This window comes from Macaca mulatta, chromosome 17, assembly GCF_049350105.2.
Source record: "Macaca mulatta isolate MMU2019108-1 chromosome 17, T2T-MMU8v2.0, whole genome shotgun sequence".
Classification (NCBI taxonomy): Eukaryota; Metazoa; Chordata; class Mammalia; order Primates; family Cercopithecidae; genus Macaca; species Macaca mulatta.
Genome location: NC_133422.1, coordinates 72,800,721 through 72,872,809, shown reverse-complemented (window position 1 = coordinate 72,872,809; position 72,089 = coordinate 72,800,721). Strand labels below are relative to the sequence as shown.

Here is a 72,089-nt window from a genome sequence, read left to right as displayed (position 1 = left end):
CCAACCAGATGACCTAATGTGTCTTTTCAGTTTCTAACTTCTATGATATCTTACAGTATGGAATCTCTTTGTAGCATAATAGCCCTTTATATAAAGTAATGAATATTTCATCTAATTCTTTCTTCTTTTTGCTTTTGAGACACAATGTGGCTTTCTGATTAAACTACACACTGAAGTTAGAAAGCAGATGAACATCTTTCAACATCTTTCAACATCTTTTGTAGTCTTTTGACCACAAGGTGAAATCAAATTTGTTGAGGTCTATACATTTTAATCAATATAAGTAATAAAACATTAATTATTTGAGTTTTTCTTGTGTAGGCAATAAAAATACAAGACCAAGAACACATGATCCTCCTCTTTTAAGTTGTATTTATTTTTAACAAAACATTTCATCTCATTCAAAATCAATTCTATAGTCAGTAAATCATTCAGTGTCTTTTGTTTTAATATACCAGCCCCACTTTCTTCACTAGATACGGTACATGAATAATGTGCTGTTTTATTCATTATCAGAGTTTAGTTATATCTAACACTTTATATCTTCAAAAATATTTATGATTATTAACAACAATCTAACTAGAAACACAACAGAATTTGACTTATTTCAGTAAAACTTTCTTGCCAACAGTTAAATTTTGTTAATATTTTCCAAGCAGTTTAAGAAATTCTTACTACATATTTTGAAAAGCAACAACAACAAAACATTTACTTTCTTGGTCTGGTGTTCCATACGGAGGAAAAGAATTTCATTGATTGCTGAATGGTATGAAAGATCTTTGAAGGAGGCCCATATGTCTTTTAAGTACTGAAGTACTTCACAAGACAAATGCTCTTCATAAAATCTGGTTCCCAGAACAACCCCGGACAGATGGTGATATGATTATATATACAGTCATAAATAATAATTTACTGGATGACTTCCATTGAAGTCATAAAAAGAAAACTGTTTACATAGAGGATTTAAAATGTTATCATGCTTGTTAATTTTTAGTGGACTATTTTTTAGAGCAGTGTTAGGGTTACAGCAAAATCGAGCAGAAGGTAGGGATTTGACATTAATAACTATACCAACTGAGACTGGAACTGTAAAAACGTCAAACGAAGTTGCTTTTCTATAATAATTGCACAACATTTAGTAAACTTATTTAATGGCAAAGAAAAGGGTAAAGGTAGATGTAATTGACAGCAGCATCAGCTAGAGGCATCCTCATCCGTGTACACAATGAGGAAGGTTAACCCTGTTTAGCAATTTGAATACACCAAATAGCTAGCCTACGTTTGGGGCATGTGACTGACTGTTCTGGGAGTTAGTTACATGTAAGAGTGAGAGGGAGTCAACGAAAAGAGGCAAAGGAATGTCTTCAGGGCTGTGAGAGCCCAACATCAGAATCAGTATCTCCAGATTACTCAAGCCAGGGACATTTTCAATAAATGTTTTATAAGTCATTCTGAAGTTTTGACACTCCAACCACCTTGCTAATAGAAGACATCCCAGCAGCCTAAATGAAGTAATCTGTGAAAGGTTTGAGGTCTTTAAGTATAACCCCCTTAAGATGCTGAACCTGAGAACAGATCCATTTAATCCAAGACTCCGTTTTCACTTAAACAGAATTGGGTTTGACCAGAGAGAAAACCCAGATGAACTGCCGATGGGGTCATCACAACCTTCCCTGATCAATCAGAGAACCTTGATGTTTGGTTATTGACACCTTAGGTATTTAGATGAACTCCCTTTCACTGCTTTTTTCCCCTGTAATATTCCCACAAGCCCAAGTCAAAGCACATCCTTAGATTTGATTTTTAAATTATTCAAATAAACTGACTAGTAGCCCAATTTTTCTCTTCATTTTACTTGGGTAAAAGAATACTTCTCCCTCTTTCTCTCTGTTTCTCAGGCATGTGAAAAGACATAAGAAATAGGAAATCTGAGCACTGAAAGCCCATTTCACATGTTCTAGATGTACAAATGCTTCAGAAAATGAACTGGTGAATATGAGATGCGGCACTTCGTTATTCTTCTTAAATATGATTATGCAGAAATCGTAAGATTAATTTCAAATTTTCTACTTTTTAAAAGCACAGTTATGATAAACAATCTTGTGATATGTTCTAAAAACTAAATAAAAGTAGTGCACCTCCAAAGCCTGAAAGTGCTCTGCATTTGTCCTCATTTGCCACATTTTCACATGACCACATCATTATCACTTCTCATAAATCACTGCATCTCTATCAAAACCTATTATGTGTATCCATACTGAATCTAGTCTGAATATAAAAAAACTTTCTAAAACACAAAAAGGTATTTCTATAATACAAATTTTGTGTTTCTGTTCTGCATGAAAATCCTCAGTGACTTTCCTTCATGTCTAACCATGTTCAAGTTAAATCTCAACATGGAATTTCCAGCTACAATCAGAACCTAACTTACTACCCAGGCCTTATGGTTCATGTGGCCTAGAGAACTGGACAACTGTTTCTCATCCAAACTTGCCCAGGAGGTTTCCAACACTCTGCTTTGGCTCAAACTCTTCCTTCTGACATACAGTGCATTTCCCTGAAAGCATTGCACTTGCCATACAGTGCATTTCCCTGAAAGCATTGCACTTGCCATCGTATGGGTGTCCTTAATAGTGCATCACTACCTTTCAAAATTTACCAATATCTTCAGGCCCAATTTAAGTTTTACCTCTTTTGGAAACCCTCCCTCCCTAAGGTTGTCTCACCAGAATTAATTTCTCCATCCATTGGGTCATCATAACAGCTCGTCCATACATCTCTGATATCATTGACCACTCTGCACAACTTTGTAATTATTTGCATATATATTAGGCAGTTATCTCTGTACTCCCACCCGCCCCCCCCACCTTCCAGAATATCTTCCTTACAGTAGGCAGTAAAAGGCTTTGTCTTGAATTTAATTGACAATAATTCAGAACTAAAGCTCTGAGGCTATATTAACACTCTAGAAGATTTTGGTCCAATGTTAAAATAGCATTCCTTCATAAAAATTTTAGGAACACCTCAGTATCAGTTTCAATATGTAAACAGACATGTTTGATAGCTAACAGTCTAAGAAAGATGACATTTATTCAGCTCAAATGATTAAGGAAGCATTAAAATTCTGTAGTGACAAAGAGAAGTTAATATTAAGGTCAAATTGGAAGACAAAGGCATACTATAAAACAACAAAAAACTCAGAGTATTTACAGGGTTTAATAAAAACCATTTCCTGCAACTTCAAATATGTATTACAAACTTTACACCCAATTTAAGAATAAAGGGAAAACAAAGTATTTTAACAAGGACTCATCAGTTGCTGCCAGCCTCTGAGGCTGGCTTTTACGACTTAATCCACCCTGCTTTCCTGAAGAAACACTGCCAATCTGAACAGCCTTAATGCTGACAGACTCTGTCAGAAGGTGGGAGGTCTTGCAAAGATTTCAAATGTTCCTAATATAATAAATATCTGGGTTGCAGTTACACAGACAGTTGCCATCTGTTGGAACCTTTATATATTGGATTCTTTTATTATACAGTAGCTTCCATTCAGAAATTAAATACTCTCTTTCAATTCACTTATGCGAAAGCAATACTATGGCTCTAAGTCTGGAAAAATCTCTACTGTCAAGAGCATTCTGTCTTACACTTAAGACTGGAAAAATCTTACCTCCCAATAAAGCTTGCCCTTTTCCTAACTCCTCCTCCTTCAGCCCTTTTGGAAGCACAATGCTCACTGTTTATATTTCCCACCCTTGAAGCCTAGGAGCCATCTCAGAAATATTAAGGAGATAAGAGCACCTATAAAAGCTCTTAAGATACTCTTAAATTTAGATCAAACAATGGACTATTTACTTGCCTTATCTGAGGATGGGTGTTCCCTTCAGTTCATTAAAGAAGGCTAGAGCAGAGGAAATTTACACAAGGGACTTTAGGCCTCACAAATCTCCTAGGAAATGGCCGGATTTTCAAGGGTACCAGCCCTTCTGACCTCAGCCAGTCCATCCAGATTCTAAATAGAACGCATTGTTTCAGGTAAAATCCTCCCTCTTCTTTATGAAGCTACTATATATATATACATAGTATATATATATATAACTAAAATAAGATTCGCATAGGTAGATCAGGTAGATTTAAGAATACTGCATCATTCAGGTGTGAACTTGATTTTTAAAGAAAACAAAAACGAAGGTTTGGAAATAAACAGACTACTCACATAAGAAAAAGCAGAGGTTACTCATTGGGAGCTTGCCATAGCAGGAGATTCAGCCTCCATTGCTTGCATTTGGCAGAGACCCAGGGGCAGGCGGGGAAGTGGGAAATTTTACAGTAAAAAAAGAGAAGGCGGCCCGGCGCGGTGGCTCACGCCTATAATTCCAGCACTTTGGGAGGCCAAGGCGGCTGGATCACGAGGTCAGGAGGTTGAGATCATCCTGGCCAACATGTTGAAACCCCGTCTCGACTAAAAATACAAAAATTAGCCAGGCATGGTGGCGTGCACCTGTAATCCCAGCTACTCGGGAGGCTGAGGCAGGAGAATCGCTTGAACCCGGAAGGCGGAGGTTGCAGTGAGTCAAGATCACGCCACTGCACTCCAGCCTGCGCGGCAGAGCAAGACGCCTCTAAAAAAAAAAAAAGAGAGATTGAGAGAGAGAAAGCTTCAGGTTTGTTCTGATGGTCAAATTTTGGAACTGAAACAGGAGAGTTCCCTTATCCACATCACATGTGACGGGGGTGTGGCTCGCTACTTCCGACCCCCAGGGCAGCATGCAGACGGGCAGGTGTGGTGAGCTGCCGTGGGGAGCATTTTTTGGGTTCCAGCCCCAAGGCAGTGTCTAAAATGGGTGTCTGAGACTCCTGAAACTCAAGAGGGCTTATGTTACAGTGTGCTCTTTCAGCTTTGCCATCTGCAAATGGCTTGTGTTAATCAGCTCAATAGACCCTCAGCCACATGGCAAGTGCAGAGTGCCAGTGTGACAGCTCTCTGTATCTCGAGCTCTTGCCCAGTGTACCAGGAAAACTGGGTCACACATGGGCTTGAAGGATGAGTGCAAGGTTTTACTGAGTGGTGGAGGTGGCTCTCAGAGAGATGGATGGGGAGCGAGAATGGGGAATGGAGTGGGAAGGTAGTCTTTCCCTGGAGTTGGGCCACCCAGCATTCAGCCTCTTCTCTTACTGCCCCCAGCTGAACTCCCCTCAGCATCCAGACCTCCCTTCTCTGTTGTCTTTCCCTTCTTTGTCATTCTGCCTTCACTCGTCTGCTGGGGTCTTCTGGTGTCTGCTGGTCTATTCGTCTGCTCCTCTCAATGTTCAGCTGCTTGCCTCTGTGCCTGCTAAGGTCTTGGGTTTACATGGGCACAGGATGGGGGGTGTAGCAGGCAAGAGTGGTCTTGGGAAATGCAACATTTGGGTGCAAAGAGGAGTGCCTGTTCTCAGTTAGGTCCATGGGCACAGGCCAAAGGGTGGAGCCCTCACCAGGAACCACACCATTTTCTTCCCTGTCCCCACTCCTGTATCAGAATGAGGACCCTGGAGGTGAGCTAACTAGAAACAAAGCATCCTATATGACTAGCTAGGGGAGCACATTTGGCTTTCTCTGGTTGAGCTTGAGTTGAAAGCAGGGGTAAAAATTAGGGGAGCTGGCAGTAACCGAGTAAGTGCTGACTGTTTGGGGCTGATTGCTGCAGAGGTTGTGGTTTGGCTTCCTAGGCTGGTTGTTGACCAGGAATGGGTCAGTGTTCTGTTTTATATGTGGTCTGGCCACTGTCTGTTTGCATATTCGGTCTCTCACAGGGTTTCCATTGTTCATTTTTTAATTCTTTGGAAATGAAATAATATTCAGGAAATTATTGAAAAGTTAAATAGAAACTAGAAACTTATCTCTGGATATTAATTCTAGAACTATTTATATTATAAAGGAAAGCAATGGTTTTTTACCCCCAAAAGAACTCATTATCTTGGAATGAGTTTCATCAAAATAGCATCAAAATTTTCCCTTGAGGAAAATTCTTGGATTATAAGCTGGAAATAAAAGCTGCCCAAACAGTGTCTGTTTTTGTTGATTCAGTTTCAAAACAGAATTATAAAAGGATAAGTGGTTTGATAGGTCAATATTTCAACCACATAGTTATTGAAAAACAAACAAACAAACATGTAAGAACTGATGAGTAAAAGTATGAGACAAGCAAAGACTTAAAGGTTGTTGTGAAGATAGTGGACAGCAGCACACATATAATAAATGCCTTGTAAGGAGGTTGCAGAGAAAAAGGAATACTTTTACACTGTTGATGGGAGTGTAAATTAGTTCAACCATGGTGGAAGACAGTATGGCGATTCCTCAACGATCTAGAGGCAGAAATACCATTTGACCCAGCAATCCCATTACTGGGTATATACCCAAAGGAATGTAAATCATTCTACTATAAATATTCATTGCAACACTATAGCAAAGACATAAAATCAACCCAAATGCCCATCAATGATAGACTGGATAAAGAAAATGTACATACACACCATGGAATACTATGCAACCATGAAAAGGAACAAGATCCAGCAAACTAATACAGGAACAGAAAACCAAACTCCGCATGTTCTCACTTACAAGGGAGAGGTGAACAATGAGAACACACGGACACTCTGGGAGAGGAACAACACACAGTGGAGCCTATGGGAGTAGGGGAGGGAGAGCATCAGGATAAATAGCTAATGCATTTGGGGCTTAATACCTAGGTGATGGGTTGATAGGTGCAGCAAACCATCATGGCACACGTTTACCTATGTAACAGACCTGCATGTCCTGCACATGTATTCTGGAACTTAAAATAAAATAAAATAAAATAAAAGGACAAGATTATGTCCTTTGCAGGGACATGGATGGTGCTGGAAGCCATTATCCTTAGCAAACTCATTTAGGAACAGAAAATCAAATGCAGCAAGTTCTCATTTATAAGTGGGAGCTGAACAATGAGAACACACGGACACATGGGGAGGAACAACACGCACTGGGGCCTGTCGGGATGGACTGGGGAGGGAGATCATCCCAAAGGATAGCTAATGAATGCTGGGCTTAAGGTGATGAGTTTATCTGTGCAGCAAACAACCATGGCACACGATTACCTATGTCACAAACCTGCATATCCTGCACATGTATACCGGAACTCAAAATAAAAGCTGAAGGAAAAAAGTCACCGATAACTGCCTTGTAAGCTAAACCAACAAGACTTGGAGATCCATAGGCTATGGAAATGAGGTGAAAAGACGACTCTGAGATGACTCCCTTGTCTCTGATTTTGATGATGATGTGGGTGGTGAGACTGTTGGCTGAAATTGTGGATTTAAGAGTGGGCACATTTAGAGGTCATATTCAAGAAGGGGAAAAAAAGCCCAAGGCGAGAGACAGAACTAGAGATACAGAACTAGACTCCCTTTGGAGTCATTCATTCAACCATATTTTTGAGTGGATAATCCAAATAATAAACAACCAACTAATTGCAGCTGTAATAAGTGCTATCGTGGAGCTAAGAGATCATCCTACCAGGGGACTCAACTATTTTAGTAGGATCAGGAAATGCAGAAGTAATACATAAACAATTAGCATCATGTGAATTACTGGGAGTGAGCTGGTCACTGAAGGACAGATCATTCCTGGCAGACTGAATAGTGTAGGCAAAGGCACTAAGACAGGAAGAAGTATATTCAAGGAACTGAAAGCGGATTAGGCAGAAGTAGAAGAAATGGAGGACTAAATGTCTCCAGATATGACTGATAAGGCAGACAGACATCATATCATACATAATCTTGAGGTCCATTATAAGAATCTGGGATTTTATCTAGGTATAAAAGGGAAGCCATTAAAGTAGGTTAAGCAGAGAAATTTCATGAACAGACTTTCATTTTTAAAAGATGATTTTGTTCACAATGTGGTATATAAATTAAAGGAGTATAAGAGCAGATGTAAGGGACCGGTATGGAGGATATTGAAGTAGCCTATGTGAGAGGGAATAGCCATGGAGATAAAGAGAAATAGGTCAGTTTGAGGCATAGTTAGAAGAAAGATTAGAAATCTTGGTGATTGGTAGAATACTGATCCCAATGAAGGAAAGATAGCAACGATAATTTCCAACTTTCTGGCATGAACCATACTCTCGGCTCAGAAATACTGGGGGGAAGCCAGGAGTGGAAAGAAAATTATGAGCTTAGTTTTCAAGATGTGAAGCATAGGATGCCCATGAGATCAACAAGTACTGATGGCATGGAGACAGTTGTTGGTTCTACAGATCTGGAGCTCTGAGAAAAGTTGGAGTAAACATAAAAAGCACAGTTATAGATAGTGATTGAAGCCATGGTGATTTGGTGATAGTTGAAATTAACTAGGGAAAAAGGATTAAAGAAAAGGTCTGAGATAAAACTCTGAGAAATCCTGACTTATTTAAGACCAGGTGGAAAAGAATGAGCTGGCCAAAGTGTGAAGGAGGAGGAAAATCAGAAGAGTGTAAGCTTATGAAAGGCAAGGATAGAGTGTTTCAGTAATAAGCGTATGGTGAACTGCCTCAGTATCCCAGATGGATCAAGTAAGAGGAGAATGAGAACATGGCCTTGGGGTTAGTGACATGCATGTCACTGGTGACCTCTAAAGGAGGGCTTTTGGTGCTACACGGATGATAAAAGTCAGACTACAGTAGGTCTGAAACTGAGTAGGATTTGAGAAAATGAAGATAATAAATACAGACAATGCTTTCAAGAGGTTTTGGATATAGCAGGGATGATAACTGAATGGGAAATAGATATGAAAGGAGGCTTTGGGCTTTGTTTCTTTTGTGTGTTAAATCGTTAAGGCTGCAGCAGGTTCAATTGCTTATAGGATAGAAGCAGTCGAGTCAAGGTAATTGCAAAGATAGTTGTGAGAAAGGATAATAGACAGTGCAGGATTCCTGAAATGGAGTGTGGAAAGGACACATGGAAAAAGGGATACAGTGCTAATTACACCACAAGGATGAACATTTCACAAGTGTAATCATTGCAAGGCTCTTGTATCAGTTCGAACCCTGAGAGTGCGCCAACAAACAACACAAGGCTGTGTGGAGCAACACGCTATTTTAATGAGCACCTGGGTGCAGGCAGGCTGAGGCCTAAAATGGCGTCAGTCCCAAGTGAGGACAGCAGGCCCTCTGTAAACAGGAAGTGTTTATAGTCCTCTGTAAATAGGAAGTGTTCCAGTCTGACCTGACTGCTATGGAGTACCCGTATGGCCTCTTTCTCAATCTTCAGGGGGTATGTGTCTTCTGGCCCGCTCTGTCCCTGCTTTTGCTATCTTGCTGACGCAATGCTACTGGCGCAAGTGACCTTGTGACTTGGGCCTCAGGAGGGAGGAGTTATTCATTCCCTTAAGCTTTCAGGCCCCAGGGAGAATCTTTCAATCATCTGATCAGCATGAAGGGTGTAGATCCACCCTGTGATCTCTTCGTCATGACATGAGAACCTCTGTGTAAGCCATTTCTGAAATTTAAGCCTCAGAAACTTGTAATTCATTATTTAAGCATTATGATTCTGCTCACAAGACGTTTCACTCTTTTACCTCCATCTATTTTGTATGGCTAAATATATGGTCCAGAGACCCTCTGAAGGAAGCAGACTGTTCCTGCAGGACCCAGGAGATGCCCTCAAAACTGTGGGTGCCCCAACTGCAGAAGTGGGAAAGGGAGACCCTCTCGAACACACATCACCACTGGAGAAGCTGAAGATCTGTTTGCAGGAGAAGTTTCTGACTTTACCTGGAGCTGAGTCAATTTGGAGAACTGAGCAAAATACAGAGGTAGAAGCAGCAGCAGAAAGGCTCTGGGAGCTTGCTGGGTCCCAAGTAGGTCATTCCTGCCTGGCACCACAGGGATGCAAGGGGAGAGGAGCAGGGGGTAAAACTACACAGGGAGAAGGAAATCTCTAGCTAAATTTAGTGACAATTAGAAAGGGGTGAGAAACCTCCCGGCCAGAACTTGGGGGAGGGCAGACTCCACACTCAGGGAAAGAATCAAGGCCTTCTCTTTCAGAGCTGGGAGGTGGATAGCCTAGGGCAGGTTTTCAAGCTCTTATCGCTGTCTACCTGGAAACCATCTGGGGACTGATGCGGTGGGGGCATAGTAGGAGTGAGACTGGCACTGGCTTATTGATTTGTGTGGGATGTGGGTGAGGCCTGTGACTGCCAGCTTTCCCCCACTTCCCTGACAAACTTCGTGAATCAGCAAAGGCAGCCATAATATTCCTAGGTACACAACTCCAGTGACTGGGAATCTTACCCCCATTCCCCACAACAGCCACAGGAAGACCCACCCAAGGAGAGTCAGAGCTCAAACCTGCCTAGCCCTGCTCCCACCTGATGGTCCTTCCCTACCCATCCTGGTAGCAGAAGACAAAGGACATATAATTTGGGAATTCTACAGCCCCACCCACTGCTGATTCCTCCCTATGATACCACAGCTGATGTTCTCTGGAAAACACCACCTCCTGGCAAGAGGTCATTACCCATCCTGGTAGCAGAAGACAAAGGATATATAATTTGGGAGTTCTACAGCCCCACCCACTGCTGATTCCTCCCCATGATAGCACAGCTGATGTTCTCTAGGAAGCACCACCTCCTGGCAAGAGGTCAACCAGCACAAATATAGAACATTAAACCATCAAAGCTAAGAACCCTCACAGAGCCCATTGCACCCTCCACCACCTCCACCAGAACAGGCACTGGTATCCATGGTAGAGATTCATAGACAGTTCACATCATAGAACTCTATGCAAACAACCCCCAGTGCCAGCCTGGAGCTGGATAGACTCACTGGGTGGCTAGACCCAAAACAGAGAAAACAATCACTGCAGTTTGGCTCACAAGAAGCTACATCCATTAGGAAAAGGGGGAGAATATGACATCAAAGGAACATCCCATGAAAAAAAAAGGATCTGAACAACAACCTTCAGCCCTAGACCCTCCCTCTGACAGAGCCTACCCAAATGAGAAGGAATGAGAAAACTAGCCCTAGTAATATGAAAAACAAGGTTCTTCAACACCCCGCAAAAAATCACACTAGTTCACCAGCAATGGATCCAAACCAAGAAGATATCCTTGATTTACCTGAAAAAAGAATTCAGGTAGTTATTAAGGTAATCAGGGAAGGACTAGAGAAAGGTGAAGCCTAATGCAAGGAAATCCAAAATATGATACAAGAAGTGAAGGAAGAAATATTCAAGGAAATAGATAGCTTAAAGAAAAAACAATAAAAAATTCAGGAAACTTTGGACACACTTTTAGAAATGCAAAATGCTCTGGAAATTCTCAGCAATAGAATTGAACAAGTAGAAGAAATTCTGACCTCGAAGACAAGGTCTTTGAATTAACCCAATCCAACAAAGACAAAGAAAAAAGAATAAGAAAATATCAACAAATCCTCCAAGAGTCTGGGATTATGCTAAATGACAAAACCTAAAATTAATTGGTATTCTTGAGGAAGAAGAGAATTCTATGAGCTTGAAAAACATATTTGGGGGAATAATCCAGGAAAACCTCTCCAGCCTTCCTAGATGTTATGGGGGTCTTTGTTCTTATAGCTCCCAAAATGGTGGCAGGCCACTCCCAAGATGGGGTGGGCTGCTCCCAAGATGGCAGCAAGCCTTTTGTACTCTGACCTGGGGTTCTTGACCTCATGGATTCCAAAAAAAGGAAACTTGGGCCATGTAACGAGTGTTATAGCTCTATTAGAAGCCGTGGGTCACAGAAGAGAACCGTGGAACCCAGCGACTGGTGTTCAGCTCGATTAGGATGAACACAGGCACTTAGCCATGCAGGAACAATGGCGAGCCTTTAGTCTGATCAGGAGTGGCAATGGGCTCCTCACTGAATCAGGAGCACAGCAGACACCCTGCTGGATCCCAAGGGGTGGAAGTCAGCGGTGGGTCTGTGATGGTGGCAAACAGCAGTGGTGGACGGCAAGCAAAAGCTCAGCTCCAGCCGTAACAAACACGGACCAGAAGAGTGTGCAGCTGCAAGATTTAATAGAGTGAAAAACAGAGCTCGCATACAATGGGAGGGCACCGAAAGGGGGTTACCGCTCCCTGCTCGAATGCCTGGGTTTATATCCCGATCATTGTCCCTCCCCCTGTGCTCTCAGATGATAGATGATTTGATTATTTTTTACCTCCTGTTTTTAGCCTAATTGGTATTTTAGTGAGCCCTCTTTACTACCTAATTGGTCTGGTGTGAGCTGAGTTACAAGGCCTGTTTTTAAAGGTAGGTGCATCATCTTTCCTAGCTAGGCTTAGGAATTCTTAGTCAGTCTAGGAAATCCAGCTAGGCCTGTCTCTCAGTCCCCGCTCTCAACAGGAAAACCTAAGTGCTATTGGGGAGGTTGGCCAACAAGCTCTCTTAACTGCTTCCTACTGAACTGGGGCATAGTAGAGGTCATGCAGTTGAGATTTCCTTGGGAAGAGTGCCTTCAATGTCATTGACATCGGAGCATGGGCTAGCAGGCCTGTCCAGGGGTCCACAGTAGATCTTAGTCATGTACTGCATCTGGGTCTCCATTTGAAGAACAATTTGTAGTTTTACAGCTTTGATTCTGGAAGAGACAAACTTAACAAGGAAGTTAAAGATACAGGGACTGAAATGTATGGCCTGAAGTGCAGGGGATTTTTCTTTGGCACACTTCACAGGCCCTGACTATCAGCTTGATAGTTTTGAGAAGTCCTGGTTCAGTATGTAATGATTTGGCCATCTGATGGATGCTATCAATGCCTAAGTGAAAAGTTTGGTGAAGGGTTTTAAGTAATTTCCATTGGTTAGCTGCAGGCAAAAGTATTTTTCCTTCTTCGATGGCTAGCCATCCTGAGGAGAGAAAACTGTGTACTCTTGAGGTTCCACATTCTATTTCTTCCGCTGAGTACTGGGGCTTGGTTTCCTGCAGGGGATTACCCCATACTAGGGGTCATTCTGTAAGCATTTCTAATGGAGGGTCCCGCCTTGCGGCTCTTTTGTCTTCAATACCGGCTTGGCGGTTCCCTTCTATTTCCCTTTCCTTTCCTTTCCTTTCCGATGACACCAGCGGTGCAAGACTGCCACCTCTTTAGGTTTCTGTACAGCCAATAATAATCTCCTAATGACCTCCTGATGTTTGATAGGAGTTCCCTCGGAAGTTAGGAATTCCCTTTCTCTCCATATTGCTGCGTGGGCATGGAGGACTAGGTAAGCGTACTTAGAGTCTGTATATATATTTACCCTTTTTCCGTCTCCTAATTCTAGTGCCTGTGTGAGGGCTATTAGTTTTGCCAGCTGAGCACTAGTTCCTGAAGTGAGGGGATTACTTTCAAGTATTCCATTATCACTGACCACTGCATACCCCACTTTTCGAAGTCCTTTTTCTACAAAGGAACTTCCATCAGTATACAAGTTGAGTTCGGGAACAGTCAAGGGAACCTCTAGAAGGTCCCCTCGAGCAGCATAGGTTTGAGCAATTACTTATTGACAGTTATGTTCTATCTTTTCTTCATTATCTGGAAGAAACGTGGCTGGATTAAGAGTTGCACAAGTGCGCAGTCACAGCACTGGTCCTTCAAGTAATAGAGCCTGATATTTAAGCAAACAGTTGTCTGACAGCCACAAGTCTCCCTTAGCAGTGAGTATGCCATTCACATCATAAGATGTCCACACTGTAAGATCTCTTCCCTGTATCATTTTAACTGCTTTCCAGATACTAGGACTGCTACTGTTGCCACTACCCGTAAACAATGAGGTCAACCATTTGCTACTATCAATTTCCTTACTCAGGTACACCACAGGTTTCAAAGTGGTCCCTTGGACCTGTGTAAGGACTCCTAGAGCTATTTCTGTTTTGTTCTATGACATATAAAGAAAAATCTCACCCTGTTGGCAAGCTTAACAATGGGGCTTGCATTAGCCCCTTCTTTAGGGCCTGAAAAGCCACTTAGGCTTCAGGTGTCCATTCTACTAAATGGGTATTGGCTTTCTGAGTTTCCTTAATTAGCGTGTATAATGGCCTGGCTATTTCGCCATACCTGGGAATCCATATTTGGCTGAAGGCTGTTATGCCAAGGAACCCTCTTAATTGCTTCAGGGTTTGGGGATGAGGATAAGCCAGTATAGGCTGGATGCATTCCTCACTGAGGGCCCTGATGCCTTTGGATAATTTTAGCCCTAAGTATTTCACCTGTTGTAAGCAGAGCTGAGCCATTGGTTTGGAAACCTTGTAGCCACAAATGGTGAGGAAGTTTAAAAGTGCTTGAATGGCTTGATGGCACAAGGTTTCTGAACAGGCAGCTAGAAGTAAATCATCCATGTACTGAAGGACAAGAGTGTCCAAGTATGAGAACTGGCTCAAGTCTTGGGCTAATGCCTGGCCAAATAGATAAGGACTATCCCTGAATCCTTGGGGTAAAATAGTCCAGGTGAGTTGAGACATTGGGTTCGAACAATCTTCAAAGGCAAACAAAAATTGAGAGCCAGGAAGTACAGGGATGCAGAGAAGGCATCCTTAAGTTCCAGGACTGTAAACCACTCTGCTTTCTGTGGTAATTGGGAAAGCAGAGTGTAACGGTTAGGTACAGCTGGGTATAGAGGGACAACAGCCTCATTGATATTCCTTGATAATCCTGAGATCTTGCACTAATCTCCACTGTCCGTTGGGTTTCTGTACTTTCTAAAATTGGAGTATTGCAGGTACTATTGCATGGTTTTACTAGGCCTTGGGCTTTTAAGTCCTTAACAATCTTTTGGAGTCCTTGTTGGGCCTCGGGTCTAAGGGGGTACTGCCTCTGATAGTGAAAGGAGGCCGAATCCTTTAGTTTAACTTGAACTGGATGGGCATTCTTCACTTGTCCATATTGTCCTTCTGTTGCCCAGACTTCAGGATTAATTCCTTCCTCAAGTAGGGGACAAGAAACGTGTGTTCCTTCTCCTACGTTCAGGTGTATAATGGCCCCTGCTTTTGCTAGAATGTCTCTCCCTAACAAAGGAGTGGGGCTTTCAGGCATAATTATAAAGGCATGTGGAAAGAGTAAAGTTCCCAGTCACAACTTAATGGCTGGGAGAAGTATCTAGTGACTGCCTGTCCTAGGACTCCTCGGATAGTGACAGATCTGGAGAACAGTTGTCCAGGACAGGAGAGTAAGACTGAGAAGGCCGGGCCAGTGTCCAGGAGACAGTTAACCTCCTGGCCCTCAATGGTCAAACATACCCGGGGCTTTGTGAGGGTGATGGCATGGGCTGGCGCTTGTCCCGGGCACCCTCGGTCCTGCTCCTGGATCACCTGGTTAGTGGCTTCTGACACAGAGGATCTTCATGCCCTGGGGCAGTGGGTCTTCCAGTGATTCCCTTGACATAGGGGCATGGATGAGGGGGTGGCTTATTTCTATTCAGACAATCTTTTTTAAAGTGCCCTTGTAGACTGCACTGGAAGCTTTGCCCAGCCTTTCCCTTTTCCAGAGCCTCCAAAGTCCACTTGCCTGAGGGCCATGACAAAAGAGGTGGCCCTTTTTTTAAATCCCGTTTGTCCTGTTCTGCCAACTCCTCTTGATCTCTATTATAAAAAAACCAAGGTTGCCAAGTTCAATAGGGTTTCTAAGTTTTGCTCTGGGCCTAAGGTGGACTTTTGAAGTTTTTTTCTAATGTCTGCAGCTGACTGAGTGATAAACTTATCCTTTGAGATTAGTTGGTCTTCAATAGAGAAAGGTGACAAAGAGATACGCTTCCTCAATGCCTCCCTTAGTTTCTCCAGAAGGGCAGTAAGATTTTCTTCTTTTCCTTGTGTTATAGTGGACATCATTGAATAATCTGTAGGCTTCTTCCTAGTTTTCCTTTGTCCTTCCAGCACGCAAATTAGCAAATGTCTGCAGCACCAATCTCCATATTCTGACTCTATGTCCCACTGAGGGTCTACACTGGGAACTGCCTGCAGGCCTGTGGGGAATTGTTCTCCTTCCTCTGTTTTCATCCTATCATTGACCTGACTGAGATACCCAGAGACTGCCAAACTCTCGGGCTGCAAATATGGCGGCACGTCTCTCATTTGGGTTTGGTGTCTGATCTTGCAGTAACATTACATCTCTCCATGTCAGATCAAAGGATTGTCCTAACCCCTGTAAAACATCAATATAGCCATAAGGGTTATCTGAGAATTTACCTAGGTCTATTTTAATTTGCTTCAAGGCTGAGAGGGAAAAGGTACATGCACTCTGACTGGGCCAAATTCTGCAGAATACATCTTAAGAGTGTTTTTGCCTTGAGGGGAACATTTCCCATCTGGAAAAAGAACATAGGGATGCCAGCACCCCTAGTCATTTTCTGATAAGTATTAGTCCTAGAGCATCCTCTATGGTCCTAATGCTTATTCCTTTCCAGGGTGCCTAACCACCCATGGACCTCTGCTTATCAAATTAGTTATGCTCACCAATGTAGCAGTCCTGCACCTGTTTTCCTGCCTTTGTTGACCACAAAGAAAAGGTTCTGGGCTGCTGGATTCTAGTGGTCCTTTACCAGTTTGCCCAACATTGCCTTTGCCCTCAGGGGTGAGAGTTCTAGAGCTGGGCTGGGTTCCTGAGTATTTCATAACAACCCAGCTGCCCCATCAAGATGCATTCCCATAACCAACAGTTCTTATGCAAATTCGTTTCAGAGAGGGTGTAGGTAACCTTTTGAGTCAGGATTGAGATAGTTTTTTTTATTCTGTAAGTACTTTAAGTCTTGGCTGAGCTCAAACAGCTCATACGTTTGAGCAGACCAGTTATTAGGCAGTTTTCCTAACTCTGCTTCTGCAAGAGTTTCCCTATAAATTGCTGAATATCCATTGTGATTTTTCCCTCAATCATCTGGAAGGAGCAATCTATCATCCTGTCCTGAAGGGGGTTCCTGCTAGGTCTAGTCGGACCTTTGTATGATAATTAAGATTTAAATCAAATGTTAGGAAATCTGCTGGGTTAAGGGAATTTTCAGCAGTTAGTGTCATATCTATTAGTGTTAAATCACCGTTTTCTAACAGAATAACCCCATTCTTTAAGATTTTTGAGTTAGTAATCTACATTTTTGCTTTTTGGCTTAGGATAGTTCTGAACTATCTGAACTGTATCTGAACCGGTGAGGTGTGCTCACAATGAAGTTTCCTCTAAAGGTTATTTTTCTACTTTTAGCAAAGCAGTTGCTGATACCAACTGAATGCATTTGGCCCATCTGTGGGTTACTGGGTTAAAAATTTTTGATAAGAAGGCTACAGATTGTCAGTGGTCTCAATGTTTTCAGGCTACTCCCTTGTTTACACTGACAACAAGGTAGTATTGGAGTGTTACAGACTCATGGAGAAGACCTTCAATTATCAATAACAGGTTTTAAATTTACCCTGGAATTTAAAGGAATAGGGCACACTTTTTTCTTTACTACTTCTATCTTTCTCTTTCTTTCTCTCTGACTCCTTCTTTGTCTCTCTGCCTCCTTCCCCTCTCTCTCTCTGCTTTTCTTTCCCCTCTTGTCTCTCTCTCTCTCTTCTTCTCTCTCCTCTCTGTCTCTGTCTCTCTCTCTCTCCTCTCTGCTTCTCTCTCCTCTCTGTCTCTCTCTCTCTCCTCTGTCTTTGTAGATGGATTTTGGAAACACAGTGGAAGGACGTTCGCTCATTGCCTCCATTTGCCACCATAGGAATATGTACCTCACTTTAATTTACTCAATTCGTTTTCATCCTGACCTACTATGTTGTTGTAGACCCAGTTCCAGTTGTTAAACTACTGGGTTATCAGTTGTAAGGCCCTGGCAAGGGTGGTGGGGAACGGGTCTCACATAACTGCCCTTTCAACTGCTGTATGCCTAAATTGGGAGGGACACCAGGGACAAGACTCCCTGGGTTCATAGCCTAGGGGCCACTGCCTTGTTCTCTCCCTCTATAGTTGTACCTTTTCCAGAGTGCCCTGTGAATGGAATCACATGGAATGCAGCCTTTTGAGTATGACTTCTCCAGTGGTTGCCACAGATTACATGTGGGTCAGGGGTTGACTACAGTGGGCATGTGGGAATTTGGGGGGTGATCAAACTTCTCTATCTTGACTGTCATGGGGGTTAGAGGTCAGTGCACATTTGTCAAAACTCCTACAGCTGCACACTGAAAAGAATGAATTTTAGGCTCTCGGTAAACAAATGTAGGCAGGTATTATGCCCCTTGCATGCATGAGAACACTGAGCCAGGAAGCTTGTCAGAGACAGAGAAAACGTCCTGGACAACCTGAGCCATATAGGTTCCCTGCAATTCCCTGAGGTAGGATGTGTGGCCAGGACTTCATGTCTACAGTGGTCACAGCAGAAACTCGGAGGTAGGAGCTCCCATTACCCACTAAAGAAAGGTGGCAAGTCTTGAAGAGATGAGAAACTTGAGCAGTTTTGAGGGTCAGATCTCACCAAGGTGAGGGGCGGGAGTATGAACACAGATGGCTCTGGGGCATGTTTGGAGGCACCTGCTAGTGGAGAGTAGAGGGAGAGAAGGCCCTCTAATGTTGCCCACCCCAGCCGACCCCAGATAGGGACTTGGGTGCCACTGATTTATCTGGGAGGTGATCTCAGGAAGCACTAGTAGGGGAGGGGGAAGTGAGACTAGAAAGGAGAAGATGCCAGCAGAGGCTGTATTAAAGAGCAGGTGACAGCTGTGTACAATGGAGGCTCCATCCCGTGAGGAAGTTGAGTGTTTACCCACTGATTCCCATTGCTACTGCCTAAGGGATTTCTGGGGAACTGTGCCCAGCTTGCTTTGCACCCTGCAGAGGCAAAGGGAAACTCTTTAGGCAGAGCTGAGGCTACGACTCCTTTGACCTCCCAGGAAACAGGAGCCTGAGGAACGTGAACAGGCCACTTTGATATCTCCTGCCATTGGCGTCAACATTGGCCACCTCCACTTGTAGAAGTCTTGTTATCAGGAAATAGAAATTGTTGAAAGTATTTTGTTTTCTGGTTTTATCTCATCAATGTGAAAGAGGGGTAAAAGATGCCATTTCTTGTCTCCCACATCATCCTTATGACCACAATAATTGTTGAGGCTGAGACATCTCTGATACTATGCTTAGGCCAACTGATGAAGCCCACACATGAACAAATGTCAAAGTAGAAGCCAGACCTCAGCGACTTCCATCTGACCCCTCTTCCCATTGCTTCATTGTACGGTAAAATCCAACATGATACTTCCTTCTGGAACAGACATTGAAGTTCTGTTCCTTTCCGTTATAGTTGCAGTGAGCATGCTTTTTTCTTTCTTGAAGATTAAAGGAAGAAGTTTGTTATAGCAATGTCACAAAGCAGAGTGCCTCCAAAGATATTTTTCTTTTCAATTAAAAAAAAATTCTAATTTTATTTTGGATTCAGGGGTTACACATGCAGGTTTATTACATGAGTATATTGCATGATGTGGTTTGGGGTCCTATTGGTCCTGCCACTAAGGTAGTGAACATAGCACCCAATAGTTAGTTTTCAACCCTTGCCACTCCTCCCTCCTCCTTCTAGTAGTCCCCAGTGTCTATTGTTGTCATCTTCATGTCCAGTGTACCCAACATTTATCTCCCAATTGTAAGTGGGAACATGTATTTGGTTTTCTGTTCCTCACTAATTCATTTATTTGCTTAGAATAATGTTCTCCAGCTGCATCCATGTTCCTACAAAGGACACAGTTTTGTTCTTTTTTATGGCTGCAAAGTGGAAAGTGAGTGAAAGTTTTATTTTATTGGCTTTTAAGATTTTAATCATATTTTAGCTACTTCCAGGATTTTACACTTTGGACTGAGTAGAAGAGGACAATAGGCAGCTATAATATTTTCCTTCCAATTCTGAAACTAAAGTCAGAAAAATTAAAAGAGGTGTTTATTTAAAACACAGGGAGTTAAATGGCTTGGAATCAATAGTTTTAACTGTTCCAAAGGTTGTAAAGTTAATACAGTAATAATTTTTATTTATGCTAATTCTCTTTAATTTCCTTATTTACCAATTTATAAAAAATCCTTTCATAATAGTTTTTATCCAACAATAAAATAGCAATAATAGAGTGAATTCACTGCAACTTAAATGGCTTTAAAGAAACACTACATTTTCTTTGCCATTGGTTTAAGCATTAGTTATCCATAGAGTTCAAACAATAAATAAGAATACTCAAGAAAAAGACTTGAAAGGGATCAAAGTTCCACTTCTGAGATGACGTCAGTAGGAGGTCTGTTTCCCACTCTTCAGCAACAACTCAAGCAAAGCCAGTGAACAATAGTTTTATTTTTTTTAGTCTAATCTGTGGAAGTTGTCCAAATAGCATATAGCATACAGCAAATGAAGAAACATCTATTTAAGAAAACCTACTAAAACTCAGAACAATGAGAGTCTGTAACATTTGAGCCACCTTCTACACTCTCCCTTTTTACCCCAAGCTCAGCTTAACAGAAACTTCAATCCAAGTGCCAAAAAGATGAGTTCCTTCTCTTTTCAATTTCTGATCAAAGGTTGCCATATTTTATTGGGAGGGGGAACCACTAACATTTTTCATCCTCTCCAACTCCATGAAGAGGATATATTCCAGGTGCATGTTGCCAAAGTGTTGGTGGCTATCTTCCTCCCAACAGCTCTCACTCAGGATGGACTGTCTACTCTGTGCATGGCTGGCAAGAACATTGGGGTTCCGATTTTCCTGACATGAACTCGATCTTTGGGTAGTATCCCACACCAGGAGAGTCAAGACAAAAAGTCCGGAGGACCAGAGGCTAACTCCTCCAGCCAGTTCCTGGAGTAGGGTTGAGACATCTTAACCAAATGAAAGGGGAAACCACAGGAAAAGGAACATCTGAATGCCCCCCAAATGAATTAATTTTATTTTAAACAGAATATGGTGAAGTTCAAGTCTAAGGGTATTTGTGAAAACAAATAGCTCTTCTTAAGTAAGAGCAAAAAGTTTAACCATAGGCCAGCTAGTTCGCCAGACAGAAAGAGAAAGAGGTGGATAAGAAGTGCCCTCCTGGGGTCTCCATAAACCTCAAAAACTGTCTTTAAAAACTACTTCCGTGGCCGGGCATGGTGGCTCATGCCTGTAATCCCAGCATTCTGGGGGCCCAGGCAGGTGGATCACCTGAGGTCAGGAATTCTAGACCAGCCTGGCCAACATGGTGAAACCCCGGCTCTACTAAGAATACAAAAATTAGCCGGACTGGTAGTTGACACCTGTAATTCCAGCTACTCAGGAGGCTGAGGCAGGGGAATCGCTTGAACCTGGGAGGCGGAGGTTGCAGTGAGCCGAGATCGCACCACCACACTCTGGCCTGGACAACAGGGTAAGACTGTCTCAAAAAAACAAAAACGAAACAAGAAATAAAAACAATATTGCATGGATTTAATCAGATAATACTACAGAGCAATTTATGCCCCAGGGCATTGTCCAAAACAATAGAACAATCAATTGATAATTCGGATGTGATACCAAACAAGGCAGGCAGCTTAACAGAGAGATCAGGAGAGGAGACAGAGCCCTGCTAAAACCACTGTTTTCGCAAGTAACTATGCATGTCCAAAGCTGTGCCTTCCTTAGGAGAGACACCGCAGGGAAATAGACTTCATTAAAATAGACGGGTCATGTCACCAATCAATAAACAAGGAAATGACAATGAAAACAACCCCATCTAGCAGGGAAGGGGAATCATTAGTGTTTGCTTAGGACTAGGCAAGGTGGGATGATCTGGGGGTACAGAGGTTTTTTTGTTGCAGTAACGCAAATATTAGAAAATTGGTTGTGGCGATGATTTAAAAACTCTGTAAATATATTAAAAGCAATGGAAAAATCATACAGTATGTGAATTATATTTCAAGGAAGATGTTTTAAAAATACCTAAAATTACTATTTAAGCATAGAAACCAACCGTTCACCCTCAAACGCCCTGAAACATATTTAGACTACCAAGTGAAAGATATTTTTCTGCCAAATCAGAAATTGTAAACTTGCCTAGGTTTATTCAAATAGTCTGGCAGGGAACCTGTGGGAATTGAGTTCTGAGCTGATGGTCAGCCAGCACTTCCAGTGACCAGTAGTGATGGAGGGTGGCACATCATTTATCATGTTTGTTACTGGCTAAAATAAACACTGCTGCCTCTGGGCCACGCACTGGCCATGCAAAATCTTCCCAAGTCTGCGGTGCTATGAACTCGGCAGACCTATGTATGTTATCAAAAATCTCACAATGACCTTACACCTGTGAGCATCAGACTAGTAAGGAAAGTGAAAGATTTTAGAAAAGTGAATCTAATTAGAAACATCCCTTTATCCTCATATCCTTCTATTTGTTTAAAAAGTTTACGATTTTCAGGTGATGCCCAACTTTTGATTACAACTTTTGAGTGTGTTAACAGGAATGTTTTCTGAACTCATCATTGATTTGCTTCTTCTAAATGGAAACCTCTTGTCTGAATATTTATGTGTCTAAGACCAAATAGTGTTCATTCTAACTTGAATAGGAGGTGTTCGCTGTCAGCTCCTGTTACTTATTTAGCCTTGACTGAGGAAAGCTATTCTTCTGCAAACATGATGTTCTGTGACTTTCGGTATAGCATGGGGGGAATATTTAGGAGGAAAAGATGATCTGCTTAAATAGTCAAATCAGTGGCAATTATTGAGATATCAGTCATTCAATCATCCAACTTCATTAATTCAATGGATGCTAGACAAGGTGCTAGGTCTTGAGGCTATAGGAGTGAAATGGTAACAGCTTTTCCCCACTCATTACAAGGGTCTTGCCTGACACTCCTACAACAAAAGACAGGTTATCAAGAGAAAAGCATAACAAATTTATTTAACAAAGTTTTACATGACACAGGAGACTTCAGAAATGAAAGCCCAAAGATCCAGGGAAAACTACAGTTTTAAGCTTGCACTCAATGCAGGATCAGCTGCATAGATATACGATTGGACAAAAAGGGTATGTTGTAATGGTGATAAACCAGAAGAGCCCAGTAAGGCCTGTTTTTTCCGATTCTTCTGGGCCTCTCTATGTAGCATTCCTTCTTCCAGGTATAGGGCATGACACCTGTCACATAAGTACCCTCAAGGGAAAAGGGAGAAGACCAGAGAGTAAAGTTTATAGGTTTTATGGCCTGCTTTCAAGGAGAAGAGTTTTAGTTTCTATGACCCACTTTTGATAGAGAAATGGGGAAAGGAGAAAGGAGAATAGGAGAAGGTCAGAGAGAAATTCTTGCTTCTGAGGCCCTTCCAATTTCCTTCCATTGAAAGTACTCAGCAGACCAAAGTGCCATATTTTGGGATGACATGTTCTAAGCCCCAACCGGGGCCATGGCAGTGCCTAAGATATAGCACACACACTCAGGGAATGTCCTAGTCAGTGACATTGCCTTAAGGTGAACTCAAACTGCCAACTTGTGATGCACATTATTATTTCTATGCCTATTCAGTTTGCTTTTCTTTCTCTAAGTTAAAGGGAAAGAATGTCCCAAGTCTTTGTATTCAGAGGAATGTTCATCCTCATTCTCTGACTATCCGTCCAGAGGGGTTAGAGAAGTGAAGTGAGAAGTTACAGGTGTCTGCACAATAATGACAAATAGAATAAACTTGGATGCAACGTTACCAACATCCCTTGCTGTCTTTTACCCTAAATTACTTGTGAAATTGAAATATAGTTACAAAAGCATTTTCCTCATTTCAAACAAAAATTGTGAAATGTGTAAGTTACAATTAAGAGGTTATAATTCTTAAAAGAATTCCAAAAAGCAAAAGCTTCCCAGTAAGTGTAAATCACATCAGAAAAGTTGAGAAAATGATTTTTAAAAAGTAGAATGAGGGAGGAAATCCTGGATCTTCTTGATAGGGCAATAAAATTAATAGCACATGGACTTTTCATTACGTTGTTTCTTAAGCTGGTATTACATGAAATATAATAAAAAGATTGGTATCACCCTAGAGATATCTGAACCATCAAAACCTGGAGAGCGAGAAAAAAAATGACTAATGGAGAATCTCCACGCTGTTGCTGTAGTTTAAATGGACAGAAAGCACCCCCTCTCCCTTTCACTCGTTGTGGACTCACCCTTAAGACTAGCTCTGGTGATCGTCTCCAGGCTTAACTGATGTTACTTCAGGTCTTTTCGGAGTCTGTCTCTTTCTCTATTTTCTGCCCAGTCAGATACCACTGTAGCCTAGTGCACTTTGTTTTAAATGAACTTAGGGAAATGTATCTGAACATCTTTTAAAAAAATACTGTTTTTCTATCTTTGTAATCTATGTAATACTTTCACTTGATTTTTTGGAAAACTTTACATGGTGCTGAAAAGCATATGTAACTCAGCCCAAATCAACAGAAGCAAAGGCTTCTGTTTTCGTAGTTGCCTCTACGTTTCCACAGTACATGCTTACGTAGCTATTTCTCAATTGGTTAGTTTCAGACATCATGTATTGACTTACCATTAGACGAGTAAAGGACTTACCCTCCTTGCACTATACCCTGCCTTCCCATTTTAGATATATCATCATATTTCATTTAACAGTTAAGCCTTACATTAATAAGTCTATGTAAATATAATCATTGATTAAACAGTCAGAAAGTTACTATGATTCTATTTGCTTTTGTGGTTCAGACTTTTTCTTGCTCTTGCCATATATGTTAATCAAATACTGTTAGTTCCAAATTGTCCATCTACCACATCAAGTGCTCTTTTATTCTGTGAATCTTCCTTTCTGTCTACCCTCCTGCTCCAAACCAAACTGGCAAATCTCTAAACCTGTCTGTGTGTGACAGATACTTACTATATTCTCAAGAAACTTCACGGCAGTGTGTAGAGATATTCCTCATTCCTTTATTTTACTTTTTGATTTTTTTCAGTTAACGATGGAGTCTCGCCCTGTCTCCCAGGTTGGAGTGCAGTGGCATGATCACAGTTCACTGTAACCTTGAACTCCTGGGTTCCAGCAGTCCTCCCACTTCAGCTTCCCAAGTAGCTAGATCTACAGGTGCATGCAACCACGCCCATTTTTTTTCATTTTAATACTTTTTTTTTTTTTTATTGTAGATATAGAGCCTCACTTTGTTGCCCAGGCTGATCTTGAACTCCTATCCTCAAGTGATCTTCCCACATCAGTCTCCTAAAGTGTTCAGATTAGTGACATGAGCCATGGCACCTGACCCTCATTTCTTTTTATAGCTGTATGGTATTTCATTGCTTGGGTCTACCATATTTTATTCCAGTAGTCCCCTACATATAGATTTTTTTTCTTTAGCTTTTTGCTTTTGAAATAGTTCTGTATCAAATAGCTTTGAGCATAAGCCTTTTTATTTTATTTTTTATTGATTCCTAGAATTGGTATTACTTGGTCAGAGAATAAATTTATATGCAATTATTCTAGATATTGCTAAATTCCCTTCCATTGGGTTTTATATTTTTGCATTCTCTTCAGTCACAAATATAATTGCATTTTCACTCATAATCTCTCAAACAGACTACTTGTCAAATTTAGGGAAATTTTTCAAATTGATAAATCAGAAATTGGATCATAATCTTGAGTGCAGTGGCGCAATCTCGGCTCACTACAACCTCCACCTCCCTGGTTCCAGCAATTTCCCTGCCTCAGCCTCCCGAGTAGCTGGGATTACAGGCACACGGCCGCATGCCCAGCTAATTTTTAGTAGAGACAGGGTTTCACCATGTTGGCCAGACTGGCATAATCTTGTTCTTAATCTGTATTTCGCTTATTGTGAGTGAGACTAAGCATTTTTTTCACATTATTCGCAGATATTTTAACTTATCAATTCACTCTGCTTATATTCCATAGCTCATTTTAGAATTATAGAAAATCGTTTTATTTTAATCTATTATTATTTACCTTGACTTTTTTCCTATAAGTAAACACACATCTGATCTTGTTATAAATTTTGCAAGAAATATTCTCCTGTGAAATAAAGTGATGATTATTAGAATTGAAGTTATATAACATATAGTGCTGAATTAAGGACTTAATCCATCAATTCCAACCTCATTCGATCCTTTTACTTTTTAAAAACATGATAGATTTTGAATTTTGTCAAATGCCTTTTCTGTGTCTATATAAGCAGATATAAGCATAAAGTATTTTATCTTAACTCTAATGTGTTAGATTTTATTAATGGGACTTCCTGATATTTAACCACTCTTCAATTCCTAGAATAAAGCTTACTTGGTTATAATGTGTAGTGGTTTTTTTAAAATAAATTCTATTTGCTAGTAATTGATCTAAGATTTTTATGCAGATATTTATAAATGGGATCAGTCTGCAGTTTTCTTTTTTGGTTGAAGCTGTCAGGTTATAGAAGAAAATATTTTGCTCATTCTATAAAAATAAACTTAAAAGTTTAACCTCTTTTTTCCTGGACTGGAAAGACTTAAGGTGCATTGAGATTATATGATGCTTACAGTGCACTTTGGAGAATGAAGCGAGAAGTTTGTGAAGCCATCAAGGTCTAACTCTTTTATTATGAGGGAGCTTCTTAGCTGCTTCCCCTTTTCTTCTATGGCAATTGCTCTCTTTAGATATTCTCTCTACTGGGTCCAGTTTGAGTAAGGAGTATTTTTCTATAAAATTATCTCTTTTATCTAGGTTTTAAAATTTAAGTTGCCTACAGGTTTTTTGGGGTTTTTTGTTTGTTTGTTTGTTTTTAATAAAAAATCATATTGTAAACAACATTAAACATGGACACACGTCTTACTCTCAATATTTTAATAGTACCACCTGGGCTATGATAATCTCATCATAACTACTATTTTAAAAAATTATTAGTTATATGTTCTTAACTTTAATATATTGTACTTTAAGTTGTACTCTTTTATATTTAGCTAAATTTACTTATAGACTTTCTACTAATCGGGGAGTTGCCAGCTTACAGGTGGACATGTGTGCTACTTCTGTACATTTTTATTGCAGAGAAATCCTGTAGAAGACTGGCTGGAAAGGTCTCCCATCTTTTCCAGTGAAGTGTACTTTGGCAGATGAAGCAAGAGAAGACTTAGGTAGTCAAGCAATATTTAATGTCTCTCTCTTCTATAGTTACGCCGAAAACATTTTCCAGACCTTGAAAAGTCTTTGTGACAATGCCCTCAGAGTTTCTTCTTGTACCATTTCCTCCTTTATAGTTCCCTGAGCCTTCATCTCTTTTTATCTCTCCAACCTGAAAATCACTTCTCTGACCTCCCTTTATCTACTAAGAAAATATTTTCAACATTTCCTCTCTCTTTCTCTCCCTCTGTCTCTCTCTCTTCTCCTCTCCTCTATATGCCTCATTTTGAAACATTTGTTCTTCCAAAGACATCATATTTATTAAAGTTACATTTTTTTTCACTCATGCTATCAGTGTTTCATGATTGCATATCAAAGCAAAGAATCCTTTAAGATTCTTAGCTATCCTTTAGGATCGCTTACAGCACTTAATACATTTCTCTTTCATTTGTGGATATTTTTAAAAATGGTTGTTTATCCCTACTATATTTTGGGGACTCCCAGGTCTAGAGCTTCTATTCTGGGGATGGACAATAATAAAATACTTCTTTTCCAAGTCATCCCAACGACAGGAACATAGAAACTTGGAGAAGCTGAGTTTCAGCACACATGGAAATAGCATGTTTCATTATGGAAATAGATTTCCCCTGAACTGGCCTGCATTAAGAAAGAGCATCTGCTAATTATACCAGGGGGCAAGACTACAAAGGCCAATTTACATTCTATGTGTGGTGTCCTTGATTTGCTTCTGAGAACCAAAACAATATAAAGGGTTACAGACGGTTTAATTATTGACAGTCACTCCCTTGGTTTCCCTCTAAGGGTGTCAGGGTCTGAGGTTCTGTTCACCTCACAGCACTGCCTCAGCTACCCTGGCGAAAGCTTCCAGGATCCCCTTAGCATAGGCTCAAAGGTGGGCGTCTTTCTCTTAGCCTCTGAATGACACTATGCTCAATATAATGATAAATAAAATGAAACAAACTGGGGGACTCCTTCTGTTTAATTGCTTCCTGCTTGTCTGCTGTTTGCCTTTGTCTATGTTGAAGTAACTGCTTCCTGTCGCTAAAGTACATTCTTGGTGAGATTATTTTTCTTGTATCCTATCCAAAGCTCTGTTTTGTGTGTGCGTGCGCGCGTGTGTGTGTGTGTGTGTGTGTGACTTATCCACAGACCTGATTAAAATCCAATTATCAAGGGACAGTGCAACACAATGGGTTGCATCCTGGAGCAGCAGCTGTGAGACCTGCACTCTCTTTCCAAATTTGGCTCTTATTGGTGGGTGGCCTTGAACAACCTCTTTTGCTCAGTTCCCATATGCGAAAAATAGGGTAAACAATGGATATTTCACAGAAATTTTATAATTAATAGTATACATGAAAACATTCATTAAAAACTAAAAAACCATATATGAAAAAAAAATGCAAGTACTGTATCCTTTGTAGCACTTAGTTATTTAAAGCTTATATGTGCCAGTCCTCTTACAGCTATTTTTAAGTCTACTTTTAAGTACATTAACACTTAGAATATTAACAACAACTCTTTAAATAGGTACTGTTATCCTCATTTTACAGATGAAGAAACTGAGGCACAGAGAGGTTAAGTACCTTGCTGAAGGTTACACAAGCAGAGTGGTTTGGCTATGGAAACTAGGTTTTGATCATGACATTGTACTCCTTTATGTACAGTATCTTGGGCATAAGATGTCCCCAAAAAGGAGAGAGAGGTAGTTACTTAAGCATAGTAAATTATACATAGTAAAAGATAGTCACTTAAAAGTTTTTAATACTATGTTTTGACCTATCCAGCATCCTTGGCCTATTAAAATAAGCCCACCTACTTTCTAATCAACAGAGCCCAAACTGTAATTGTTATTTCATGTTTATTTTCAAAGTTACTTGTGAATGGCAGCATCTGTGAGCTTTTGGTGGATCCTTCTGTAGGTGCCTTCCAAGTAGTCATTCAAGTAGGACAAACAAAAATTTCATGCAAATATTCATGAATGCTGATAATCTTTAAAAATATATACTGTTAGAAAGTGATTTTGTTATCTAAGAGTTAACCTATGTCTAATAAAAACCTTTATTTTTTGAGTCATCAAATTTATTTGAAAACCTTTCTCATTCAGGCAAGACAGCACTTTGATTTTCATCTCATTTCAATTTAAACACTGTAATTCCTTCTCACCACCCCCTCCAAGAAAAGTCTATTAGCTATTTTTCCTTCCACATTTTTGGCTGCGGTTGGTACAGCTGAATATGCATAAAATGGACCTATTGATTTCTAAGCAAATATCATCAATTACAGCCACGTAAGACTAGGACATCCTCACCTTTACTAGGTCACCTCACTAGAGGTGACCCACATAGCCTGTGACTTGACTTGGTCTATTTTAGCCTTCTCAAGAACCTATTTCCAATGCCCTAAGTTGTAAATTTTTCTCTTGTTTTATTTCATAGAATGGTCCTGAAGCACTGAACTTGTCAATGCAGGATTTTTGCATTTTCGTATTAATCAGTATGTAAAATGGAAGGGCAGCTTATAGGGCACAAAGTACATAGGCTTTTTTGGGACATGTGGATCTAGGAGCACCTGGTGGCATTAGACAGGGGAAAAGAGTAAGGAATTGGTCTGGCTATAATCTCCAACTTCTTCTCTCCCCATAATTTTTGAGATATATAATTGATGTTTTCCTATATCATATGAAAAGTATTATACAAAAGTAGCTTTAGAGTTGACAAAAATAAGCTATGTGGAAAGGACTCCCTATTCAGTTAATGGTGCTAGAATAGCTAACTAGTCATATACAGAAGAATGAAACAGGACTCTTACCTTTCACCATATCGAAAAATTAATTCAAGATTGTTAAAGGTTTAAGTATAAAACCTCAAGCTGTAAGAATCCTAGAAAAAAATGTAGGAAGCACCATTCTGGACATCAACCTTGGGAAAGAATTTATGATAAAGTCCTCAAAAGCAATTGCAACAAAAACAAAATTGACAAGCAGGACCTAATTAAACCAAAGAGCTTTTGCATAGCAAAAGAAATACATCAAAGAATAAACAGCAGCCTACAGAATGGGAGAAAATATTCACAAACTATGCAGCTGATAAAAGTCTAATATTCAGAATCTGTAAGGAATTTATACACCTCAACAAGCAAAAAACAAACAATTTCATTAAAAAGTGGGCAAAGGATATGAACAGACACTTCTCAAAACCACACAAAATTTGCCAACAAACATGAAAAAATGTTCAATATCACTCGTCATCAGAGAAATGCAAATTGCAACCAAAATGAGATACCATCTCACATAAGTCAGAATGGTTATTATTAAAACAACAAATTCCAGCAAGGCTATGGAGCAAAGGGAACACTTATACACTGTTGGCTGGAATGCAAATTAGTTCAGTTGCTGTGGAAAGAAGTTTGGAGATTTCTTAAAGATCTTAAAACAGAACTACTGTTTGATCCAGCAATTCCATTACTGTGTGTATACCTAAAAGAGAATAAATCATTCTCCCAAAAAGACAGCTGCACACATATGTTCACTGCAGCACTATTCATAATAGCAAAGTTATGGAATCAACCCAGGTACCCATCAGTGGTGGATTGAATAAAGAAAACGTGGTACATATGCACCATGGAATACTATGCAGCAATCAAAAAGAAGAAAATCATGTCCTTTGCAGCAACATGAATGCAGCTGGAGGTCATTATTCTAAACAAATTAATGTAGGAACAGAAAACCAAATACCGCATATTCTCAATTATAAGTGGGAGCTAAACATTCAGTATAACATGGACATAAAGATGGCAATCAATAGACACTGGGAACTACTAGAGCAGAGAAGAAGGGAGGAGGTCAAAGGTTGAGAAACCATTGGGTACTATGCTAACTACCTGGGTGATGTGATCAATGATACCCCAAACCTCAGCAGCATGCAATATACCCATGTAACGAACCTGCACATGCATCCCTGAATCTACAATAAAAGTTGAAATTATTTTTAAAATATTAAAAATAAAGTCTTTTGGCTGGGTGAGGTGGCTCATGCCTGTAATCCCAGCACTTTGGGAGGCCTAGATGTGCGGATCGCCTGAGGTCAGGGGTTCGAGACCAGCCTGGCCAACACGGTGAAACCCCATCTCTACTAAAAATACAAATATTATCTGGGCATGGTGGCAGGTGCCTGTAATCCCAGCTACTCAGGAGGCTGAGGCAGGAGAATCACTTGAACCCAAGAGGCAGAGAATGCAATGAGCTGAGATCGTGCCATTGCACTCCAGTATGAAGAGTGATACTCCTTCTAAAAAAAAAAAAATCCTTTTAATACTAACGTAAAAGTTAGCTTTGAGCCCCTATTTCTTCAGAAATCGTGGAGCAGCCATGGCGTTTAGAAGATCTGAAATCCCAGGCTTTCTTTTACTTGTTATTTTATGCCTTGGTCTCACAATTCTCCCTTTAACATTACACGTCCAGTGTTACGGATGCTTTGAGACTGTCCTCATTTTTTTTTTCTTTTTATAAGCATCTCAAGATTGGACTCATTGAATAAGATGAAAGTCTCCTAATTTAACTTAGTCTCAGTTTTGGTAAATTTTTTCTCCCTTACTTTATCCCCATAAATTACTTCTACCAATGATTTTGTTGGTAAAAATTCCTTACAACAACAATAACTGTTTAACAACTTGAATTCTTGTTTGAAGAAAAGTTGGTTCACATGCTACATAAAATGTTAACTGTCAACTTCAGAAAAACAGGAGATGTTTTTAAATGGTATATATGAAATTGTTCTGCGTGGAAGATGTTTGTTTTTGCCGAGTGCAATAAGAATTTATCAAACATTTTACCTTTCAAGCCCCTTTGAAGATTATCTGAATCATGACCCTTACGTATCCATTACAAGCATATTGTCAAACATGATATTCTCATAACATCAAGAGCAAAATGGCAACTTCTCATGTTGTACTTATTGTGGTTGTATCCCATGTATTCCTGTATATCTTTGTATACTATAAATGCACAATAAACCTTACAATATGCAAAACTCCAATAACTCTGAGATTAATGTATTATAATAATCATTTTCTGACAATAAGGAACTTTTTTTTCCCCTAAGAAAAGAACATTCTGTACATTATCCAGGGTGGGGCATGGGAAATGAGTCTCAAGGTTAAGTTATCTCTGGTTCCCGGACATCTATAATTCCTTTTCTGACAAGTTCATTTGTAACATACAATACACATTGATAAGTTATCAGTCACGTGAAAATTTGAAGGAAGAAAAAAAAGTACCCATTGAATGAAAGATCATTAATCTTTTATAACAAGGTTTCAAAGTATATTTAAAGTATATTTTGGTCCTGCTCGCTGAATGTCACATTGAGAACATCTGATCTTTGGCAGACAATGAGGTATCAAGCCCAGGTTTCCAACAAATAAAATTAAATAAAATGTCATTAAATTCAGCAATCAAATATTTGGAATCAACAAGGTATATGTAACAAAGTATGTATTTCAAAAAGTAACTTAGCAGTCTTACTTTCATTATACAGAGGAAATTGCACCAAACTCTTATTTCATTCTCCATCCAAGGGTCACTGAACCACTTGCCTAAGTAAGAGTAGCATGAGTATCACTACTAGCAACTGTGATATCCACAATACTAATTAGTTTAATGAAATATATCTGCCATTTCCACTTTATCAAAAAATGAACAGTATCCAGTTCCTGTGTTATAAATTCACACCCATTTCCCATCAGAATTTTAATTGAAGCAAAATACAGGAAATCAGAAAGATAAAACCACTTTCAAAGACAAAATATCCATGTTCTGGATCAGAAATAGAAACGAAACACAAAGTAGATGGGGCTTGCTGGTTCCAGAAATGCAAGCAAATAGAGCCTGCTGGCAGTTTGGGTTCCAGTGCATGATAAAAACTGAAAGTGCCCCACTGGAGATGGGACTAAGTAAGACTCACAACCTGAAATGAGGTGCTTCAGTGGGGCTCTCCCCACCATGATGGAAGCTCAGAACAGTGGTGCCTACCATGTATGTGAATCAATGGTTAGAGCTATTATAAATTTGCATCACTAGGAGGAAAAGAGGAAGTAGATAATGCCAAGAAATGAGGCGAAGACTACACCACCCAATAGCTTGGCATCTGGATTGCGCTATTTACAATATCGATGTGCTATAGAGGCCCCCAGGCCACACTACAGAACATGACAGGCTTCCAGTCAAGATGGATCTGGAAACTGGTTTTCCAAAATTCATGAAGAATACCAATTTAGGAGCAGCAGCTTTCAGTCTAGATAAAATATGAAAATGTAATAGAGAAATATGAAAATCAGTTTGAAGCATATATGTTAAGGATCTTCAAAGAGATATAAAAAGTACAAGACCACTGGGGGAAAAAAAGAAAATATAAAATAGCAAAAAAGAACAGAAAAAAATAGGGAAGTAAAAATCTAACAAATAATATAGTAAATGAAATAAAAATCAAAACAGAAAACCTCTCAATTAGTTCTAGTAATAGAAACAGCTAGTGAACATGAGAAAATCCTGAGGCATTCTGCCAGAATATTGCGGAAGTATAAAGAGACTAAAAATATTAAAAAGTGGTTAATGGAGATGGAAAAGAGTTTGAGAAGACTCAACACATTCTAATTGGCACTCAAAAAAAAAAAAAAGGAAGGAAAGAAAGAAAACAGAGGGAATGGCAGAAAAATGATATTTAGAAAGTGAATAGCTAAGAACTTTTAGATTTGAAGAAAGATACAAACTCAGACCATGAACATCAAGTACCAAGAGGGTTAAATAAAAATAAGCCTGTGTTTAAATATACCAAGGCAAAAAATAAAGGTTATTAAGGGTAAAGAGAAAACTCTTATAAAGTGATACAGACATCATATTCAGAGATACATGGAGATAGGGGTGCAGAATAGGAGGAAGGTTTAATGTAGTACCTTGTCTTGTTTAAGAATCAGCAGGAGGCTGGGTCCAGTGGCTCAGACTGTAATCCCAGCATTTTGGGAGGCCGAGGCTGGGAGATTACCTGAGGTCAGGAGTTTGAGACCAGTCTGGCCAACATGATGAAACTCTGTCTCTATTAAAAATATACAAATTAGCCAGACGTGGCGGCGTGTGCCTGTAGTCCCAGCTACTTGGGAGGCTGAGGCTGGAGAATCGCTTGAACCCAGGAGGTGGAGGTTGCAGTGAGCTGAGATCATGCCACTGGAATCCAGCCTGGGCGACAGAGTGAGACTCTGTCAAAATACATAAAGTAAATAAATAAATCAGCTAGAGATATAGAATAGCTTCTGAGTTATAGAAAGTTAGAGTCAAATATGTATGTGATAATAAAATATAAATACAATGTATAGTTTCCAAATTGGTAGAGGGAATAAAGGAGAAAAATATTACCAATTCAACAGGAAGCAAGATAGAAGAGAGGAAAAATTAAAAAAAAAAAAAAATCAAAATTAAGCAAATCAGAAACAAAGAGAAAACAGAAAAATTAGTAGGTAGAATTTCAAATAAATGAGTAAGCACAATAAAACTTGGTGGATTAAATTTTCTGATTAAAAGGTCAATTATTGGATGACACTGTTAAAAAGTAAATACACTTCTAAAATGAAATGACTCAAAAAGTTAATAAAAAAGAGAAGGAAAACAACACGCCGCATAAATAACAAGAAACAAAAATTGAATGATCAATATTATTGTTGGAGGCAGAATCTAAGATATTTCTAACAGTGGAATACCATTTGTCTATATCCAAGTATAGAGACTGATTTCATGGTGTTTGCTTCATCACCAATTCACAAGTACGGCTTTGAAATGAACAGTTAATTTCACCAGAAGTAAGGTTCAGCTTTGTGTGTGTGTGTTTCAGGGGGTTTCTGAGAAAGGAAGGAGCAAAGGACACTTATGATGACAAGCATATTTTAAAATACAGCATTCAAAGCATTTTAAAATTTGATACAAAATGTTCTTAATCTGAGCATTGGTTAGCTTTCTTCTCCTGGTGTCATCAAGCTTTTAAAAATAATACTGAGTCAAACTATCTGTAATTGTATTGTGTTTTCAATTAATTTCAGTAAAAGCTCTTGTCCTCCATCTACCCCTGTACTCATTCCCTGTGACAAGAGATGTTTGCAGTCTGACTAAAGAGGATTATGTATCCCCACCCCCTAGACTTTGGTTTCTGTCTTGTGACTTGACTTGCAATGGAGTGTTATTGGATGTCACATGAGCAACAACATGAAAAGTGCTTGCATTCCTGAGCTAGCTCTCATTCGCCTTTGCCATTGCCACAAGAAAAACATGCTTGTTTGGGCAGAAGAATTCAGCCATCCCAGCCACATAAAACCTATGAGAACTCACCTCCAGCTGAACCCTAGACAAAGACCAAGCCCACTTGAGATCAACAGAGCCATACAGCTGAGCCCATCAGTGAGCCCACAAATCTATAAGATTAATTATGGCTGTCTTCAGTCCCTGGCATTTGTGAGTAGCTGGTTATGCAGCATCTTTGGCAGACAATGAGGTATCAATAGCTAACTGACACACACTGCACTATATTCAACTATGGTAGCAATAGTTAACCGACACGTACTGCACTATATTCAACAATCTTTTATTCTGCCAAAGATTTTCACTGACAAGTGCTAATTAGAGGCTTAGAATTTGGCTTCAACCGTGACCTAATAGCCAAACAGAATTTTTAAAAATCAAGAACTGAATCACAGAATACAGAGTATATAATAACTACATTAAAGAAAATGACACTTAAAATTTTCTCTTTCCATAGCATTTAACTCAAGAAACTAGAAAAAGAACAACGAAGTAAACCTCAAAAAAGTAGAAGGAAGGAAATTATAAAGTAAGAATAAACCCCCCCAAAAAAAGAAAACAAAAAAGCTGTTAAAATGTCAATAAAAACTAAAAGTTGATTGTTTGAATAAAGTGATAAAATACATCTAGCATCACCTATTGAGAAAAAAGAAATTAATTAAAAACACAGCAAAGAATGGAGGAATACAAATGCAGATACAGTAAAGAAAAATGAATAACTGTAATGGGGGTAAAAATAATTGGTGAGCTAAGCATTTATGAAATAACATTTTGCACCTTCTCACCTTGACATATACACCCTCCCTAAGTAATCTTCCTTATCCACATAATTTCAATGACTGTATATATTCTAAAAGTTATAAAATATTTACATCCAGAACATACTTCTAAGATTTGGATCTACAATTCCAATTACTACTTATTGGACAACTAAAATTGAACGTAAAACAGTATCTCAAAACCAACGTATTTTTCCATCTCTACTCTCCTTTCCCCTAATTATTTCTTGAATTTTCAATCTGGGTTTCAGTCTGGGTTAATGAGATGACCACCTGTTTACCCACACCAATAGATAAAACCTTAATTAACTCCTCTCACGCTGACTTCATCAATTTGGTAATTTGGTTCTTTGGATTCTTTAATTAGCTTTTACAAAAAAAAAAGTTTCTCAATACTTAATAAACTGCAGTGTACAAAATATGTACTGACAATATGAAAAATTTTTTGATGACAACCTATAATATCCTTGTTTTATTTAGATAGTGTGGATTTAATGTAGTTTTTGTTCTTTAAAAAGACATTTTGCTTTCAAAGAAGTGAATGGTATATTAAAAACTAAACAAAATTAAATCTACACCTCACTGACTTAACCTTAAATATTTGCAATTATCCCTTTATAGATTATACACAATGCTAAATATTCCTTCCATGTTGCCAAGATAAAGCAATTGAAAAATACATTAAACCACTTTAAACAAATTTGGAGGAGCAGTGCATTTAGGTGGAAAAAATTTCCTGTTGTTCATTTATTAATGTATTTTTCCATTCAAAGTCAGTGAATATTATATCCTAGGTATTGACTTAATGGAGATTACATCTTAGTCCTATGAGACAAACAAATACACAAATACACGTATACTATATTTGATGGGGATAGTGCAATGGAGGAAAATGAAACAGGGTAAGAGAGAAAGAGTTTTGGAAGAAGTAGTATACGTAGGGTGGTTTAGGAGGCCTTTCTGATCAAGGGATATTTTAAGCAAAAGCTCGAAGAAAATGAGGCAGCCAGCCATCCAGATGACTGAAGGAAAAGTATCCCAATCACGAGGGTAGCAATTGCAAAGGCCTTGAGTGCTTGGCACGTTTGAAGAAAAGGAAATCAGTCCATGTGGCCAATAAGAGTAAGATACGGGGGAGGGGGATGGAAAATGATGTTGGGAAGATAATGGGTGATGGGGGACTGAAACAGCTGGATCAATCATGAAAGACCCGACAGACCACGGTTAGAGTGTTGCCTTTTTACTGAGTTAGATGGGAATCTATTGATAATCCAGATACAATTATTTAGGGCATACTAGAGTGAATTATCAGAAAGAAACCAGATCATGAGATATTTGAACACTCTTGGATATGTATTTAGTATTTTAGATGTAAATGTACAAGTATGTTTATTGACTATACCAACTAGAAAAAAAGTCTTTCGACAATACAAATATAGCTTTCTTTACAACAACCAGTATTTCTCTTTTAATTATCATAAGACAGTGTTGAACAAAGGTTTTGATTTAGAATAATCAGCCTATTAAACCCACCAAATATTTCCTTCCTGAAAAAAGCACATAGAGATATAACAAAGATAAAAGCTGAGCAACAGTGAAATAAAAGAGGACACAAACAAATGGAAGAACATACCATACTCATGGATAGGAAGAATCAATATCATGAAAATGGCCATACTGCCCAAGGTAATTTATAGATTCAATGCCATCCCCATCAAGCTACCAATGAGTTTCTTCACAGAATTGGAAAAAATTGCTTTAAAGTTCATATGGAACCAAAAAAGAGCCCGCATTGCCAAGACAATCCTAAGTCAAAAGAACAAAGCTGGAGGCATCACGCTACCTGACTTCAAACTATACTACAAGGCTACAGTAACCAAAACAGCATGGTACTGGTGCCAAAACAGAGATATAGACCAATGGAACAGAACAGAGCCCTCAGAAATAATACCACACATCTACAGCCATCTGATCTTTGACAAACCTGACAAAAACAAGAAATGGGGAAAAGATTCCCTATTTAATAAATGGTGCTGGGAAAATTGGCTAGCCATAAGCAGAAAGCTGAAACTGGATCCTTTCCTTACTCCTTATATGAAAATTAATTCAAGATGGATTAGAAACTTAAATGTTAGACCTAATACCATAAAAACCCTAGAAGAAAACTTAGGTAATACCATTCAGGACATAGGCATGGGCAAGGACTTCATGTCTAAAACACCAAAAGCAATGGCAACAAAAGCCAAAATTGACAAATGGGACCCAATTAAACTAAAGAGCTTCTGCACAGCAAAAGAAACTACCATCAGAGTGAACAGGGAACCTACAGAATGGGAGAAAATTTTTGCAATCTACTCATCTGACAAAGGGCTAATATCCAAAACCTACAAAGACCTCAAACAAATTTACAAGAAAAAAACAAACAACCCCATCAAAAAGTGGGCAAAGGATATGAACAGACATTTTCCAGAGAAGACATTCATACAGCCAACAGACACATGAAAAAATGCTCATCATCACTGGCCATCAGAGAAATACAAATCAAAACCACAATGAGATACCATCTCATACCAGTTAGAATGGCAATCATTAAAAAGTCAGGAAGCAACAGGTGCTGGAGAGGATGTAGAGAAATAGGAACACTCCTACAATATTGGTGGGATTGTAAACTAGTTCAACCATTGTGGAAAACAGTATGGCGATTCCTCAAGGATCTAGAACTAGAAGTACCATATGACTCAGCCATCCCATTACTGGGTATATACCCAAAGGATTATAAATCATGTTGCTATAAAGACACATGCACACGTATGTTTATTGCAGCACTATTCACAATAGCAAAGACTTGGAATCAACCCAAATGTCCATCAGTGACAGACTGGATTAAGAAAATGTGGCACATATACACCATGGAATACTATGCAGCCATAAAAAAGGACGAGTTTGTGTCCTTTGTAGGGACATGGATGCAGCTGGAAACCATCACTCTCAGCAAACTATCGCAAGAACAGAAAACCAAACACCGCATGTTCTCACTCATAGGTGGGAACTGAACAATGAGATTACTCGGACATGGGAAGGGGAACATCATACACCAGGGCCTATCATGGGGAGGGGGGAGGGATGGCATTGGGAGTTATAACTGATGTAAATGACGAGTTGATGGGTGCTGACGAGTTGATGGGTGTAGCACACCAACATGGCACAAGTATACATATGTAACAAACCTGCACATTATGCACATGTACCCTAGAACTTAAAGTATAATAAAAAATAAAATAATAAAATAAAAAACCAGAAATGTATTCTCTCACCAAAAAAAAAAAGCTGAGCAAAAATCAGGAATAGTATATTTATGAAAATAAAATTTGAGCAATGTAGTGTATCTGTATATTATCTCCTATTGGACAAGCTCATATAAATTTTATCCACACAGCTGGCCGTAGTGATCTGCATTGATTATATAATAAGGCTTCAGCTATCCAGACAGCAAATAAGCTGAATTACTCACAATGTAGCCCCAGAGAATGAGCGAGGAGACTACACACAAATTGTATCATAATGTAGTAATCATACTTTTTAATTAAAAATATAAAATATTTCTCAATATATTTCTCAGACAGTTCAAATGCTGATGGAGCCAATTCAAAACCAGGTATTTGGACACTCTACTCTTAAATAATTCTTAAGTTTATTTGTTTCTCATCAACCACTTTTTTACCTATTCTATTTCAATAGTCCCTTCACCCATCCCCGATCCTCTGCACTACAGTAGAATGTACCCAGGCAGTGACATGTAGAAGTTAAGAGAGCAGGCTTTGTTTAAACAGCCCTGGTTTAAAATCCCAACATGCTGTCACTTAATAGATGGATGATGTTGGACACATTCCTTAACTCCTTTATTTATAAAATGTGAATAATGGTAGTATTTCATTCACAGTGTGTTTTTAAAGATTAACTATGATAATGCATATAAGCAAGCATTCAACTCATAACTTGATGATCATGATTGCCAAAACAATTTTTTAAAATATAAATTCAGTCCAGCCCTCCTTTGCTTAAAAAAAAAAAAAAAATCCTTCAATGGCTTTCCATCACCAAGAGACAAATAACAAATCCCATGGCAGGTAGAGTCCCTCGTGATTGAGAGGTATCTTCCCTTTGAGCCCCTTCCATCATTGTTTTCCCTATTAAGCACATGTCAGCCACACTGAATTACTATACTTGTACCCTATCACTTCATACATACGACCTTTGTACATACCTTTCATTTTATTTGGAATGTCCTCTCGCCACTCTGCTTCTTCTACATGGCAAAACTAACATTACAAATTTAACTTAAACATACTTTCTCATTGAGGAGAGTTCCCTGAATTATTGGAACCTCTCTCGGTCTCTCTAGAGGACTCTATGTTTCCCATATCCACATTCTCATTGTCTGGTAGACTGCCAGACATATACTACACTCCTGATTATTGTCTATGGAATGAATTTAGGCTTCAAACATCAGTGAAGTTTTTTTCTTAAAGAGAAATTTATCTTATGAACAGCTGTTAGATCTCAGAACAATTTTAAAGATGTGTTGAGTTTCATTAACACCTCTGCTATCTAAACTGATAGAAATTATAAAACAATAACAACACAGATATGTTGTCTAAAAATGTTGACAAATAATTTGCATATTAGGCATGTTTAAACACTGACTATTGCTCAAGACGAAGTTGACTAAAAATTCTTGAACATTGCTATCGTTTTGATGAGAATCATAAAAATAAAGGATAAATTGATTAAATGCCAGAATAATAGACACAATTAAATGATATAGCTATTCTATTCTTTTTTAAATATTAGTTTTAGCAGCTATTTAGACTTTAAAGAACAAGCTTGCTACACTGTTCTGTAGAAAGCACCAATTTATAGTGCCCAGAGATATTATGAAACTAAAAGTAGCATAGATCTTTTAAAACAGTATTTTTTTCCTCTCTAAAGAGTAGTGAGATTCAGGAGTCACCTGTTTTTTGGGTTTTATACGTTTTTGGGACGTTATAAAATAACTTGAAGAAAATAAATTTCATTTTAACTGTTTTGCTGGTAAATTTTAAAGTTTCCTAAAATGATGCATATCTTGAATAACAGTTCATTAAAATTTTTAATATGCCAGCTAGATCTAGTCACGTTAAAACTTTGGGCATATGATGACTGCGATTTTTAGATCTTTTAACTGTGCAAAGGCCAAATAACAAGGTTCAATAGAAAAATAATATCTAGTGTTTAAGTTATGTAATGCAAAAATATTAAGAATTTTTTGACCACATATAGGATAGGATAGCGGGATTCTTGATCCTCAAAGCATACAAAATCATCCCACTATGAATGTCGCTGCATGGAAAGACAAAACACAAGCTCTTTGTCTCCATGGCCTGCCTGAAAATGAGTTTACCCAGCCAAGGCTGTAGTTATGGAGCAATTAACTTTCCCTTCTTCAGACCACTGGAAGTTTGAGAGGTGGGCTACTCATGTGGGAGTTAACTGGCAGCACTGGCAGCTCCCTTTGCCTTCCTTAAATCTCAGGAAAAGTGAAGCGAGTGGTGTCCTGGCACAGTGAAACTCAATCCCAACCCCATCCCTCAAACTTCCTCTGCACTTGCAATGCACATCACTTTGTGTAAAATCAGGTAATGGAGAACCAGGATTTACTAAAACAGGAATTGCACCTTCTAGTCAATGAGAATGAACGTATCCTATTCAACGTATTGAGAAATATCAGAGCTGTATGAAGATGCTTGTTGTTTAACCAGGCAAACAGAAAACTATGGAACTAAGCGTTCTTACAAGTTCTGGTTAATGCCTGTTCCCGATCTGAGATATGCCAATTACGTTGTGCCTATGTTGACACTTCTGTTCTCTATGTGGTTTATATTTGGGTCTTAAATTGAGTTAATTGTAGCCAGGTTAATTATATTAGCAATACATATGTACATACAGACATTATAATGGGAGGAAAAAAACAAGATCTTTGATGTTTGTAAATGATAATATTGACCATAAAGAGGCTGTCTTTATTGAATAGGAAGCCGACCACAACCACCATCTACGTATAAACATCTGCCCAAGTACACAGTTTACAGAACAAAATCTATTCATAGTCCTCATGTAAACAAGATTTCTTCCTAAACAATTTTGTCAATATTTCTTGGCACTCACATCTGTCACCAACAAAATTTTCTACATGCTCAAACTGTCTTCTGAGTGTTCCCTTCACCTTCCTTATCTGAGGGAAACCTGGCTCTCCCCTGAAATTCTTTCCCCAGAAGCTCTCTCAGATGGAGCATTTTTTCCTCCCACAATCATCTCGTCTTTAGATCCGACGATCTAAAGATCACCGGAGAAGTTATTACTGATAATTACCATTTCCAAATGCTTACCTTCCTTACTCCCTAAAAAACCTCATTTTTGAAGCTCTTCCTGTCCTATTATAAGATTTGCCACAGTGCATTTCCCTGGGCTATTCCTGTCATTTGTTAAAAGTTTCTTTTAGCAGAGGACTGTCACTCTATCCTATGTGATTGTCATTGTTCTTAGCAATTTCAGTATCTATGTGGACTGTTTTTCCAACATCTTGGCCTCTCAGTTCCTTGACTTCTCTGCTCCAAAGATCTTGCTCTCTATCCCACACTAGCTACCCACTCTCATGCTAATATCCTAATATTGATGCTTCCAATAACTGTACCCCTTCTATTATCTCAGGTGCAATCATCCTACTTTTTGACTAATGGTAATACTTCCTATTTTTCTAGCTCACTATCTCTAGTACTCAAATTCCAATAATTCCTTGGTTATACTGGAATTTTCTACTTTGTCTTTGACCCTAATTCCATTCAAATTTTTACTTTCCTGCTTTAAGCTTATATTCCTTGAACTCTGCGTATAACTTCCTATTATATATCCTCAGTCACCTGCCGCTGTGCTCTTAGACATACTCTCCTCACCAAACTCCAAACTTAGTTGGATCCAACTCTTTGCCTACTCTATGTATAACAATGCCCTAAACATTACTGGAGAAAAGTACTCAACCATGCTGATCTTAATTTATATTCATTTCTTTTATTTATAGTATTTTTATTCCATCTTATTTCTTACTCTCCAATTTTGACATTCTATAATTACTTTTCTTGCTGTTGATGTTTTTTTCATAAAGCCTGTGATGATGTAAATGAGCCCTCATGTTAACCAATATGTCTATATTAATAAAATCATACAGCGTATATTCTTTTCTGGCTGGCTTCCCCTACTTGGCATAATTATTTTTAGATTCACTCATACTGTATCATGTATTAATTGTTTATTCATTTTGTTGGTGAGTAGTATTTCACTGTAACATAATTTGTTCTTCTATTCAGCTGTTGATGGATACTTAGATTGTTTCTAGTTTTTAAATATTTTAAATAAAGCTACAATGCACATTTATCTACAAGTTTTTTGGGGGCTCAGGTGACCCTTCTGCCTTGGCCTCCCAAAGTTCTGGGATTACATGTGTGAGCCATGGCACCCAGCCAGATCACATCTTTTTATCACTAAGTAACTTGAAACCCATGAGTGGTAATTACTCAGTAAGATCACTGGGTAATTATCTGGATATACTGCAGTTTGTTTATCTATTCACTTATTGCAGGATATCTTGCTTCCTTCCAAGTTTTGGCAATTATGAATAAAGCTTCTGTAAATACTTATGTGCATATTTTTGTATGAATATAAGTTTTCAACTTATTTGGTTAAATACCTAGAAATGTGATTGCTGGATCCTACAGTAAGACTATATTTAGCTTTGTAAGTAATCACCAAGCCGTCTTCCAAAGTGGCTGTACCATTTTGTATTCCCACCAGCAATGAATGACAGTTTCTCCTGTTCCACATCTTCATCAGCATTTGATGTTAGCAGTGTTTGGATTTTCACCATTATAATATGCATGTAGTAGTGTTGCATCATTGTTTTACTTTGCAATTCTTTAATGACATAATGTTCATCATATCTTCATAGCTTCTTTGCCATTGGTATATCTTCTTTGGCGAGGTGTCTATTCAGAATTTTTTGCCAATTTTTCAACTTATATAGTTTTCTAAAAAAAATTGTTGAATTTTAATAGTTACTTGTGCATTTTGGATACAAATCCTAATTTTTTATTATGAGTTGATGCTTTATCTGTAGGTATACTGTGAGGTCTAGGGGGAACATGTATCATCATTGACTAGAATTGTGCTTGCTTCTGTTCTACTCCGTGGGGCAGAACAGATCCCTGATAAATTCAGTTTCTTAACTAGATGTCATCTAGACATCTCTGTTGTAGTAAATTCAAATTCTATAGCTGAATGAGAAAAGATTGTAACTGCAAGTTTTTGGGAGGAACCTATTTTCTCATCCTTAGCTGGGGCTGAAACTGACAAAGGCCCCAATGTATTAGACAGGGCCCACCAGAGAGACATAACCCACAACATCAACAGCAACAACAATACATACATACATACATATATATATATATATATATATATATATATATATATTTTTTTTTTTTTTTTAATATTTTTTAAAAATATTTTTTCCTTTCTTTTTTTTTTTGAGACAAAGTCTTGCTCTGTCGCCCAGGCTGGAGTACAGTGATACAATCTCGGCTCACTGCACTCTCTGCCTCCCGTGTTCAAGTGATTCTCCTGCCTCAGTCTCCCAAGTAGCTGGGATTACAGGCACCCACCACCATGCCCGGCTAAATTTTGTATTTTTAGTAGGGATGGGGTTTCACCATGTTGGCCAGGTTGGTCTGGAACTCCTGACCTCAGGTGATCCACCTGCCTTGGTCTCCCAAAGTGCTGGGATTACAGGCATGAGCCACCACGCCTGATCTAAGTCTGATTTCTCTTAAACCTTTGCAGTCCTTACACAGAGTAGGCATTCAATAAAGGTTGTTTGACTTTAAAAAGTCTAATATTGAATGATGAAATAAACGAATGATGTGGTTGACCCATCATATAGCTAAGCCAAATAGATCCTTAAAATAAAGTTTACTTTTAAGCTGAGAGCTTGCATTCTCACTAGTAATTGAAAATACAGCCTTCAAATACAGCTGGGCATTTCTATTTGGGGAATAGCTTGTGAAGCTCGGGAACAATGTTATATATTAATTCTCTGGGAATGCTTGGTATACAACCACCATACAGGTGTTTCCTGTTGAGACTCCAAGTTCCCATGCAAGAACTTAGAGGACAACTGAGAACAAAACTTAGCCTGCTTAATTATATCTGCCCAGTGTGCTGCATAAAAAAGTCATTGACCAAAAATAACATGTTTAAGTAATGTTCAAGTTGAGATACAGAGCAGCAGCAGTCAGGAAATTCAAAATTAAATCTGATCTCCACCCTTCACTTGCCTCATTGTGCCCAGGCAGCACCAAGGTCAGAAATTAATTGGAGAAACTGCAAAACACATAGCCTGCAATATTTCAGCACAGTAAGGTCAAGGGGAAAATTTAGTTAAAACCTTATTACAGTAGTTTACAGAAACACATTACCGTGAATATGAAATTAGAGTCTTGGCTTGATGGATGTGTCACCTACCAGGGTAATTTGTTGGGAATGATTTGAAATGTAAGTGAACATAATTAGGCTTCTGTTTTATGGTAGTCTGGTCATTTGTCTCCAGGTGCACTTGTCTCTGTAGATTTGACACTGCAGATGCCTAGAATATAATGAGGCATGTTTCAGTCACTCAGTTTTAAGTTAGTATTTGGGCAACTGTGGATTACAAGAGGACCTTAGAGTTGACCATAAAGTTGCAGTTAATATTTTCATGCATAATTTTTTTTCTGTAGAATCCTAAGTATAGGATAAAATCTCAAGGGTAATATTACCTTGAAAGCCAGTGGAATACTACAATACTACAGTGAAGCCCTTAGTCAGACTTCCCTAAAATGAAGGAAGCCACACCCACCTGGAATTATAAATGACTACCTGATTATTAAGTATGTGAAGAAAAGTATTCTCTGGATTTTAGACCACCCTTTAGGTATATTAATACTTTTCTTTTAGAAGTCTTTGTAATTCTGGCCAAGTTTATCAATGTCTTCCTATTTATTTGAGACACTGCTGCTTAGTGTTAATTGCAGTATCTTCTTTAAATACAGAAAACAATATATCTTTTCTTTAAGAAGCTTAAGGAAAAGAGTAAAAGGGAAACAGTTGTAGAAAATCAGAGAGTATCAGAATCTGATTTCTTTCATACAATGTTTAGTCATCTATGATATACTAATTGAAGATTGTTATTTGATTTACACTAAAGATTCCAATTATGCCTACAAAGGTTGAAAGTGAAGATAAATATACCGTTAACTCAGAATAGCTGTTTCCTAAATCATTGTTATTTCTCTTTTCATTATAAAATTTAAACTAGAATAATTTATTTTGAGTTTAAATCACCTTTATTTATTTTTAATTATTCAAAATAAACATTGTCCCAAAAATAGATTTAGGTAACTTTTTTAAAGACATATTAATTGATATTCATATTTGTAATGTGTCTTTCAAAGTGAGATTGAACATTTCTAATACATTGTGCTCCAATTAGCAACTGTTCATGGATGTTGCAACTGCCTATATTACTTGGTATGGAAAAGATAAAATTAACCAGAAAAAGTACCATAAATTAAATATTCCTTTAAAAGTCAGATTAAGTAAGAAAATATATTTCATTGCTCTACAATATTTTTTAAAATACAGATAAACCTAAACTTGTTTCAGAATTAAATCTGTTGTTTAATTTCTACATCACATGTATGAATGAGTTTGACTACTGGGGTTGCTGTGTTTATTCTTTTCTCAAGAGATCTGGGAGAAGGGATCATTATGAGGTTGTGCCATGTTGCTAGGCAGACGGGTTCAGCATTCAGATATTCTAGCTGTTCTAGCGACTTTTCAGTTCTCTGACTTTCTCATTAAATTTTTGTCTACTGTCTTCTATACTTCTAAATAGCGGACACACACATAATGATAAATGTGTTATGGGAATGACTAGTTCCCTCTCTACCAGGGAATTACATAAGAACAATTCTGTATTCACCATTTTCAGGCACAAAAGCAGAATAAAAGCCTACCCCAGTGTGACCTGCTGCACAAAATACCTTTTGTTATCAACTTAAGTGCTCTTCTGAATCCTCAAACCACCCATTGACAGATTTTCTTTTTCCCACATACATAATTTATAAGTCATCTAATTAATTTTTCATAAGTTAAACAACTGTTAATATTAGTTCCTGGCCTTCATGAATGGCAAAAATTAATTTTTTCCCTAAATGCATTTGCAGTGCCTTCTTCACTTTCTCCAATGCTATCCAGAGCAGAGACTTGAATATTTGGAGCTTGAAGTTGAGGAGTGGTTTTAGAATTCAGTCTCTGGGCAGACAAAGGCTTTCACACTGTGAGCGAGTCTTAGCGGAAGATTGCTGAAGGGAAAATCCTGTACCACATGATATATCACTGACCACTGACCTTTCTCCTCTGTCCTTGTTACACAGAGAACTGAACCCCTTCTCTGTCTCCATTGATGAAGTATTTGACAATGACTGATAGTTTTGTGGTTTTCATAGTTGCCATTGCATTAAAATGCAGTTGCTGTTACATGGAGTCTCAGAGAGCGACAGAGTAAATCTGAAAGGAGCAAGGAAAAAATAATACAAAACCTTCATGTGTCAGAATACATCAAAACACACCATCTCAAATTATGAGTAACTCTTAAGTTTCTGGTACATAGCAGGAACGAGGAACAAGCATCGACTACAGAAAATAAAACTATTTGAAATACAAACCTGGGCTCCTGGGTTGAAGGGGAGAGGTTAGATGTTAGACCACATGGAGAGACTTTGATGGCTTTTCTCTTCTCATTTGGGTCTGAGATAGGACTAAAATCCTCAGTTTGAGATCAGACAAGGGGCTAGTAACCTGATCCCAAGAGTTAAGTAGAAACCCACCCAAAAAGTGGTTAGAAAGTACAAGAAGACCTCAGCTCCTGCCTCTCCTCTCTAAAGTCACTAAATCCAATGGACACCCTAATGTGTCTCCTGAATCTGTTTGCTTCTTTCATACTCACAGCCACTACTCTAGTTTGGCCACTATAATCTCTTCCCTGGATTCATTCCATCACTGGTAACCTGACAGCCCATCTCTTCTTTCCCTACTCTCTTACATGAATAAACATCCTGCAGCACAAAACTGTGTCTCTATCCTGCTTAAAACCCTTTATTAGCTTTCCGGTGCTCCTAGGATGAAGACCAAAACCCTCCACGTGACTTATAAGGCTGTGTGTACTAACTCCTGTTCACACCTTGTTCCAGCAGTGAGAAAGTCTACACAAACCTACCTCCAACAGCCCAGGAAGCTGAGACACTGAAGAAAGAGACTAACAAATACAGTTTCTTAGAAATAAATATTTAATAGGGACATATGAACAGAAGCCACGTCTGCATCTCGGTTGACCATGAGACAAGATGTTGGATCTTCTCACTGTTACCTCGTATACTCAGGGTTTATAAACCATAGAGAAGGAATGTGTAGGATAATTGAACTGGACCCCTCAATGAAAGGCAAGAATGCTATGTTAATCTGCCTAAGGGCAGGATGTATGGTCAAGGTTGTTGTGACCTCAGGGCAGAATTTACAGTGACAGTAGATGAAGTAGAAATCTCAGAGGCATTCTCAGAATCAATGTTAATTAGAAGTCAACATGGCAGATTTGCATCCAAGATGGAGTTGCTTTAGTCTTCACGCACTGTAGCCTGGATGTTCCACATTGCCCTCAACCCCTGCTGTACTCTCTCCTAAGAAACCTCCTTCCTTGACTCTGCACCTGGACACCTTTTCATCAGCACCTGGGCTTTAATACAAACATAATTTCTTCAAGGAGATTTCTGACCTCTCAGTCTGGGTTACCTGCTTCTTCCATTACATGCTTCCTTATCATTGTTTGTGCTCTCTGTAGTGCGCTACATCATACTGCATCGTAATTGCTACTTTACTTGTTACTTGCCTGTTCTACCCACTACACCACAAAGAATTTAGTTTTCAAACCATTTGAAAGCAATACCTCCCCTTCCAGAGAAGGCTATAATGAATCAGGACATAAAACTCAAAGGCAAATTAAGTAATAGTAAAACATTGTTATTATCAACTTTTATCCATTGACATTCTTATATAAGAAAATATATTTGAATTTATCAGATTATCCCACTTCAATTTTTCTGATTCTTAAACTTCTTTCACAATAATATGTAGTCTTATGAGTTCTCTGAAAAGTTTCTTATATCATTTCATATTTCTGAGTGGCATATGGTAAAGAAGTGGCCTTTAGTAAAGAAAACACAAACTATTTTGTTTTATATTCATTCATTAATAAAGATTCATTATAGGGCTTATTTTATAACTTTTGGACCTTTCAACACAGTTAAAGAAAATTCTGGACTTTTTCTATTTAAGTGATGCATGCTTATTGATTTTTTAAAAATTAGTTAAGAAGAAAGCATTACTTGTTGACTACACATTTTTGTTGAATTTTTTGGTTATATCACTTTTGTTTGAGGGACAAATATTTATTAAAGAAGATTGAAATTTATGTGTTATGACATCAACAACAGATAAATTATGGAAGCAGAAATTATTTACTAGAGCTAAAATAATTATCTGGTTATGTTTTTTAATGATAAAAGAATACAAGCAATGGTCTACACATTGCAAGTAAAGATCTGCTTCATTTTTCTCAAAATAAAAACCAAAATTGAAAATGACTTTCATTACACTTTCTGTTTGTAACATGAGTTTAAAATACTAGTGACATCTTGATGCCTGATAAGAGGATTTTGATTAGATGCATGAAATTTTCAGATTATAAAGATCATTATAAGCAACTGTTCAGAATGATTATATTTTATACTTTACACACACACACACGCACACACACACGCACATCTGTTACTTTAACACAATGAAATTTACTTGACCTTTGTTATAGTCCAATGTATGTGTTCCTAGTCAGCCTGCCATCTTCCATGTGGTTATTTGGGGACTCAGACTAGAGCCTAAGAATCCTCTGCCTATTGCGAGCAGATGAAGAGAAGAAACCAGACAATGTACATTGTCTATAAGTGAGAACAAGTTACACAGCCACACTTGACCGTAAGGGGTGCTGGGAAATGCAGTCCTGGCCTAGGTAGCTGCCTCTCAGTGACAGGTTTGAAAGAAGACACACAAATATTTGGTAGACAGTTGCCATGTCTACTGCAAAGAGAGAAAGAGAGAAAAAGAGAAAGAGAGACAGAGAGAGAGGGAGAAAGACCATAAGCATGTATATATTTTTGATGTATAGATAAAGGATGTGACTTTACTAGTAACAAGTCTGTGTCACTTCTTGATGATCTGATAGTACACCACAAATAATTTAGTTTTCAAAAAATCCTCCAGAAAATGATGTTGAAAGTACTTAATGTAAACTCCCCATACAAATGTGTCACACACGAAATTCTAACTTGAATTTAGGAGGAGGACACCAATATCTCATAATTGCATGATACTGTATTTATTTTGTGTTTATTGGAGATTTGGGATACTTTTTTATAAGAATGAATTTGAGCAAATATTAGATATTCATTATACAACATTCCAGCTTAAGTCGTCAAAGACTCTATATTGATACAGACAACAAATTTATGTGCTCTATGTCAGTTAGTTGTGTAGCTTCCAGGTGTGTGCTGTCTTATTACAGGGAAGAGAAGCAGTAGGAACTAGGGCTGAAGATGCTTGTTTTCACGCAGAAGAAAAGATCTGGTTTAACTCTCCAGACAGGACCCAGTTCCACCTCCTCTCTTTACATGAATGAATAACTGAAAGCCGGGGTTTTGCAGAGTTATCTTTGTATACCTCCGGTCACAGTGCCTGGGAAGTCATAGGCACATTAGTTTTCTAACAATGAGTTACAACTTACCACAACTTATTGGCTCACACCACTACCCATTCATTATCTCATAGTTCTGTAGGTCAGAAGGAGGGAGAGATTCAACTGGGTTCTCTGCTTAGAGACTCACATGACCAAAATTAAGGAATCAGGCAAGCTGTCCTGTTATCTGGAAGCTCTGGAGAACAACACACCTCCAAACTCATTCAGGGTGTGGGCCAAATTCAGTCCCTTGTGCTTGTAGGACTAACATCCCCATTTCCTTGCTGGCCTGTTTTCTTTGCCATGTGGCTCCCTCCATCTTCAAGCCAGCAGTAGTGCATCAAATCCGCACATTTGGAATCTCTCTGACTTCCTCCTCTGCCACCAGGAGAAAACTCTCTGCTTTTAAAGAACCCATGTGATTAGGTTAGGCACACCCAGTACTCTCTATTTTAATGTCAACAGATCAGTAACCTTATATCTGCAAAACACCTTTTGCCACATAGCATAACTTAATCAAAGGAGTAACACCACATAACAAGGGGCATGGGAGTCATGATAGAATTCCACTTAGCACAGTAGAGGTAGGGTTTGTAACTCCTCCCACTGTAGTGCTTTGTAGTGGATATCACCTTGTGGACAAGGAAGAAATTCTTCCTGATGTCCAAGGTACAGGGGTATGCCTTATGTAGATTAGCACTACTTGTCCCAAAGCAAGCATAATATTTCTCCTCTGCATCATACAGGGAACCTCCTACTCTCGGATTTATACTGTTGTACCTGGAGAAGCTTCCTGAGACAAGTTGACCTTTCTGTTCAATTCCTAGCACGTTTCTACTTAGGGATCAATTAGTCAAAATTCCTTATAAGTCTTCAAAACTTCTTTTCTTCTCTGTCTAAACACCTCCTTCTAGGTAATCTCAACCTGACCCCCAGTTTTAAATACAAGTATATACTGTGACTATACTATATAGTTCTGATTCCTTTTCTGAAATCTATTCTACCTTCTTGAGATGTCCACCTGGATATTTATAAGATATATAATCCTTCACTCTTATTTTCCACATACCCTAAAACTGCTCTGAGCCTTCTCCAAACCAGTAATTGGCAATACCATCAACCTAACTTTTTAAGCCAAAAGCATGAGTCATTCTCAATTTCTCTCTTTCTCTCCCTCTCATCAGAATTCCATCAGCAAGTCTTATCTATGCTATGTCGAAAATATGTTTCAAAGCCATCTATTTCTAAATAATTGAATTACATTATCACTATTTTGCAACTGCTAATTTAGAGATCTGAGTGATGATTATCAACAATTGTTAACATCCAGGAAAGAGACACTCAGATATTGTGTGCCTCCTGATGGAAGGACATTTGGCAAAGAAAAGAAAAAAAAAATTAAACCTGAATCCAATTAAACTTTTAGCTCTAACTTCTTACAGAAAACACAGGGGTTAGAGGAACACATAAAATAACACCCTTATGATGCAATTAGGTAAGTCCAAATTGACAAACACTCTTAATGAAGCCATACAAATTCTTTAATGAATAAGTTACAAGGAAAAGAAAATAACAAGAGAGACATAAATGTGACATCAACTAAATGCAATATATGAACATAAGAACCTTGACTCAAATAAATCATTAAAAAGTCATAAGACAAAGAAATTTGAACACTGACAGGATATTTGATAACACTAGGGTAGTGGGGAATAGAGAATGAAGAGAGGATAGAACAATTCATAAGTTACTAGCATAAATAAAAGATAAATATTTAAGGTGAGGGGCATTCCAATTACCGTGATTTGACCTTTACACATTATATGAATGTATTAAAATATCACATTTACCCTTAAAATATGTACATCTATTATGTATCAATAAAAAATACATACATACATACATAAAATTAGACATATTAGCAGTAAAGTTGTACTTGATAAAAGTTGTTACCGATTAAAATCTAACAGAAGAACTGAAAAAAAGGTAAGGATTATTGTCCATCTTTAGGCATAAATTAGTATAGTATTCAAAATATAAATCCTTGTCTATTAAACATTTACATTGTAATATTTATGGGTGAAATGATATAACATTTTATATTTGCTGCAAAATAATCTGGAAAATTTGGTGAGCTATAAAAGAAACACAACTGGCAACAAGTTGATAATGGTCAAATGTGAGTGATGGGTGTGTCAGAGTTTATTTTACGATTTTTTTCTAAATTTGTATACATTTGACATTTTCCTTAATAAAAAGGCCTTTAAGACCATCACTTCTTGCCAGCTCCACTATTGCCACCTCATCAGTGCCACCATCCTTTCTTGCCTGTGAGGCATATGGGAGTGCCTACCTGGGTACTCCCTTTATCCATGGTAGCCTCCTTTAATCCAGCCTCTTCATAGTCAGAGTGATCATTAAAAACTCAAATCAGCCAGGTGTGGTGGCTAATGCCTACAATCCCAGCATTTTGGGAGGCCGAGGTGGGTGGATCACCTGACACCAGGATTTCAAGACCAGCCTGGCCAACATGGTGAAACCCTGTCTCTACTAAGAATACAAAAATTAGCCGGGTATGGTGGCACACGCCTGTAATCCCAGCTATCTGGGAGACTAAGGCAGGAGAATCGCTCGAACTCAGGAGGTGGAGGTTGCAGTGAGCCAAGATTGCACCACTGCACTCCAGCCTGGACAACAAGAGAGAAACTCTGTCAAAAACAACAACAGCAATCATATCCCATCTTCTTCACCTTGTCTCCTTTAATGACCTTCCCCAAACTTCTCATTCAACTGAAATAAAATCTAAACCCCAGACCCACAAGGTCCTTCGTAATCTGGACCCTGAACGTCTCTTCAAACTCATCCTACATGTCTCTTCCTGATCCTCTGGTCACCCGGAGGTTCTTTCTGTCTCTCAAACATGCAAGCTATTTCCTTCTCAGGGCCTTTGTCCCGGCAATTCCCTCTACCTGAAAGACTCTTCCCTGAGCCCTCTGAGGGGCCTGCTTCTTCCTGTTCTGGTTTCAGGGAGGCCTTTCCTGGTACCGCCAAGCAAAAGGAGCCATTCTGTCATTGTCCATCACACAAGTCTGTTTCTTTGCTATTATTTTATCACTGATATTTAGGTAGCCAGTTTGCTCATCTATTTTTACCCACTAAAATATAAGCCTTATTTGCACCAAAAAGAGGACCTTTTTCTATGATATCCCCTGTACCTAGAGCTGCCACTCAGCAAATACTATTTGAATAAATCAATGAATTAATTTATACAAGATCTAAGTTTCTGTTTCAGTTCTACATTTGTATGAGTCTTGTTTTAGTTAGCATGTGACCAGGAAGACTGTACAGAAGAGTTTAGCTTTCATCTTGTAGGCCTGTGACTTTGGGAATTAGCTTCTCCACACTTCTGCCTATTTCTCTGTAAAAGGAGGCTTCTGCTAGGTTATGAACATTAAATAAAATTTTATCCTTCATCTATCTATATTCCAAGTACCCCTTTCTATTGTCAGTAGTACTTAACACATTTTAAACTACATGTGAATTGATATTTGATTAAGTTATATACATTATATAATTAATATCTAACTCATCCTTGCTGTGAGAGCAAGGACCATATTTGTTTTCACTTGCGGTTGTATCCTAGTAAGTATCACAGTAATTGGCACATTCTAAGCTCAGTACTCATATATAGAATAAGGGAATAAGTGAGTAAGTGGATACCTATACTATGCCCAATATATAACAATTCCTCAATAAAGGGTACTTTTGTTATAATGGAAATGGTGGCAGTTCTCTTACCATTAACCCAAAGGATCTGGTGACTGAGGCCATACAACTAGATCTCTGAAATGATCATGTATCTCAAATGCCCCCGTTGCAGGCAAATAATTAGATGATAGGTTTCCCACACACCCACTGTAATCTCTGATGCCAACACTCCTGGTTTGACAGCTGAATTCTCATTTCCTTTGTCTCTGAGTCTGCCATGATCATCTAAGTCAGTTGGCCTGTGTGGCTTACTGCTCTCACTTCCTGTTTGCTTACTCATTATTAAACCATTTCCTGACTTCTATGTTTTTACCTCAGCCTGGGAACCTAAAACTGACTTTTCTTTGATTACTACCTGGCTTTCTAGGGCTTAAAATCCTGCCCTAACCTCTAAGTGCATGACAGCTTTCTGTCAAGAATAAAATAATGAAATAGAGTGGTAGAAACAAACACAATCCTCTTCTTTTATAGAATAAAATAGTAAGGAATGCTTCCTAGTACCTAACATATTTGGTTGGATCACAATATCACATTGCTGCATTTCATAAAAGCATTCTATTTATACTGCCTATTAAGTGCATTGGCATCGAAATGTACTTTTTATTGTACCTAACTAGATTTGTGTTTAAACTTTTTTTGCCCTCATCCACCTTAGATTGGCCCTTACTAATATCTTTTTTTAAATGAACCAATTTTCTCAAGGTCATTTTGTATTTTGTTTCTGATTTCTAGAATATTGGCACTGTCACTTAGGGTAATATTTTCTCTCAAGTATAATTTCTATTACTTTCATTCATTGAAATTACTATGCGTTTGAGCAGTATGTCTGTCTAAATTTGGAGAAGATCAATTATGTTAAATACTTCAAATATTTGAAAATGGAATTAAAGAATCTTTCAATAACAGTAAAATGTTCTCTCTCTTGAAACATATCTGAATTTGCCTACCATCAGAGACTTAAATGTAGAATAGACAAAACATAAGAAAAATTATTTAAGGAATATTTGTTATTAACTACAAGGACTAGGTTAACTGATATAGGATATGCTTTTTTAGTTTTACTTTGTGATTTTATGATTCTTATTTATAGCATCTCTAGGACTTTCTATCTGAATACAATTCATGTAATTGCATCCAAGTTATTCTCCTATTTAACACACAGGAGTTTTCATACTAATGTAGCATACTGATTTAACATTCCTTTTAAATACCATTTCATAATCTTAAGTTTATTTCTGAAAAGTTGATAAAATATCTTAAAGTTGGGTTATGTACATGTCCCACTCAAAATTTATATAGAAGGCACAAGAAATAGCTTCACTCACTGCAGAACAATTTTGACATCCTTGATAAGAAAGCAAGAAGCCAAACTGCATGCTGGGATAGTCTATCTTGAAAACAGTCCATGTTTTCACCCAAAGAGTCATCTGCAAAGACGCACAGACAGCTGCAGACCTGTTCTACCCAGAGAAGAGCCTTCCACAGAATCCTGATGAGGCTGCTGCCTGTAGTCCATGGGGTAATGGCTGACCTCCGACCCTGCCTGACAGCCAGCACTTTTGTGATCTTTCTGTGCAACAAGCCGAATTAGGCTATAATTGCTGCACAGACAATAGGCTGTAATTACACATTCACGTCCCAGAGTCTGATAGGAGGGAGATGATTGAGGCTGGAAGGGGACAAGGAGAAGTCAAAAAGTCAAAAGACAAACCCACTTTTTGATACTTTTCTCCAAAGTGTGGCTGTACTGTGGACTCCTCAAAGAGGAGAAAGAATCAAACCACACCGGAGAGCAACCACTTTTATTCAAAATACCATAAAAACATTACTTTCATGGACTTTAGTAGGTGTGATACACCAAATAAAAGCAAAGACAACCGTGGATCCCACAACTGTGGTTCTCTGCAGTTCTCTGCAGATGCTGTTTACTGTGACTAATCTATTTTAACTGGAAAGAAAAGGAAAAATGGAGCTATATAGGACTTAGGAGAGACAGGACATGTAGTCATATTTTTCAATATGTTTTACCATATCAACTACTTTAATTCTGGGAGTTATTCATTAGAGTGAGTCAAAGTTATTCTAAAAAAAAATTAAGCCTTATTTTTAAATATGCAAAACATTTACAGTAGCAAATTAAGTACCCTGAACGGCTTAAAAACACCCATAAAAATAGGTCTGCCTTTGCTGCCTTTGAGACCATCTGCAAAATTATTGGCACTTTTCACCCTCCCTATCCAAAGCTGTGGATCTACCAAGTAAGTTATAGTTTTCTCAGGAATGAGATAGCTTGTATTTGTTTCTGACATTTCTTTTCTGACATTTGCTTTTCCAGCATCTTCTTGAATGCCTTTAGAGCTAAACACTGACCTCCTAATGAGGCAGCCCATGCCATCTTGAAATAGTTCTGTTTGTTAAAAATATCTTCCTCAAGTTAAAAGAAAATGTTCTGGTTTAGTTATCATTCATTCACCCTAACCCTATATTTTGTATACCAGTCCTTGGTCACATTCCACTTGGAAAATCATTTCATATTTAAAGATAGCTATAATACTATCCCACCCTCACCCCAGCAAACATTCTCTGTTTGTTTTCTCTATGGCATGACTTCAACTCTTTTAGCAGTCTAATATGAATATATATCCATATGCTTTAAGGCACCTAGAACTTAAAACAATATTCCAGAAGTGATCTGATCAGGGCAAACAGTCTGGCACTGTTTGCACCATTTTTCTATTGTTCTGCTAATAAGCCTGGGATCACAGAGATTCTCTGAGCACCCACACCAAAGTGTTGCCTCTCTTGAAGTTTACTATAAGCCAAAGCCTCAGAGTGTTTTGTCTATATGCTAAACCAAATGTATACCTTCTCTCACCTGTTTTTACTTTGCTTTCTTGGACCCAAGGGCCAGTTCTTACATTTATCTTCATTAAATTTCATATTGTTCACATCAACCTAATAATACCAACTTTCACTATCATCCTAGACCATGATTCTGCCATTCAAAGTATAAGTACCAATCAAACGCTATTAATAGAATAAATTAAGCAAAACTGTCAGTAATACAAATGATCTATACTTTTGTACCAGAGGTTAGATAAAAATTATATGATTATACAATAAATCATTGGGACTGCCTTCTATATTTCATTCAAGGAAGTAGTTAAATGAACTAATCAGAGCCAAAGTCAACACTAGACATCTGCTAACATGATATTAATCCAGTGTTGGGGCATATGGCTTTGGAGTCAACCATCTTTTCATATACTGGCATCTCCTTTTACTTGCTTAGTGACCTTGAAAACTTTAATCTCTAATCTGCATTTTCTTTGTCTGTAAAATGACAATATATCTCTCATAGATTATATTAAGTGAAATAATGTGTACATTTAGTACAATGCTGGCACATAGTAAGTGCTCAATAAAAGGTAGCTACTAGATTATTATTATATAAACATTCCTTGAGTAAAATCATTCAACTCCTTTTAAATATATTTGTTTTATATCTAGTTCGTATTTTTCAATCTCATTCATTAAAATCTCATAAGAAAACTTGTCAAATGCCTTGCTAATGTCCCTAAACATTTGTCATTTATCTGCTATACATTCCTGATCTTTTAGTCAGGTAAGCCCATAAAAGCTGAACAAGAGTGTAGCTAAATGTGACTTCTTCCAAATGTCTTTGGGAATCCATGTGATAGCTTGGTAATTTTGCTTTAAATATGTATAGTCCTTTAAATGCCCACTGAGATGAATATTAAGTTCGTGTTTGAAATAAATATCCTTACAAAAAGTGTAAATTAGTTCAAGTTGTTTTCTAAATATTCATTCCCATATATAGTTCTTTAACCAAAAATCTTCTTAAAACTTATTTTAATGAGATGAAACAAAGAGTATATTCAGCATTTTATAATCATCTACTATACAACTTCTCATAAAATTATTTTCAGAATCCACCACAAAATTATATTTCAATCAGATTTCTTCTTCTACAAACCAGAGTAGGTATCCAACACGGGCAAATATGCTGACTGGAAGAATTAATTCATGGACTGATTTCAGTGAGATTGAATATTGGGTACAATCTCCACAACTTCTGGCAAATATCTTAATTCATGAATTGATTTCAGTGCAATGAGTTAATCCCTAATGGAGCAAGTCCCAAGACTTGAGAATAATTAATGTTACAAATTTAGGTAAACATAAAAATATATTGTATATACTCATCATCTGCCAACAAACCTCAAAATATCTAAGCAAATTTTAGTGTTATGCACCAAGGAGTGCACTGACAGAAGATCTGGGTTTAGCCACCATCGTTCAATGGATTTTCACCTTGAAGACTCATATTTCTCATAAATTAAATGAAATAAAATGTTTGGACAAAATAGAATTGAAAAAAATTCATATTAATGACAAAATTAATAACTATTATGTAATTACTGCCATTTCTTCCAGTTCTAAATTTTTGTCTTTGATTTTGTGACTTCCATGGACAAAATGACTCAGAGCTAATCGAGCACAAGTTAGAAGACATCTTTCACCTTGTCCAAGACTGATATGTCAATGTTAGTGCATCCTTTTCTGCCTACTTATCAAAACATACAAATATATAAAGATAGATGCATAGAGGAAAAGGGAGAAAATTGAATTCTTAATCGCAAAGCATTCCTCCATTAATCTCCATTGCTCTTCTCTAGTGATTTTTTTTTTTTTTTTACATTTCGACAAGTAAAGTTCAATACTACCTTCCCACCCTGACCTTGTCTACCTCCCACCCCTTCCTTGTGACCACTATTTCCTCCCCAAATTGCAAAAAAAAAAAACAGGAAAACAGTATAGCATGATTGAATAAAGATGGAGATCAAAGTAAAGCCAGATGAATTGTCATGACCATGATTTATTCAACCAGGAAAAATGGTGGTGGGGGCAGTAATGTTGCAGAACCTTCAATTCTGGTTGTAACTGACTGAATACTTTATGAAAGATAATAATGTCTCACTCTAGGAGAAAGAAAAGCCAGCTGGGCACAGTGGCTCACACCTGTAATCTCTGCACTTTGGGAGGCCAAGGTAGGTGGATTAAGAGGTCAGGAATTCAAGAGCAGCCTAACCTAGATGGTGAAACCCCGTCTCTACTAAAAGTACAAAAATTAGCCAGGTGCAGTGGCAGGTGCCTGCAATCCCAGCAACTTGGGAGGCTGAGGCAGGAAAATCTCTTGAACCCAGGAGGCAGAGGTTGCAGTGAGCCAAGATCGCACCACTGCACTCTAGCTTGGGTGACAGAGCAAGAGTCCATCTCAAAATAAATAAATAAATAAATAAATAAGTAAAATAAAAAATAAAGAAAAAAGAAAATTACCAACAATAAAATGTCCAGGACCAGATGGATTCATAGCTGAATTCTATCAGACATTCAAAGAAGGATAGGTACCAATCCTATTGACACTATTCCACAAGATAGAGAAAGAGGGTATCTTCCCTAAATCATTATATGAAGCCAGTATAACCTTAATATCAAAACTGGGAAAGGACATAACAAAAAAAAAAAAAAAAGAAAAGAAAAAAAAGAAAACTGCAGACCAATATCCCTTGTGAACATAGATGCAAAACTCCTTGGCAAAATACTAGCTAACAGAATCCAATGGCATATCGAAAAGATAATCCACCATGATCAAGTGAGTTTCATACCAGGGATGCAAGGATGATTTAACATACACAAGTCAATAAATGTGATACACCACATAAAAAGAATTAAAAACAAAAATCACATGATCATCTCAACAGATGCAGAATAAAATCTAGCATTGTTTTATGATTAAAACCCTCAGCAAAACTGATATACAAGGAACATACCTCAATGTAGTAAAAGTCATCTGTAACAAACCCACAGCCAGCATAACACCGAAAAGGGAAAAGGGAAAAGCATTCCCTTTCAGAATTGGAACAAAACAAGGATGCTCACTCTCACCATGTCTGTTCAACATAGTACTGGAAGTCCTTGTCAGAGCCATCAGGCAAGAGAAAGAAATAAAGGGCATCCAAATCAGTAAAGAGGATGTCAAACTCACTGTTTGCATAGGATATGTTTGTATACCTAGAAAACCCTAAAGACTCGTCCAAAAACCTCCTAGAACTGATAAATGAATTCAACAAAATTTCAGGATGCAAGATAAATGTATACAAATCAGTAGGTCTGCTATACACCAACACAAACCAAGCTGTGAATCAAATCATGAATTCAACTCCTTTTACAATAGCTGCAAAAAATAAAATAAAATACTTAGGAATATACCTAACCAAGGAGGTGAAAGACCTCTAGAAGGAAAACTACAAAACACTGCTGAAAGAAATCATAGACAACACAAACAAATAGAAAAACATTCCATGCTCACGGATGGGTAGAATCGATACTGTGAAAATGACCATACTGCCAAAAGGAATCTACAAATTCAATGCAATTCACATCAAAATGTCACCATCATTCTTCACAGAACTAAAAAAAACAATTCTAAAACGTATATGGGACCGAGAAAGAGCCTGCATAGCCAAAGTAAAACTAAGCAAAAAGAACAAATCTGGAGGCATCACATTAACTGGCTTCAAACTATACTGTAAGACCATAGTCACCAAAACAGCATAGTACTGATATAAAAATTGGCACATAGACCAATGGAATATAACAGCGAACCCATAAATAAACTCAAATGTGTACAGTGAACTGATCTTCAACAAAGCAAACAAAAACATAAAAGTGGAGAAAGGATCCCCTACTCAACAAACAATGCTGGGATAATTGGCAAGCCACGTGCAGGAAAATAAAACTGGATCCTCATCTCTCACCTTATACAAAAATCAACCAAGATGGATCAAGAACTTAAATCTAAGACACGAAACTATAAAAGTTCTAGAAGATAACATTGTAAAAACCCTTCTAGACATTTGGCTTAGGCAAAGACTTCATGACCAAGAACCCAAAAGCAAATGCAACAAAAACAAAGATAAACAGGTGGGACTTAATTAAACTAAATTAAATTAAAGAGCTTCTGCACAAAAAAAAGGAAAAGTCAGCCATTAGAGTAAAAGACAACCCACAGAGTGGGAGAAAGTCTTCATCATCTATGCATCTGACAAAGGACTAATATCTACAAGGAAGTCAAACAAATTAACAAGAAAAAAACAATCCCATCAAAAAGTGGGCTAAGGACATGAATAGACAATTCTCAAAAGAAGATATACAAATGGCCTTCAAACATATGAAAAAATGCTCAACATCACTAATGTGCAGGGAAATGCAAATCAAAACCACAATGTGACACCACCACCTTACTCCTGCAATAATGGCCATAATCAAACAATCAAAAAATAATAAATGCTGGTGTGGATGCTATGGAAAGGAAACACTTCTACACCACTGATGGGAATGTAAACTAGAACTAGTAAAACCGCTATGCAACACAGTGTGGAGATTCCTTAAAGATCTAAAAATGGAACTACCATTTGATTCAGCAATCCCACTGCTGGGTTTCTACCTGTAGGAAAAGAAGTCATTATACGAAAAAGATACTTGCACCCACGATTATAGCAGCAAAATTTGAAATTGCAAAAATATGAAACCAGCCCAAATGCCCATCAATCAATGAGTGGATAAAAAAATTGTGGAATATATATATATATATTCCATATATACATATTCCTATATATATATATTCCACAATTTTATGGAATTAAATGTGTATATATACAATTTCACTGTGTGTGTATATATATGTGTGTGTGTGTGTTCTCACTCATGAGTAGAAGCTAATTTATGAAGATGTAAAGGTATGAGAATGACACAATGGACTTTGGGGACTTACGGGTGCTCACTCTCATCATGTCTGTTCAACATAGTACTGGAAGAAGTGGGAGGGAGGTGAGGGATAAAAGACTACAAATCGGGTTCAGTGTATACTGTATACTACTTGGGTGATCGGTGCACCAAAATCTCACAAATCATCACTAAAGAACGTACTCATGTAACCAAATAACACCTGTTCCCCAAAAACCTATGGAAATAAAAATAATAATAATAAAGGCCTTAAAGTCAGCATAGTCTGACTTTTCTTTACACATTTTTTCAGTGTAAAATATGTGTCTAATATCAAAATATGGAAATAACATGAAAAAATGGGAAAAAGAAAAATGCATTGTTTAATATCACTACTTGTCAATAATTATGGTTAATGTTTTTTGATATCTTTTCAATCTGCTTTTTCTACCAAGTCTTTAGAAGAAGAAGAAAAAAAATAACTTGGGGGTCTTACATAAAGCATTCCGTATCCTGCTTTCAAGTGTTACACTTATTTCACTTACCATAATGGCACGTGTTTTTCATTATATTTGTAAGCATTATTTTAATGGCTATGTTATTCTTTAAGTGTAAAGACAAGAAATCCCTTTACTGTTTGATATGGGTTGGCTCTGTGTACCCACCCAAATCTTATCTGCAACTGTACTCTCATAATTTCCACAAGTTGTGGGAGGGACCCTGGGGGAGATAATTGAATCACGGGGGTGATTCCCCCATACTGTTTTCATGGCAGTGAATAAGTCTCAGGAGATCTGATGGTTTTATCAGGAATCTCTGCTTTTGCATCTTCCTCCTTCTCTCTTTGCTTGCTGCCAACTATGTAAGATGGGACTTGCTCCTTCTTGCCTTGCACCATGATTGTGAGGCTTCTTTGTAAGTCCAATTAAACCTCTTTCTTTTGTAAATTGCCCAGTGTTTCTTTATCTGCAGCTTGAAAACGAACTAATGCACTGTTCCTCTATACTTTTACTTACAGTTTGTTTCCAATTGTTTGTTATAAATCATACTGTGGTGAACATATTGAGACACAATTTGTTCTCATTATTTCCTAATGATATATTCTCAAAAGTGGAATTGCTGGGCCGCAGTTATATGTTAAGCAGCATAGTAAGGTTAACAGACAATGTAATTAAAACTCCAGATATGGGAGTTCAAATTCCAGCACTTTTTTCTAAATTACTTTGTAACATTGGTCAAATGAGTTCATTGATCTGGTCTTCAGTTTCCTCACCTACAATATAAGAAGGTTAGACTAAATTATTCGTATTTTAGGGTGCCTACCTTTGTTATCTATGAGTGCATAACAAATTATCCACAAAACTGTGGCTAAACCAACAATTATTCTGTTATTTTCGATGATTCTGTGGGTTGACTGTGTCTCAGCTGTATCATCTTCTGCTGGTCTTGCTCATAAATCCTTACACAACTGCAGTCAGATGGGAGTTCCATATTCAATATCCAAGATGGAATGTCCAAGATGGATACACTCATGTAGCTAGCACCTTAGCAGGGATAGCTGGGATCAGCTGGGATCCTAGGAAAACTGGGCTTCCTTCTCTCTCCCTGTAGCCTCAGGGTGTCCCCTCTTCATATGACCTCTCTATAGAGTATTTTCATGTTGTCTCTCCATGTGGTCTCTCCTTCAGGGCAACAGAACTTCTTATGTGGAAACTCTGGCTCTCAGAAATTCAAATATATCATCACTTCTACCACCTTCTCTTGCAACAGCAAGTCACAGGATCAGCTCAGCTTCAAAATGAGAGGGACAATGCGAAGGCATGGATACTAGAGGCCATCTTTGGCAAACAGCTATCACATAGTACCTGACTGCAATAGGGTCCTTAGAGCTCTAGGACTTTAATTATGTGCAAATTTGCAATCCATATGTGGCAAGTGCTATGACAGTCTGCGTATCACATTAGGGACAATGTAGTGAATCTCTCTTATCAAGGATGTTTATTTTACTAGAACACTCAATTTATCAACCCTTCCAGGAAAGAAGTGAAAGTATTCACAGAAAGAATACTGGAAGCATTCTTTTACTTTTGGGGAAAAAAATAGAGAAGATTTACTCTACTTGTATTAAAATAATTGCACTATCCTCTTTGTGCTGACAATCTCTACATTTACATGTTAGCTATCTGCTGCACAGAAGATATACATCAATTGAAACTTCCCACACCCTACCCCAAGAAGAGTACCTGGTGGAAGATCCAACAGAGTCAGAGTAATGGAGTTTTCTTGCATGGAGTTCAGAAGACAGTAATTCTGACTGGGTTTTACTGACACTCCATATGACTGGGGAAACCAAAAAGAGATTAACCAGAAATGAGCCTTCAGAGCAATGAAAAATGAATCTCTTTTGCCCATCCTCACCTAATAAAGTATTCTGTTCCTTTCAACAGATTAATTTTATTATGCAATAGCTGGGTATATACACTAAGCCCTAGAACTAAGACTTCCAGGCTGTGATAAAACCAAATAACCATTGTTACAGACGACAAAGCCAGACTCAATAATATTTTATTAATCCTCAATGCCAAATTATAAATGCTTGAGAAAAATATCCTTTTTCTCTCATACTATGGGAAAATGTCAGCTTTTCATTAAGTCTATCTCTTAAAACTTAAACATTTGCTCTTTTTGCTGCCTAGCAGTGAGAACTAAAGCTTCAAGAGTGTTTTATTTATTTATATGGCATTTGCCTTGATGTTGCCCAAGTAATAATACATAGTAACAGAGACAGATGAGAGTTCTGTATCATCCTTTCCCGCAGGGCAAACCAGGCACAAATAGACCTCTAATGAAAAAATCCACAGAGCAGAACAATAAGTAACATGGAATAAAACGAGAAAAAACTTTCTAAACGCAGGCTTTGAAAATTACAGAACAGAAAAATCTCCTACTCAAAGTGGAGTAAGGCCTCTTCAGCTTTCACATTATACAGTGGGTTTTAGTTTCATTACTTGAATGAAGCACTTTAGCACTAACCAGGTTACCTCTAAATCTAATACAACCTTTTTTGGCTTCAAGGAATAGCAATGACTTCAATGGTGCTTTATTCATAAAATGGTACTCATTCCTAAGTAGCAGCTGAAATAGAGAGTTTTTTGGTATACATTTAGAGGGTACAAATGCCGTTTTGATTCATGAGTATATTGCACAGTAATGAAGTCTGGACTTTTAGTGTAACCATCATCCAAGGAGTGTGTGTTGTAATTTCTCATCCTTCACCCCCCTTTCTCATCCTTCACCCCCTAACACACACACAATTCCAAGTCTCCAATGTCCATTTTTACACACCCTGTATCCATGTGTACATATGACTTAGTTCCCATGCATAACTGAGAACATGTGGAATTTGACTTTTTGTTTTTGAGTTGAGATATAGAGATTTAAACAAAATATAAATATGATTACCCCAGATGTGCTTATTTCCTGCAAAGCAACTACCGATTTATTCAACAAATACCCTGTGATTGCCAACTACATGCCAGACACCATGTTAGATCCTAGGAATACATGAGAGAATAAGATATTGCTTTTGTCCTCAGGAAATGTTAGTCCAAAAGAAGCAATAGACCACTAAGCAGGCTGGGGCCCAGGGAAGTGATATCCAGTCAGTCTAGAGCTTCAGGGAAGGAGACCCAGAACTAATAGGTTCTGAGAAGGGAAAGATTCAGGAAAATTGGTCAAGGAAAGAGGAATGAGGTGAGTGAGCTGTAGGTAGCTGTAGGGGTACTGGCCCTCAGGGAGGAAGTTTCAAGCGAAGGAACATGAAGTGTAAAGGTGCTACGAGCCAAAGATGGCTCTGGGTGATCTCTAGACTTCTTAGATTCAGAAGCTAACACCTACCAGTGTGTACTTCAAAATATTCTATTCTATTTTATGTCTGAGAACAGAAATCACACATCCGTAAGGAGCCCTAAACATGGGTACATACCCATTGTTGTTTTTATCCTTATGTAAGTAAATCATGTTTCACCAGCTTGTCTCCTCACTGGCTACTAAAGGACCTTTTGTCTTGCACAAAATCCACTCCCTTGACCTTGTGCCATTATTTCTGTAGATCACCAGAGGGAATTAAAACTGTCCTCATATATTACTGCTTCCCAACCAGGGATGTTTTGCTTCCCAGGGGGACATTGGGCTATGTTGATGAGAAAACATGTTTGGGTAGAAGCCAGGGATGCTGCTAAATATCCTTTAGTATGTAAGACAACTACTACCTCAAAGAAGTATCTGGCCCAAAACATCAATAGTCAAGTGCTGTGGGCCACCACAGGTACTTCTGGAATATTGGGCAAGTCTAAACGCAGGACCTCTTACCTGGTATTCCATCCATGCAGCTATTTGGAGCTATTCCCCAGACCCTGGGGCTACAGGCCTCCTGTCGTCTGCTCTTGAGTGCATGTCACTGGTGGCTTATGCCACGTTGGGTTTCATACCTCTGATGCCTCCACATGTCCTTAGCCTTTGCCTCCAGAGGAGCTGCTTGCCCAGTATCTGCAGTTCCCACAGGTAATATGGTTTAAGTGGGCTTCATTATCACCACCGACCCCACAGAAATACAAACTACCATCAGAGAATACTATGAACACCTCTATGCAAATAAACTGGAAAATCTAGAAGAAATGGATACTTTCCTGGACACTTACACTCTTCTAAGACTAAACCAGGAAGAAGTTGAATCCCTGAATAGACCAATAGCAGGCTCTGAAATTGAGGCAATAATTAATAGCCTACCAACCAAAAAAAGTCCAGGACCAGATGGATTCACAGCTGAATTCTACCAGAGGTACAAGGAGGAGTTGGTACCATTCCTTCTGAAACTATTCCAATCAATAGAAAAAGAGGGAATCCTCCCTAACTCATTTTATGAGGCCAACATCATCCTGATACCAAAGCCTGGCAGAGACACAACAAAAAAAGAGAATTTTAGACCAATATCCCTGATGAACATCGATGCAAAAATCCTCAATAAAATACTGGCAAACCGGATTCAGCAGCACATCAAAAAGCTTATCCACCATGATCAAGTTGGCTTCATCCCTGGGATGTAAGGCTGGTTCAACATTCGCAAATCAATAAACATAATCCAGCATATAAACAGAACCAAAGACAAGAACCACATGATTATCTCAATAGATGCAGAAAAGGCTTTTGACAAAATTCAACAGCCCTTCATGCTAAAAACGCTCAATAAATTCGGTATTGATGGAACGTACCTCAAAATAATAAGAGCTATTTATGACAAACCCACAGCCAATATCATACTGAATGGGCAAAAACTGGAAAAATTCCCTTTGAAAACTGGCACAAGACAGGGATGCCCTCTCTCACCACTCCTATTCAACATAGTGTTGGAACTTCTGGCTAGGGCAATCAGGCAAGAGAAAGAAATCAAGGGTATTCAGTTAGGAAAAGAAGAAGTCAAATTGTCCCTCTTTGCAGATGACATGATTGTATATTTAGAAAACCCCATTGTCTCAGCCCAAAATCTCCTTAAGCTGATAAGCAACTTCAGCAAAGTCTCAGGATACAAAATTAATGTGCAAAAATCACAAGCATTCTTATACACCAGTAACAGACAAACAGAGAGCCAAATCAGGAATGAACTTCCATTCACAATTGCTTCAAAGAGAATCAAATACCTAGGAATCCAACTTACAAGGGATGTAAACGACCTCTTCAAGGAGAACTACAAACCACTGCTCAGTGAAATAAAAGAGGACACAAACAAATGGAAGAACATACCATGCTCATGGATAGGAAGAATCAATATCGTGAAAATGGCCATACTGCCCAAGGTAATTTATAGATTCAATGCCATCCCCATCAAGCTACCAATGAGTTTCTTCACAGAATTGGAAAAAACTGCTTTAAAGTTCATATGGAACCAAAAAAGAGCCCACATCTCCAAGACAATCCTAAGTCAAAAGAACAAAGCTGGAGGCATCACGCTACCTGACTTCAAACTATACTACAAGGCTACAGTAACCAAAACAGCATGGTACTGGTACCAAAACAGAGATATAGACCAATGGAACAGAACAGAGTCCTCAGAAATAATACCACACATCTACAGCCATCTGATCTTTGACAAACCTGAGAGAAACAAGAAATGGGGAAAGGATTCCCTATTTAATAAATGGTGCTGGGAAAATTGGCTAGCCATAAGTAGAAAGCTGAAACTGGATCTTTTCCTTACTCCTTATACGAAAATTAATTCAAGATGGATTAGAGACTTAAATGTTAGACCTAATACCATAAAAATCCTAGAGGAAAACCTAGGTAGTACCATTCAGGACATAGGCATGGGCAAAGACTTCATGTCTAAAACACCAAAAGCAACGGCAGCAAAAGCCAAAATTGACAAATGGGATCTCATTAAACTAAAGAACTTCTGCACAGCAAAAGAAACTACCATCAGAGTGAACAGGCAACCTACAGAATGGGAGAAAATTTTTGCAATCTACTCATCTGACAAAGGGCTAATATCCAAAACCTACAAAGAACTCCAACAAATTTACAAGAAAAAAACAAACAACCCCATCAAAAAGTGGGCAAAGGATATGAACAGACAGTTCTCAAAAGAAGACATTCATACAGCCAACAGACACATGAAAAAATGCTCATCATCACTGGCCATCAGAGAAATGCAAATCAAAACCACAATGAGATACCATCTCACACCAGTTAGAATGGCGATCACTAAAAAGTCAGGAAGCAACAGGTGCTGGAGAGGATGTGGAGAAATAGGAACACTTTTACACTGTTGGTGGGATTGTAAACTAGTTCAACCATTATGGAAAACAGTATGGCGATTCCTCAAGGATCTAGAACTAGATGTACCATATGACCCAGCCATCCCATTACTGGGTATATACCCAAAGGATTATAAATTATGCTGCTATAAAGACACATGCAGACGTATGTTTATTGCAGCACTATTCACAATAGCAAAGAGTTGGAATCAACCCAAATGTCCATCAGTGACAGATTGGATTAAGAAAATGTGGCATATATACACCATGGAATACTATGCAGCCATCAAAAAGGATGAGTTTGTGTCCTTTGTAGGGACATGGATGCAGCTGGAAACCATCATTCTTAGCAAACTATCACAAGAACAGAAAACCAAACACCGAATGTTCTCACTCATAGGTGGGAACTGAACAATGAGATCACTTGGACTCAGGAAGGGGAACATCACACACTGGGGCCTATCATGGGGAGGGGGGAGGGGGGAGGGATTGCATTGGGAGTTATACCTGTGTAAGTGACGAGTTGATGGGTGCAGCACACCAACATGGCACAAGTATACATATGTAACAAACCTGCACGTTATGCACATGTACCCTACAACTTAAAGTATAATAATAATAAATAATTTTTTAAAAAAAAAAAAGACATAAAATAATAATTAGGCTTTCCAGGGCATGTATTCTTTGCCGTATTTTGTCAAAATGCTTTAAAGGTACAATTTCCTTTCTTCCTAGAGCAAAACAATACTTTTTATTTATTTTACAAACAAAGCTATCAACACTGATAGAAGTTAAGTAGTTTTCCCATCTTATACTGCTAATTTGAAAAACCCGAGCTTTAGATTAGAACCAGCTCTGTTTGACTCTTAAACTGTGTTCTCAATCAGTTCACTAAACTGCATGAATTCCAGACAGGTGTCCATCCTCCATGATTGGTTTTGGCTTAGCCAAAGTCCATAAACAGACTCTTCTCACATTCCCTAAGCCTCATTCTAAAAGAGACCCAGCTTAACTAAATGCTAGCAAATAATATAGTTTGTGGAAAATTGAAAATTTTTTCTCTGTGATATATTTTAAATTTCCTTTAAACTATATTTGCTCTTTTGCAAGGCCCATTTTAAAGCAAATTTCGGTCCTTCTTAACTGCACTGATCTGTCCAGTAAACAAATAATCTCTGTAATCTCTTTTATTGTCCTAAGCAATTTAGCTTCAACTCTCAGCTTTGTTCTATTGTCCTGAGCAATTTGGCTTTGACTTTCAGCTTGCAAACCTCAAGTGAAAAAAATAAAATAAAGTAAGATGTTCTTTTCCACCTTAAAAGGCATGCCATCCATTGTTTCTTAAGACTGGCTGTTGGGGGTTTCTGTCTCAGACCTCATCAAAGTCTTCATTCAAAAAAATTTTTTTTCTTTATAGTATTTAGGGAATAGGGGACTGGAAGAAGATTTCATTGCTAATTTTTAAAAAATTCTTTTTATAATTTTTTCACACATAATTTATCCAACCTCTAAATTAGCTTTTAAGATTTGCTCCACTGAGCGTAAGTTCCTTAAGGAATAATGGTAATCATATAAGCAACTACTCATGATGTTCCAGGCATCGAGTTAATTCATTTATGTAAGACAAAGGTCAGCGAACAACAGACCACAGGCCACATGTGATTCATTGCCTGTTTATGTATGGCCCACAAGCCAAGGATGACTTTTACATTTTTAAATAGATAATACTTTAAACTAAAAGTGTTTAAAAACAAATGGAAGTTTAGAAAGCATATTCTGAAAAGGATCAGCTATTATGATGATATAAAGATATGTGCCATGCACTGTAATTTTCTATTTTTATAAATTTTAAAACAAGTTATATCTTGATGTGAGCTTGGTAAAGATCTCTCCTCCTCTCCACACTTTTTTTTTTCCCAAATAGCTATGAATTCCAACTTCTTTTTATGTAAGTACAATTTAAAATGTCAAGCCATGTAACATAATTAATAAAATTGACTTTCTTTGTATTCTCTAGACATTTGTTTAAAGACAAAGAGTAAAGCAAGATAATTGAGTTGAGTTGCTACTACATGGCCAAGAAAAGTGTGAATGTGCTGCAGTTGATGGGATGGTCCCAAGGGCAACACACTCAGCCAGACTGAAAAAAAAAAACAGGAAAGGAAAAGAATGAAGACAAGACATTTTTTGGTCCTACTGAGTCTCTGTATGTTCTTTCTGGCTGTCTGTACCCCTTCTCAATGGCATATTAGCTAGATCTTTTCCTTAATGCTTCAGTTCCGTTTCTCTGCCTATGTAAAGTTTCTCCCTCACACACATTTTGGGACCTCAAGGTCTTCTACTCTGACTAACAAAATTTTGAAAATGTAATTAGCATAGGTCATTCTTGGAAATGTAACCCTATCTAAAGGAACCCATCTCTTATGGTGGAAATCTAGTACATGGCAGGCAATGAGAAAGCTTTTCCTAGGAAAGGGGTGCTGCTCAGATCACCCTGAGGGCTTCATTGGTCCTCTGTGCTGGTGAAGATGGAACTGACTACATCACATGGGTTACTCAGACTATAAAACAATAGGAGACGGGAGAAAAGGA

At 38.2% G+C, this 72,089-nt stretch overlaps 1 long non-coding RNA gene across 1 annotated transcript; it reads right to left on the bottom strand.

Annotated features, from left to right (window-relative positions):
• Positions 1 to 22,805: 22,805 nt before the first annotated feature.
• On the bottom strand, positions 22,806 to 65,807 carry LOC106994331 (uncharacterized). Its single transcript, XR_001440880.3, has 6 exons — positions 65,748 to 65,807; positions 64,932 to 65,018; positions 47,679 to 47,837; positions 45,753 to 45,873; positions 40,411 to 40,465; positions 22,806 to 22,921 (listed from the first exon to the last, which is right to left on the bottom strand). It is a non-coding gene; the product is annotated as an uncharacterized LOC106994331 (long non-coding RNA).
• Positions 65,808 to 72,089: the final 6,282 nt, after the last annotated feature.